The sequence below is a fragment of the Andrographis paniculata genome, unplaced genomic scaffold, assembly GCF_009805555.1.
Source record: "Andrographis paniculata isolate CXL003 unplaced genomic scaffold, ASM980555v1 Contig9END, whole genome shotgun sequence".
NCBI classification, from domain to species: Eukaryota; Viridiplantae; Streptophyta; class Magnoliopsida; order Lamiales; family Acanthaceae; genus Andrographis; species Andrographis paniculata.
Window position 1 is genome coordinate 4,643,377 of NW_026137639.1, and position 72,089 is coordinate 4,715,465.

At 34.3% G+C, this 72,089-nt stretch overlaps 4 protein-coding genes and 1 non-coding gene across 5 annotated transcripts; 1 reads left to right on the top strand and 4 right to left on the bottom strand.

The window, feature by feature from the left end:
* The first annotated feature begins 15,396 nt into the window (after positions 1 to 15,396).
* On the top strand, positions 15,397 to 16,318 carry LOC127244113 (uncharacterized). The gene is made up of 2 exons (XM_051264450.1): positions 15,397 to 15,811; positions 16,026 to 16,318. The coding sequence occupies exons 1-2, from the start codon at positions 15,397 to 15,399 to the stop codon at positions 16,316 to 16,318; spliced, it is 708 nt and encodes a 235-aa protein (XP_051120407.1).
* On the bottom strand, positions 15,772 to 15,878 carry LOC127244479 (small nucleolar RNA R71). The gene has a single exon (XR_007837203.1). It is a non-coding gene; the product is annotated as a small nucleolar RNA R71 (small nucleolar RNA).
* A 17,448-nt stretch (positions 16,319 to 33,766) lies between the features above and the next one.
* On the bottom strand, positions 33,767 to 34,240 carry LOC127244114 (putative EG45-like domain containing protein 1). Its single transcript, XM_051264451.1, has 2 exons — positions 34,135 to 34,240; positions 33,767 to 34,041 (listed from the first exon to the last, which is right to left on the bottom strand). The coding sequence occupies exons 1-2, from the start codon at positions 34,238 to 34,240 to the stop codon at positions 33,767 to 33,769; spliced, it is 381 nt and encodes a 126-aa protein (XP_051120408.1).
* A 20,498-nt stretch (positions 34,241 to 54,738) lies between these two features.
* Positions 54,739 to 59,332, bottom strand: LOC127244115 (uncharacterized). Its single transcript, XM_051264453.1, has 5 exons — positions 57,637 to 59,332; positions 57,284 to 57,501; positions 56,721 to 56,786; positions 55,549 to 56,600; positions 54,739 to 55,351 (listed from the first exon to the last, which is right to left on the bottom strand). The coding sequence occupies exons 1-5, from the start codon at positions 59,330 to 59,332 to the stop codon at positions 54,739 to 54,741; spliced, it is 3,645 nt and encodes a 1,214-aa protein (XP_051120410.1).
* Positions 59,333 to 69,899: 10,567 nt separating this feature from the next.
* Positions 69,900 to 71,736, bottom strand: LOC127244399 (RING-H2 finger protein ATL13-like). Its single transcript, XM_051264925.1, has one exon. It carries the CDS (start codon positions 71,488 to 71,490, stop codon positions 70,114 to 70,116), a length of 1,377 nt encoding a protein of 458 aa, XP_051120882.1. The 5' UTR covers positions 71,491 to 71,736; the 3' UTR covers positions 69,900 to 70,113.
* Positions 71,737 to 72,089: the final 353 nt, after the last annotated feature.

Here is a 72,089-nt window from a genome sequence, read left to right on the forward strand (position 1 = left end):
TGCATTAAATATTAATAGTCATATATGTTCGACGAATGGGCAACTTGATTTCGACTAAACAACAATGGATTTAATAAAATATCTCAATAAACAATCTCCCACTTTGGTAAAATGTATATTGTATGACCTTATGACCTCATGAAAATTTTGCTATCAAATCATTTAATGTATATTATCAATCTTATCTATAAATCACATCAATGCGGATAAAAGCGGTCATCATTGCATTTATCGTAATGGGACCGATCAGTGGTCACAATATTAATATAACCTAAGATTCGATCAAGTGCGGATGTACAACATGGAAATTTCATGTAATGTGATCTACACATGCCTATTTCCAACTGATTCACCTTAACTTTAATTCAAAACAACTGAATACCGAATTAAAACTGAATACTTAACAGTACATGCTGAATATTGTAGTATAAAATAAACTAACTTTAATTGTATTTGAACATTATTAATCAGCTCTCACTAAACCAAAATATCAAAATGGCTCTACTCTCATACGAGCAACATGCACACTATAAAACTTATATGGAAATCCTTAAGTAATTAATGTTAGCAAAATGGGTATTGCGAGAAGAAAGTATCCCGTGAAACCGAGTCGACAATGAATCCTCTTTTTGAAAATTAGATACGCCCCGGTAGTACCTTCGGTGGCTAGCGTTCTAACCTAAAGATAAAACAGTTTCCGTCTTTGATGAGAGAGGACCTCCGGCGAACAAAGCAAAAATAAAACTGAGCTGGGGAGGTTGACGGAAAGCTAGAAGAGATGAGAGAAGAAGGAAATAATGTTGTTGGTGTGTTTGGAATCAAGGGGGAGGCCCTTTATATAAGCGTCTCCACTCAGCCGAAATGGCAGGAGATCAATTATGATGATAATTACAACGTTAATTACCGATGTAATTTATTCTAAATTCAAACATTCCATTTGAAAGCTCGTAATTGATTATAATAAAAAACTTTGTGTTTGTGACGATCATACTTTTATTCTAAATTCAAACATTATGTTTGACACGATTGTAATTTATTCTAATTTCAAACATTCTATTTGAAACGATTGTAATTTATTCTAATTCCAAACCTTCTATTTGAAACGATTGTAATTTATTCTAATTCCAAACCTTATCTTTGAGATTATAATATCCATCCAACGGATAATATTTTATCCAAATAATACTATGACTTAGGCCATATACTGAGGTTTAACTTAGGACTGCACAATTTGATTTGTGTTGAGACATACAAAATAACCAAAATATTAACTAAGTCCCATTTTTACTCACCAGTTAATTGGTTGCATTAATAACCGATTATCCAACAATGTCCCACATGAGTGGAAATGCCCATAAAAGGACATAATCCCAAACCTTGTGAGACATTGATACATAAGGACATGTAACTTGTGACTTTGAACCTTCCATAGTCAACAGTACAAAGTGTACTAGTGACCCAGTTGACGTGATGCATTGAACTGTTCTACCTCTGCGTGCACTTAGTCAATAATATTGATGTGTCGTTATCTCAGTCTCAACTTTATTCTAAAGTTTTAATCCTTTTCAACCATGGATCTCGTCTTTGGATTCATAAGTGTTTCATTTGAAGCGGTCCAGACTTCACACTTATATATGTACTCTTATCTCAAGGTATCTAACTCACACATTTCGGATCATTAAGAGTCATTGACTCAACCTCACCATTTTTTTTCACATTATAACACTAATTGCTTTTCAGGGAATTGAGGGAATTGTAATTGAGTGTTCATGTCGGACTCTTATAACTTAGCTATCCCATTGAACCAAGGCTTGGGATTTCCAAGTGATTTGGTTGGGTAACCACTGTAATCGTCTCTATCTTGTGGATTTCAAACTCATTCTCTTTAGCAGTTTGTACATTTGATCTCTCTGCAACCCTTTGGTTAGCGAATCCGCTAGGTTTTCTATTGTCTTTACATATTCAATAGTCAAAATCTCACTGGTGATAAAATGCCTTACAGAGTTATGTCTACGTCGGAAATGTCAGGATTTACCGTTGTAGATTCCATTGTTAGCCCTTGCTATTGTAGCTTGGCTATCGCAATGAATCATCACGGGAGGTACTAGTTTTTTCCAGTATGGAATATCATCCATAAAGTTCCTCAGCCATCGGTTTCCTCTTCAGCTTTGTCTAAGGCGATGAACTCCGATTCCATTGTGGACTGTGCAATGCATGTCTGTTTTGTGGATTTACACGAAACAACTCCTCCTCTAATTGTAAATACCTATCGAATTGTAGACAGTGAATCTTTTGCATCGGATTTCCAATTGGATCGCAGTACCCTTCGAGTACCGGTGGATATTTCGCGTAGTGTATACCAAAATTAAGAGTAAATTTAATATTAATACTCTTACTAGCGCTTTCTAGTGTTCATGACTGGGGTTGCTAGTGTATTGACTCAGCTTGTTTACAGGGCATCCCAGGTCAGGCCTTGTACAATTTGTTAAGTACATTAGGCTTCCAATAATTTTGACATAGTCTTCTAGAGCTACGGGGTCTCCCCTATTCTTGCTCAAATGCACGGTGAGGTCCATTGGGGTTTTCACTGGAGTGTTGTCGTAGGTTTTGAATTTTCTCAATATCTTTTCCACATAGTGAGACTGATTCAAAACAATACTTTCATCTTGTCTTATAATCTTCATTCCAAGGATGACGTCGGCTAACCCCAAATCTTTCATGTCGAAGTTACGACCCAACATGCACTCGACCTTATTGATCAAACTAATATCCTTAGCCATGATCAGTAAGTCATCTACATATAGACAAATTATGATAAAATCGGAAGGTGTTTCTTTGAAGTAGACACACTTGTCTTGCATACGGTCAAAATACACCTGCTGCCATAATAATATATTTAATTAGACCATCAAGCTGATCATAATGAATATTCAATTATTTACTAATAAGCCATAATAAATAAATAAATAAATAGATAGATAGGGCATGACATACCAATCCGTCTCAATGTTTGATCTCATTTATGCGATCAATATATATTTATATGTATATTCACATATATGTAGTTCTAATCGAATTATTAATTGTTCCAATAAAATAATCAAATTGAGTCCGAAGAAAATTAATATAATAACTGCGGTAAATGACTAGTAGATTAAATAATTTCATAGTAAATGACCAGTAGATAAAATAATTTCAAATTCCAAAAATTATTCTAAAAAATTAATAAATAATGGTCAATTAATTTTAGATGTAAACAAATATTCAAATACAGTCTGATTCATTTACAAGCACATATACGCATATGGATATTTACACATATATTATTCTAATCGAAGAATTAATATTTCCCATGAAATAATAAATTAATTCTACAATTAAATTATCAATAAAGTGCCGCATAAAGACCAAGTAATAAAGATATCGTGTTCCACTTGCAAATAAAATATATATACGAAGATATGATTGCATGCAAGACATGGATGTGAGATATCATGCAAGATTAATCAATTGAATTTATATTTAATCATCTCACGCATATGTCTGAATAAGAGGCACACAATTTCGATTGACATATTCTAATATCTTATGATATCAAATTGATCTCCATTGTATAATCATATACAACGATTGTAAAGACAAAAATACAAACGCAGCGGCAGTCGTATATAATGTATCGACAAACTGATAATGAAAATTCACATGAATCTAATTTGGATCTATTGATAAATAAAATATCTCAATAATTCAACACGTAACCGCACTGATACCCATTGTTGGAACTTATAAGAATTACACTCGTAAATCCAAGATCTTTCATTGTAAAATAATTGAGATAAGAAAATAAAGCAAATAAATCCAACTTGATTCCATTGGCGCAAATCATTGGATGGTTTTTGGTCCTTCAAGCCAAAGACGCAATCTCTCTTGAGAAAACCGCTAGGTTTTTGTTGTTATTCTTGTGATGAGATATGAAAAGTAATGAAAGATGCACGTAGATCTTGGATCACAACCTAATACATATATCTTATTATTAAATGACATCATCACTTAATTAATAGGTTACCGAGTTTCTGCACATACGAGGCCCGCACTTACTAAATATATTTAAGTCAAATAAATTTAATAGATCACTTAATATAGGTTTAATCTGACTAATATCCCAAAAGTTACATTGAACCCACAATTGAATTTTTAATTCAACAACCACATGATCCTACCCGAGGCTTCTTGCCTATGCTGGGTTGTTCCCAAATCAAATTGGGCCATTTTGGACAATAGGTAAGGCGGGTCGACAAGCCCATTTGCTAGTCTTTGGGCTGGCTTGGGCCAACCAGACATTGGGCCGCGAGTATCCCTAGGCTAGAAATCATCCACCTTGGGCTGCTCTTGTTACTGGGCCGACACTAATTTATTATTTAGGTATATACAATTTCTATGTAATATAGCTTTAGAATTTACAAAACTCATAATACCGACTCAGAATAGTTTTGGAATTTGTGAGACTCATTCAAATATTAAAAATATTATATTTAAGAGTTAGAATTTCCGGGACTCATAGCATTGACTGGGAATGAACTCAAAATTTGTGTTCTTTTTAAATATTAAAAGTATTATATTTAGGAGGGTTTTGAAATTTTCGAGGCTCATAATATGGCTTCAGAATGGACTCAAAATTTATGTACTTTCTTTAAATATCAAAATTATATTTAGTAAAGATTCAGAAGTTTTGAGATCTATTTAAAGAGTTTCGGAATCTCCGAGTCTCATTGCACCGGCTTCGAAGTGTACTCGTATTTTATTTACTTTTTAAATATGAAAAATATTGCATATAATAAAGTTTTAAAATTTTTGAAGTCCTAAACACTTGCCACTGGACTCGGAACTTTCAAATTTATTTCAGTTAATATTTTTTAAAATATATTATCATAGTATTGGAATAGTTTCCGAAGCTATCTACGAGTGTAATTGCCACTTTTATTGTAGTGTGATGTGTCTTTCATTTATTATCATGTTAAATTCATTGTTAATACCAAGCCAATTGTATCTACTACAAGATTTCCTATAGATATATATTTTTTTAATTTTTAATTGAGAAAAACTTATATGCAAAACACCATTTTAATATATATATATATATATATGTGTGAGAGGTATAGGAAATTGTGTCGGTGATATAAAAAAAATATTTTATATTATATTGATTTTGTGAGACGATAAAATATATATTTCGTTGGAAAAAATGTGTGGACAAACAAACCTCTATATATTCTTTTTTATGCATCTTTATTTTAAGTTAGTGATATTTAAGTTAAAATAATTTTTTTGTGTGATTTTCTTTCTACGAAAAATATTACTTGAATGTAATATTTATGGACGAAAATGGTTATATTACAAAGTAAAGTACATATATACAAAGAAAAATTGAAATTGAAGAAAGGCGACAGTATATGCTAATCCTTTCTAATAAATTTGTAATAAAAATATATGTTAGATGTGATGTTTATGAAGGAAAACAAAGCGATTTAAAAAATAAAAATAAAAAATCCACAAAACAGCAATAAAACTTTTCAAAGAAATAAATGAAAAATACAACTCAAGAATTCATGCAAATGGTTTTTAAATGGTTTGTATAGAAATAATGTGTTGGATGATATGTTAATGGTGTAAAATTATGAAAGTACAAAACAAAAAAATATATATATAAGTAAAATATAGAACAAATTAAAGTTAAAGAACTGGAAAAAAATAATGAAAAGAAAAGAAAAAAAAAAAGATTAAAGCCAACATTTTATATGAATCATTTCTCACTATAGTACAAATAATATAATTGGATATTTCAAACACATAATTCGAACAATCACATCATCAAACTTATAAGCTATTAGGACAACAAAAACTATCACACTTAATTCACAGTTTGAGAAATAAGTCAAGGTCAGAGTTATTAATATATGGGTGTTTCTCGGCTTCATTCCGGGGTGCTGCAGCAGAAACCCACTCATGTGATGAACCCTGCTACCACTGGATTCACTATCAAAATCTTGAGGATTCACAAAATCCTAATTTCCAGCAACCAAATAAGGTTCCGATTCCATAAAAGGGACAGCGTTCCTCTTTACAGGGTTGTCCCGCGAAAGGGATTATTGAATCCGGGTTGTAGACATGGCCGAGGTGGTAGCACAACTGTAGGGGGTCGGTTGCATTGTTTGGTGATGATTAAACTTGAAATGGATTCCAGGGTGTTGCAAAGGTATCTGTAGCGCTTGAAAGGGTTTGTGGTAAGCCCAGGCAAGCCCTATTGCAGGAGTGTATGGTAGGCCAGCCCCAAAAAAATAGAAAAAATAACTTCCTCAAGGTTGTTGGTATTCTTTTTTATAGTTGTCTCCATCTTGTTGGCATTTTGGTGTCCTACCAAAGCCTACTTGCTTCTGAATTTTTTGTCACAATAACGGAAACCATATTCGTGTTCGGAACTCTCCGCATCACCATCAACCCTGTCTTTGCTCAAGAAGATTTTGGTTTTGATTAGGGTTAGGGGTTGGTGGTGGTGCGTGTTCCATGGTTAGGATTGTGGTTGGCACAGTTTTCAAGATAATTTTCCTAAGGAAATTTTAGAAAAAACGTTAAACTTTTGAATTTGTTCTATGATTAGGATTGTGGTTGGCACAGTTTTCAATATAATTTTTTTACGAAAATTTTAGAAAAAACCTTAAACTTTTGTATTTGTAGGAGAAAATAATTGGGAACACTTATATTTATAATAAGTTGTATTGCCATAAATGGTTAATTTCTCAATTGTCAACTTCTATCTGTCAAATTAATGAAAAAAAAAAATATTACATTTTCAGAACTATATTACCTAACTAAACTAAATTAATTTTGTTGTCATTGTTGTTATTATTATTACAAGTAAGTTAACTTACACTTTGAAATTGTATTTTTTGGTAGTTGATATGCTATTTTATTGCAATCTAAATTATGCAATAATCATAGCTGTAATACTCGACTAAATTAACAAAAAGAATTAAATTCAATAAAAAGAGGAATAACATGAATATAAAAGATAACAATATTATATTACTCATGTTGTTTTACAAATAAGTAGCCAAAACTCATACCTTAGTATATTCCCAAAATCTTTTTTAGTTAGCTGTTGCTGCTTTATTAATAGTTTTATTGTTCTTGGAAGCCACATCATTGGTGCATACGAAAGCCACAACAATGGCAGTACGTCATAACTTCCTTTTTGTTGATTCTTTTTGAGTCTTGTATCAACATGTTCATTGTCACCTTTCAGGAATTGGCCTGCAAGGAAGAATGGTTATCAAACATTGATGTATTTGCAGGCATATAGCATAGTGGCGAATGAGAAACGTAGATAATAAGGATTTACCAAGTAAATCATTATCAAGAAGATAAAATTCCACCTTCTCCTTCAAGCTCATGTTGCTGCTTCCGGGATACATATTATCATTAATAATTTCATCTATACCCGGAGAAGAAAGAAACCAATATTACAATAAATTATTAATTTTGTAACGAGATTTTTTCGTTCATAAATTCACTTTTTCTGTTACTAGTGATATTAGAGACGGAATTAGAGATGGAATTACGTTAGCTACGTGAACTTTAAAAACGGAATTCCCTTACAAATATACTAATTTTTTTTTTTTTTTTTAAGTGCAACGTCCTGAAATATAGGTCCCTCGATGTAAAAAGTGAACTACCTGAGCAGCCAACCTATGGATGTACGGATTATCAAATACATTGCAGATAATTAATGTATTAGAGCTATAACATATTATGGCCCACACATAATAAAATTAATGCCTACAATAACGCAAATCATTCATTAAGAGCAATAGCAATAGAAATTGGGCTAGAATTTTGAATAATAAAAATAAAAATAAAACTTTCATATAATATAAATAATTATTCATGTAATATTTATAATTTAAAATTAATATTTAATATAATATAAAAACAAATTGATGTTTCATTTGGAATTTTATTGTTGGAAAATTAGTTAAAAATGAGATTTAATTTTGAATTTTTTTTCTGTATTCAAAAAAATAAAAAAAAAAACTTTTTTTTTCGATGTAAATTATTATATTCTAATACTGTATATGCAATTCGATTAGAGATTATTCAGGATAGAATAACGAAAATATCAAACTATATTGTATACTGTACCAAGTTTTTTGGTTTGTTAAAAAAAAATATTGATATCGTATCAAATATTCGGTATATACGAAAATATGGAATTTTTTTAATGATCTATATATACTAAAAATATCTAACGATATATCGTTATCATACCAAAAAAGTCATATCGTACCAAAAATTGAATATTTTTTTATATTTTTTTGGTACAAGTATGCATATAATTTTGTGATTCAGTATTTTTTTTATCCATTGGAGAAGAAGAAGGAAGAACAGAAATTGGAAATAAAGAAAACAGAAAAAACCTGGTGGGCTTGAAGAAGAATTGGAGGAGAAGGAAGAAGAATAATTGGGGAAATTGGGGAAATCAGGGAAAAAGAAGAAAAGAAATAACCTGGTTACCTGAAGAAGAATTGGGGAAGAAAAAGAAGGAAGAAAAAAATTAAAGAAAAAGAAGAAGAAAAGCACTTGGTTCGCCTCAAGAAGAATTGGAGAAAAAGAAAAAAAAAAAAAAAAAAAAAATTGGACCTGGTTTGAAGAAAAATAGGGGAAGGAGTAAAAAAAATTAGGAAAAAAGAAAGAAAAAAAAAAGAAAGAACCTGGATCGCCTGAAGAAGAATAGGGGAATGAGTAAAAAATAATTGGGAAAAAAAAAATGAAAGAACCTGGATCGCCTGAAAAAAAATCGACGAAGAAGAAGAAGGGAAAAACAATTGGGGAAAGAGAAGAAAAGAAAGAACCTGGTGCGGCAGCAATGGCTGAAGAAAAATTAGGAAAAAAGAAGTAACACAAACAAACAGACCAAAAAATAAATTGAAATTGAATTAAGTTCCTTCATGTTCGATTTCTGAAATTGGACGCGAATGAATCTATTTCCCACAAATCGATTGACCGGCGAACAATTCAACCCCATTTCAACGACCAGCAGCAGTGGCGGTTCTCATGGTTGCTCCTCTGGCGCCGCCGCGGCTTTGACTCCGAAGAGCGACTACGTCCAACTCTTCAACGGCTTCGTTCCTTAGACGAACATATAATGGGTGAATACTTCCACCAACGATTTTTTCACCGATCTTCTTAAAGAAAATTGGAGAAACAGAAGAAGAGAAAATAAGAAGAAGATGGGAGTGGATGACTGGGAGAAGAAGGAAGAAGAAGATGAGAGTGGATGCTTGTGGGAGGAAGGGAAGAAGAGCATGAGACTTTGGATTTCTTTTTTTGCATGTTTGTAATAATTCTTGGTTCATTTGAATTGGTCTAGCTTTGGTTGGAATATGTTTTCTATAAAATCTTTTTCATATGGGAGATTAATAATATGTTTTTTTCATGTCCCAAAATGCATTTGGAATATCTGCACAAATTTCTATTTTTAATAGATTTTCTATTTCTAATATTTTCTTTCGAACTGATGGATCTTTTATGTTTTCTTCTATTGATACATATGATTGTTCTTGTTTTAGAAATATAATTTTTTTTTTCTTTTTGTTGTATTAAACAAAAAAGAAATCATGTTTCAAAAAGAAGAACAATAATATGTATCAATAGAAGAAAAAAATAAAAGATCCATTAGTACAAAATAAAATATTAGAAATAGAAAATCTATTTAAAAAAAAATTGTGCAGATATTCCATATGCATTTTGGGATAGGAAAAACATATTATTAATATCCCCTATGAAAAAAAGTTTATAGAAAAAAATATTCCAATCAAAGCTAAACCAATTCAAATGAACCAAAAATTATTACAAACATGCAAAAAAGAAATCAAAAGTCTTTTAGATAAAAAAAAACTTATTAGGCCTTGGGATAGGAAAAATCATATTATTAATCTCCCATATGAAAAAGATTTTATAGAAAATCATATTCCAACCAAAGCTAGACCAATTCAAAGAAATCCAAAGTCTTTTAGATAGAAAAAAAAAAAAAAAAAAAAAAAAAAAAAAAACACCTTACTAAGCCTACAAAATCACCATGGTCGTGCGTTGCTTTCTATGTTATGAATCATGCAGAAAAAAACGTAGTGTTTAGTTATTAATTACAAACCCCTAAACAAAGTTCTTCAATGGATAAGATATCATATTTCAAATAAAAAGATTTATTAAACAGGTTATATGATGCAAAAGTATTTTCAAAATTTGATTTAAAATCTGGATATTAGCAAATTCAAATAGCCGAAGAAGATAGATATTAAACTGCTTTTACAGTCTCGTTTGGTCAATATGAATGGAATGTAATGCATTTCCGATTAAAAAATGCTACTTCTGAATTTCAATACATAATGAATGATATTTTCAACTTCTACTTCACTCTTACAATAGTATATATAGACGATGTTCTAGTTTTTTCAAAAAATATTGATAAACATTATAAGCATTTACAAACAATTTTCAACATAATCAGAAAAAATGATTTAGCGGTTTCATCATCTAAAATGAAATTATTCCAAACTCAAATTCGCTTCTTAGGGCATGAAATTCATATAGGAACTATTAAACAAATAACTAGAGCCATAGAATTTTCAGATAAATTCCCTAATGAAATAAAAGACAAAAACCAATTACAAAGATTTTTAGGATGTTTAAACTATATAGTTGATTTCTTTCCAAATACGAGACAAATTTCTCAACCTTTACTTTCAAAGATTACAAACTAATTCTCGTCCATGGACTATTTAACACGCTGAAATTGTTGAAGTATTAAAAGAAAAAGTTAAAGCCCTACCATGTTTAGGTATTTCAAATCCTTAGGCATTCATGATAGTGAAAACAGATGCATCCGACATAGGCTTTGGAAGAATACTAAAACAAAAAATAGAATCAAAAGAACAGTTAGTTAGATTCCATTTAGGGGTGTGGCTTGGACCACAAAAGAAATATTCAACAATTAAAAAATCGGTTCTATCCATTGTCTTATGTATTTTCAAATTTCAAGATGATTTCTATTTCAAAAAAAATTTATTAAAAATTGACTGTAAATCTGAAAAAGAAATTTTGCAAAAAGATGTTCAAAATCTTGTTTCAAAACAAATTTTTGCTAGATAGCAAGCTATTCTATCTGCCTTTGATTTTGAAATTGAATTCATTAATGGTTCATTAAATTCATTTTTAGATTTCCTTACTCGAAAACTTTTGCAGAATCCATTATAACTCCTAAATATATTCCTTTTAAATATACCCAAAATTTATAGAAACTTAGAAGAACAAATTTTTAATCCCAACTCAAGGAAGAAATAGTCCACCAAATTCATTTTTTAGAACTTTTTGAATATAATTTAGAATTAATAAATAAACACCCTTATTTATTTACAACAGATGATAGAGAATACTAGAACACCCTATATTCAAAAGCCCGTCCAATTTTAAAAAATTAAAAAATATATCATAATATTTTATAGCGTAACTTTAACTCTCCTTTTTGTAGGTATGAACACCTCTAACTCAACCTACAACTCGAATAGCAAAAGATTGTGAACTCATCCCAAGAACAGTAATTACTGCAAGCAACAGGTTTCAACCATTTTGCGATTTTTCTCTACTAACCTATACTCAAGCCGCCCAATCTTCTCAAAATCAAATAGTTTCAAAACCACAAAATCAACCTATAGACAAAACTCAAGCTCCCTAAACTCCACCTAGACAACCAACTAAATATTACTGAACATGTCACATTAACACGATTTGAAGAAATCACTGACATAGATACCCTTAAACAATTCACCCAAAGACTTTTCCCAAATGGAGTAAATGGAGCACATATGATCCTATCAAAACTCAAAAGTTTTATAAACTCATTTTAGTAGATTCTTAGTCAATTGAAACTCACCGACACCAAAGATTCTCAAAATCTTGACTGCGTAGCCTATTCAAAATGCATAATAAAAAAAGTGTGTTCCCAACGAAAATGAGCTTCCTCATTTTCCACAAAAATATTTTCAGTAAATTTTTCTTTAAAATGGTATACATATCATGACTATCGGATGGCATTGGATAATCTTTCTATACCGACCATTTGATCATTCATGATTTTTTACTTTTCATTCAAATTGTATTAAAAAATTCCTATATGGTTTTTACCACTGGTGGGTATTCTATGGCCCAGAAAAAGGAATAATTCCTCCCAAGGTTCAACTTGGCTTTTAACTCTTCAACAAAAAGTCTAAAGACGAAGACTTCCAGAAGCTATTACTATTCCACGTCGAATTCAAAGTTCCATGGATATTTTGTTGGTCCTTCAAATTTTTTCAGGCTTTCGACAAACCTAATCCATTATCACTGGTTCAAGGATTCCAAATTAAATGATGGAAACAATCCAACACCCAGTTTTGTGATAAACAAACAGTAGTCCATTATCTCCAGACGGGCAAGAAGCTAACAAAGGCACTCAAAAAAATTCTAAAACGTCCACCATCCACTACCCAAGCAACAAGTCATTATTCATTCCACATGGTGAAAAGAACATACCAGAAGAATCGAAGGAACCACCTGCTCCAAAAACCCCGAATACTCAACAACATCAACAAATACTCAAATTCATAGAGATGATAGGTAACAATCCTCAATTAATGGAATTCATTACAAATCAACAAAATAAAGCCCACGTCGATTCCGACGCAATAGAGGGATCAAGTTGTGATCCTTTCGGAGGACCATTAGCTCAAGATCCATTTGATATGTAATTTATTATAGCTATATATAAATTATTAATAATAATAAAAACAAATAAATAAATATGATAAATAAATATATAAGATATATAAATATAGGATATATATATATAAATCTTATCCATAAACTTAAAATAATATATTCTAGATTTAGAAAATAAAAAATCATATCCTAGATCTAGGTTTGCTATTATTAGCTATTCATCACCTATAAATAGAGAGAATGACTTCATTCTAAACACACTTGCTACACTAAAGAGCATAGATCTTGAAAGAATTCTCTCTTTGTGTACTTGTCCACCTTGTAATCTCAAGAATCAATAAAGAAGTTTTAATTCAAATAAGTTTGTTCTTGTTCTTACTATCGTTTTTATTCTTAAATTTGTTGTTCTATTATATATATATATATATATTTCTATAAATATATAATTATGGTTAGTATATACAACATGTTCGGCTCCGCCGCCAATTTTTAACTTTTGGGTCGGGTCCGCTGCCTATTTTTAACTTTTGGTCTGCTCCGCCGCCTATTTCTAACTTTTGGGACGGCTCTGCTGCCTACTTCTAATTAATTTGGTCGGAAACTTGGCGGAGGAGCCATCCCAAAAGTTAGAAATAGGCGACGGAGCCGACCAAAAGTTAAAAATAGGCGGCGGAGCCGACCCTAAAGTTAGAAATAGGTGGCGGAGCCGACTATGTTGTATATACTAACCATAATTATATATTTATAGATATATATATATATATATTAGAGAAACATAATTAAGAATAAAAACAATAGTAGGAACAAGAACAAAGTAAAGAACAAACTTACTTGAATAAAAACTTCTTTATTGATTCTTGATATTACAAGGTGGACAAGTGCACAACTCTTAAGCCTAGCAAGTGTGTTTACAATGAAGTCATTCTCTCTATTTATAGGTAAGGAATAGCTAATAATAGCAAACCTAGATCTAGGATATGATTTTTTATTTTCGAGATTTAGAATATATTATTTTAAGTTTATGGATAAGATTTATAAATATATATCTTATATATTTATTTATCATATTTATTTATTTGTTTTTATTATTATTATTACTTTATATATATATATTTATAATAAATTACATATCAAATGGATCTTGAGCTAATGGTCCTCCGAAAGGATCACAACTTGATCCCTCTATCGTGTCGGAATCTGATAATTAGAAATCGCATGCGTTTTATATTTATATCATATGCGATATTTGGGTGATTTTGATTGGATTCTACCTAATTTATATGCAAATTGTTGATTTGCTGTGTGCAGAGGGCAAATATTAAATTTGGCATAATTGGCAGAAAAAATGAAATAAAATTAATTAAAGACCCAAAAGCCCATCTACAAAATAATTAGGGCAAAAATCAAATAAGAAGAAAAAAGGCACGCCTATTGAGAAGAGAGGACGGCTAGGGCAGATACGCACATGAGTAGGAGACTACAGATTCATAGATCGCGCAGGAGCAAATCGACAAAGAAGATTTCCCCCTCCCACTATGACTTCATCTTTCTCTTTTATTCTTTGTTGTTTGATTATGGAGTAGATACTTTTCTGGTTTGAGGGATGATAATGTTTTGGTTCTTTTGTTTTGGAGATTCTTGACTTTCTTTATAAAAGTTCTTTTTGATTATCAATATTTGTCTAATTCTGAGAATAACGTTTGTGATTGTTCAATTGATTGAATATTTTGTTACTGATATTTAAATTAGTCTGATAATCTAAAGTCAATTCAGGTAGGATATTCGTAATTGTATTCGCACTTGAATAGGTGATAACCGGGTTGAATAGTTCCTTCCCGGGGGTTAGACAATCAAATCTAATTGCTCCTCTTAGGTAGTAATTGTTTTGAATTGGGTTTTCCTAGATTGGAATGCGGTTAGGCAATATCCTTATGGTCGCACCTAGGTTTATTTGCTTAATTAGGGGTAGTTAACGGTCGTACCTTAATTACCTACACTGTAAGGAAAAATTGGTTGTCAGAGCTTGTTGATAACTATAACCAATTTATTGATACTTTAATAAGAATTAATTTTATTGAATTAATGATAAAACACAAGTTCCTTAACTGCATCATCCCTTGAGCCAGGCATCCCCTTTATGTCAGTTCCCCCTTAATTTAATTGCTTTTTTATTTTATTTTCATTAGATAATAGAAGAAAATTCCCCCTTTATTTACTGTATTAGAACACGAAAGAGTGAATCACACAATCCCTGTGGAGACAATCCCTTCCCCTGTATTACATTAAATTGCGATCACGGATTAGGTAAAATATTTGATTGACCGCGCGACAGGTCAATTTTTGGCGCCGTTGCCGGGGATTGGCATTTTTTTTTACTCTTTTGTGTTATTTTAATTTATCCTCCTGTTTATGCCCCGTTCTTCTCGTACAGGTGAACTGATATTTAATCTTGAGATCGAGAAGGTTGAGCGAAAGCTACGAAAGGAAACCAAGCAACAAAAAACTGCTCAGGTTGCGTAGCTGGCAGAATCTTTAAACCACCTCAGAATCTCTAGCTCTAGCGACTCTGAAAGTGATCAAGAGACTGTCATGGCTGAGGATACCCGCACTCTAAGAGAGTTGGCTGCTCCCGACTTGGCGCAGCAGCCCTTATGCATTAACTTTCCCACTCTGAATAACACTATTGCTTTTGAACTGAAATCTGGATTAATTCATTTATTGCCTTCTTTTCATGGACTTGCAGGTGAAGAACCTCACAAACACTTGCAAGAGTTCGACGTGGTGTGCTCCAGCATGAAACCACCAGGTGTTACTGTTGAACAGATCAAACTCAAAGCCTTTCTATTCTCACTTAAAGATGCTGCAAAGGATTGGCTCTACTATATCCCACCTGAAAGCATTGACACGTGGAACGACATGAAGAAGAAATTTTTGAAGAAGTACTTTTCAGCTTCCAGAGCTGCGATTCTGAGGAAGGAGATATGTGGCATCAAACAACAATCAGGTGAAACGCTCCATGAATATTGGGAGCGATTTAATAAGCTTATCATTAAATGTCCACAACATCAAATTCCCCCTCAGTTATTGATTCAATACTTTTATGATGGTTTGTCGTTGATGGACAGGAACATTATCGATGCTGCAAGTGGTGGAGCTTTAGTAAATAAGACGCGGCACAAGCTTGGGATCTTATTGCGAGGATGGCTGAAAACACGCAGCAATTTGGTTCAAGAGTGTTGGACATATGAGCGGAAACAACAGCGACCATGCCATCCAATCGATGCAACAACAACTTTATGAGTTGACGAGCTTTGTTCGCAAGATGGTCGTGGAAAAATCCAACCCGAGTGTCCAGGTCAAGGTGTGTGGAATATGCACGAGTGCAGGACACTCTACAGATGCATGTCCGACACTCCAAGAAGAATGTGCAATGGATGTGAACACTGCAAACTACGGTATGAATAGACCTCCAGCGTACCATCCATACTCCAACACCTACAATCCAGGCTAAAGAGATCATCCGAACTTGCGTTATGGAAACGCACAGCAGGGTAATGCTCATCAACCATTCGGAGCTATGCAGCAGATGCAACAACCTCGTTTCTATGAGAAACAGCCGCCCCAAGCACCCACAAGCAACTCCAGTCCATCTTTGAAAGACTTGGTGAAATCTATGGCTACCAGTACCCTGCAATTCCAGCAAGAGATGAAGTCAACTGTCGACAAATTACAAGGTCAGATCAATCAAGTGTCAGAGGAGGTGAAACAGCTACATGAAAGAGGAAAGTGGTCTGCTCAGCCTGAGCCAAATCCAGCAAATGTCAGTGCCATCACTATCTGCAGTGATACGATGATTGAATGTTCCTCCCGGCCTAATCCAAAGAATACGAGTGCTATAACCCTTCGTAGCGGAAAGGAATTGGAAGGTCCACCTCCTATATCAAAGGAACAGAATGAGGATCAGATTGAGATGGAGATTGAAAAAGAAGCTGAGATCCACGAAAAGGTACATCCTAACTCTGTTCCTCCTACTGAAACTAAATCAGCTCCTTTTCCTGACAAGTTGAAAAAACCACAAAAGACAAACAAACGAAAATAGATGATGGAAATATTTAAGAAGGTGGAACTTAATATCCCGCTCCTGGAAGCTATCAACCAAATCCCCAAGTACGTAAAGTTTTTGAAAGAACTGTGCACTAACAAAAGGAAATTGCGAGGGGACGAGCAGATTATAGCGGGTGAGAACGTTTCTGCTGTTCTCAAAAGAAAGGTACCACCTAAAACAGGTGATCCAGGTATGTTTTCTATCCCTTGTAAGATTGGAAAAACTGAGATAACTAAGGCTATGCTAGATCTAGGAGCTTCTATTAATTTCATGCCTCGATCAATATACGACTCTTTAAATCTAGGGCCTCTAAAAGAAACAGGAATTATTATTCAACTTGCTGATCGAACCCATGCTTATCCCGATGGTATGATAGATGTATTAGTTCAAGTGAATGAATTAATTTTTCCTGTTGATTTTTATATTCTTGATATGCACGATGCACATTGTTTTAATCCACCGCCTCTTTTGTTAGGAAGACCTTTTATGTGCACTGCAGGAACAAAGATAGATGTTAAAAAGGGCACACTCAGCTTCGAGTTTGATGGAGAAGAATTTCATTTCAATATTTTTAATCCCGTCAAATGTCCTGTTGAATCTGAATCGTTATATGCAATTAATGTTATTAATTCTGTGGTGCAGGAAACTTGTGAAGTTTATAATGAGAATAAACGAAGAACTGTGTTGACAGTTAGAGAAAAGAGCAACTGGAAAGAGTAAGAAAAGAAAAAAGATTGTCGAAAAATGGAGATGGATTCCCAAGGGATCACCATTGTTGGCAGCAAAAAAATGTCATAAGGAGAATCAAAATTCTAAGCCGAAGAAAAAGTTTGTGGCCATTAGACATCGCTTCAAATTATACCACGAGGGACCCTCACTTGATCCTATAAAGTCGGCACCCGTTGCCAATTTCGATGTTCAGAATTGATGCGAGGCAAAGTCTAGCTCAAAAACTATAAAGAAAAGCGCTTTTTGCGAGACAACCCAAAATCATTTATTTGCTTTCTTTAATTTTATTTATTTTTATTTTTTAATTGCTAATAACACTTTTGATAGTTTTGTTTGGTTTAATCGCCGCCTCCAACCTCCGGCGCCGTCGACTTCTTCCTCCCCTGCTCAGTCATCGCCGATCACCACATCCGCTCCTCTAAATGGCTTGCGTTGGTTAGTTGTTTTCGCAGGACTCAGGAGAACTTCAAGCCTCCCTAAAAATCACGATCAAATGAAGAGGTGTTAACAAAGCTCCCAACTACTACACCCCCTATGGACTCCAGGGAAGTTCCTTTATTCTTTTATTGCTTTCTTTACATTGAGGACAATGCATACTTTAGGTGTGGGGAGAGTTATGCAAATTTTTGGGCAAAATTTTTATTTTTGTGCTATTTTTATGCCTGATTTGCCTTTTCGCATGTTTTTTAGATTAGTCTGAAGTGAGTCAAAGGTGATTTGTGTGATAGGTTAGTTTGGCATGACTAATGACATTTGATTGGTGATATGTTGAGTCAAGTCGACGTTTGAACCCTGTGAGAATTTGAGCCTATCTTCCGAAAGTCACATTAGAAAATAAATTGCATATATTCAAGCTTTTTGAAATTTCTTTCATGTGTGATTTGTAGTGCTCAATTAGATGACCTAGAACTTGAGTAATTATGCATGTTGAACTTGCAACTATCGAGTCTTGCGTTTTGAAAATGATAAGGGCATTAGGTAACCCATTAAGCCTTTCTTTATTACCCAGCACAATATATTCCCCTAGTTAGCCCATTTGAGCCTTCTTAGTCTATATTTCTTTTATAATAACCTGTCTTTTAGCCTCATACCCTTCTTTTGATTAAGCCTTCTCCGATTAGAACCCTATGTTAGAATGAATTACTTTAAGTCCATGTTGTGATGCACTTCATTTCTTCGGCACTAGTTAGAAACAAACTTTGGGTACGAATAAGTCACAGTATGAAGGAATAATTATGGGTAGTAAAAGTATATATATATATATAAAGACAAAAGCAAAAAAAATCAAAAATCAAAAAATCAAAAAAAAAACAAGAAATAAAAATATATATATAAAAAAAATAAATAAAAAAGAAACAAAAAATAATACAAAAATAAATAAATAAATAATTATCTTAATAAAGTATTTTCATTTAATTTCATTATTAAAGTTTGGGTAGTGAATAGAGTAAGGATTTCATTGTTTATGCCGATTTGTTATTCATATGCTAGCATCGTGTTCTTATTGTATTCTTTTCTGACATATTTTAGCCCTTGTATATCCTTTTTCCTACCCTGACCATAAGCCCCGTTACAACCCTTATTGAAAGTCCCTTTAATTCTTCATGCTAGGTTCGAATATTTTAAGCAAGGGAGATTTGATTTTTACTCAAGCCTATAGAATAATCTTTTGTTGCACTACCTGAGTGTTGAGCCAATTATACACTTAATTCCTTCAGAGAGCATGTGCGAATACACTTTATCTTTGTGAGGTTGACTTGGCTTGATGTGTTAAAATTCGGATTGAATTGGTTGTGTTGGATCCTCTTGTTATATCGACTTGCCTGCTATTTCTTTGGCTTATTTCGAATTTAAGCTTGAGGGCAAGCATGATCTATGTGTGGGGAGAATTGATAGTTAGAAATCGCATGCGTTTTATATTTATATCATATGCGATATTTGGATAATTTTGATTGGATTCTACCTAATTTATATGCAAATTATTTATTTGCTGTGTGCAGAGGGCAAATATTAAATTTGGCATAATTGGCAGAAAAAAAAAATGAAATTAATTAAAGGCCCAAAAGCCCATCTACAAAATAATTAGGGCAAAAATCAAATAAGAAGAAAAAAGACACGCCTATTGAGAAGAGAGCACGGCTAGGGCAGATACGCACAGAAGTAGGAGACTACAGATTCATAGATCGCGCATGAGCAAATCGACAGAGAAGATTTCCCCCTCCCACTATGACTTCATCTTTCTCTTTTATTCTTTGTTATTTGATTATAGAGTAGATACTTTTCTGGTTTGAAGGATGATAATGTTTTGGTTCTTTTGTTTTGGAGATTCTTGATTTTCTTTATAAAAGTTCTTTTTTATTATCAATATTTGTCTAATTCTGAGAATAGCGTTTGTTAGATTGATTGAATATTTTGGTACCGATATTTAAATTAGTCTGATAATCTAAAGTCCATTCAGGTAGGATATCCGTAATTGTATTCGCACTTGAATGGGTGATAACCGGGTTGAATAGTTCCTTCCCGGGGGTTAGACAATCAAATCTAATTGCACCTCTTAGGTAGTAATTGTTTTGAATTGGGTTTTTCTAGATTGGAATGCGGTTAGGCAATATCCTTATGGTCGCACCTAGGTTTATTTGCTTAATTAGGGGTAGTTAACGGTCGTACCTTAATTACCTACACTGTAAGGAAAAATTGGTTGTCAGAGCTTGTTGATAACTATAAACAATTTATTGATACTTTAATAAGAATTAATTTTATTGAATTAATGATAAAACACAAGTTCTTTAACTGCATCATCCCTTGAGTCAGGCATCCCCTTGATAGTCAGTTCCCCCTTAATTTAATTGCTTTGTTATTTTATTTTCATTAGATAATAAAAGAAAATTCCCCCTTTATTTACTACATTAGAACACGAAAGAGTGAATCAGACAATCCCTGTGAAGACGATCCCTTCCCATGTATTACATTAAATTGCGATCACGGATTAGGTGAAATATTTGATTGACCGCGCGACAGGTTAGAATCGACGTGGGCTTTATTTGTAATGAATTCCATGAATTGAGGATTGTTACCTATCATCTCTATGAATTTGAGTATTTGTTTATGTTGTTGAGTATTCGGGGTTTTCTGAGCAGGTGGTTCCTTTGATACTTCTGGAATGTTCTTTTTACCATGTGGAATGAATAATGACTTGTTGCTTTGCCTAGTGGATGGTGGACTTTTTGAAATTTTTTTGAGTTCCTTTGTCAAGCTTTTTGCCTGTCTGGAAATAATGGACTACTGTTTGTTGATCACAAAACTGGGTGTTGAATTAGTTCCACTATTTGTTTTTGAATTCTTGAACCAGTGATAATGGATTGGATTTGTCGAAAGGCTGCAAAATTTTGAAGGACCAACAAAATATCCATGGGACTTTGAATTCGGAGTGGAATAGTATTAGCTTCTAGAATTCTTCGTCTTTGGACTTTTTGGTTAAGAATTAAAAGCCAAGTTGAACCATGTGAGGAATTATTCCTCTTTTCTGGACCGTAGAAACCCACCAGTGGTAAAACCATATTGGGAATTTTTTAATACATTTTTAATGACAAGTAAAAAATCATGAATGATCAAATGGTCGGGATAGAAAGATTCTATACCATGTCATCCGATAGTCATGATATGTATACCCTTTTGGAGAAAAATTTACTGAAAATATTTATGTGGAAAATGAGGAAGTTCATTCTCGTTGGGAACACACCTTTTTTATTATGCATTTTGAATAGACTATGCAGTTTGGATTTTGAGAATCTTTGGTATGGGTGAGTTCAATTGAATCATAATCTACTAAAATTAGTTCATAGAACTTTTGAGTTTTGATGGGATATCTGAGCTACATCCATTTGGGAAAAGTCTTTGGGTGAATTGCTTAAGAGTTTCTATGTCAGGGATTTCTTTGAATCGGGTTAATGTGACATGTTCAGTAATATATTTTCTTAAATATGAGGAATTAGTTGGTTGTCTAGGTGGAGTTTGGGGAGCTTGAGTTTTGTCTATAGGTTGATTTTGTGGTTTTGAAACTATTTGATTTTGCGAAGATTGGCCGGCTTGAGTATAGGTTAATGGTGGAAAATCACAAAATAGTTTAAACCTGTTGCTTGCAGTAATTACTGTTTTTGGGATGAGTTTATAATCTTTTGCTATTTGAGCTATAGGTTGAGTTAGAGTGTTCATACCTACAATAAGGAAAATTATAGTTAGGCTATAAAATATTTTGACATTTTTTAGTTTTTTTTTTTTAATTTTGTACGGGCTTTTGAATATAGGGTGTTCCAGTATTCTCTATCATCTGTTGTAAATAAATGAGGGTGTTTATTTATGAATACTAATTATATTCAAAAAGTTCTAAAAAATGAATTGGGTGTGCTTTTTGTTCCCTAAGTTGGGATAAAAAATTTGTTCTTCTAAATTTATATAGATTGAAGGTATGATTAAAAGAAATATATTTATGAGGTATAATGGATTTTGGTTTATGGTTTACCATTACCTGTCAAAATTCCCAAGTAAGAAAATCAGACAATGAATTTAATGAATCATTAATTAATTCAATTTCAAAATCAAAAGCAGATATGATAGCTTTCCATCTAGGAAATATTTGTTTTGAAACAAGATTTTGAACATCTTTTTGTAAATATTCTTTTGAAAATTTATAGTCAATTTTTAATAATATTTTTTTGAAATATAAATTATCTTGAAATTTGGAAATACATAAGACAATGGATAAAACCTCTCTTTTTTAGTTGTTGAATAATTCTTTTGTGGTCCAAGTCATACCCCTGAATGGAATCTAACTAACTGTTCTTTTAATTTTATTTTTTGTTTTAGTATTTCTCCATAGCCTATGGCGGATGCATCTGTTTTCACTATTATGAATGTCTGAGGATTTGAAATACCTAAACATGGTAGGGCTTTAACTTTTTCTTTTAATACTTGAACAATTTCAATGTGTTGATTAGTCCATAGAGGAGGATTATTTTGTAATCTTTAAAATAAATGTTGACAAATTTGTCTCATATTTGGAAAGAAAACGGTTATATAGTTTAAACATTCTAAAAATCTTTGTAATTGGTTTTTGTCTTTTATTTTTTTAGGGAATTTATCAGCAAATTCTATGGCTCTAGTTATTGGTTTAATGGTTCCTATATGAATTTCATGCCTTAAAAAGCGAATTTGAGTTTGTTATAATTTTATTTTAGAGGATGAAACCGCTAAACCATTTTTTCTGATTATGTTGAAAAATGGTTGTAAATGCTTATAATGTTGATCTATATTTTTTGAAAAAACTAGAACATCGTCTATATATACTATTGTAAAAGTGGAGTAGGAGTTTAAAATATCATTCATTATGTGTTGAAATTCAGAAGGAGCATTTTTTAATCCGAAAGCATGATATTCCATTCATAATGACCAAAAGGGACTATAAAAGCAGTTTTATATCTATCTTCTTCGGCTATTTGAATTTGCCAATACCTAGATTTTAAATCAAATTTTGAAAATATTTTTTCATCATATAACATGTTTAATAAATTTCTTTTATTTGGAATAGGACATCTTATCCATTGAAGAACTTTGTTTAGGGGTTTGTAATTAATAACTAACCTTGGGACACCACGTTCTTTTTTTTTGCATGATTCATAACATAGAAAGCAGCGCACGACCATGGTGATTTTGAAGGCCTAATAAGTTTTTTTTTATCTAAAAGACTTTTGATTTCTTTTTTGCATGTTTGTAATAATTCTTGGTTCATTTGAATTGGTCTAACTTTGGTTGGAATGTTTTTTTCTATAAAATCTTTTTCATATGGGAGATTAATAATATGTTTTTTCCTATCCCAAAATACATTTGGAATATCTGCACAAATTTCTTTCTTAAATAGATTTTCTATTTCTAATATTTTGTTTTGAACTAATGGATATTTTATTTTTTCTTCTATTGATACATATGATTGTTCTTCTTTTAGAAACATGATTTCTTTTTCTTTTTGTTGTATCTGCTTAAATATAGAAGATGTTTGAAGTAAGGATAATTCCTTTTGTTTTACGGAATGTAAAAATCTAAAAGTTATATTTTTTCCCATAATATTAGTTTGAATATCTTGACTGGCGGTAGTAAATGAATATATTTGAATTAAAAATGGAGTTCCTAGAATTATATCTTGACTTATATAATTAATTATAAAAAATATATTTTTGAAATAATATTCATTATTACATATGTATCCTTTAGATAGTTTATATTTTACTTTTAAAGGGGCTCTATTTTATGTTAGTAATTGTTCATTAGTTTTATCACAATATTATGTTGGAATAAGACCAGCTTTTATGCAATTTTGATATGTCTCGTTATCTATTAATGCAACAAAAGTTTCTTTAAAATCATCTATTGCTAGAGTAATCTTAGCAAACCATTTTTGAAAATTAATTTTTTCTATTACTTGTAAAAATTGAGATTCAGGGGGATTCGTGTTCCTATTTTTATTTATGTGGAATGTGGATTTACTGAAAACGTATCTTCATTAATTAGTATAGATGCAATTCTAGCTTCAATTTCTAGATCTTTTACTTGGAGTGAATTTATTTATTTTTTTAATTTTATTAATTTGATTGTTCAAAATATTTATTTCACTTTGAATATCTTTTGAAGAATCTTTATTGTTAAAGGATTTGATGAATATTTGTCTAAGACTTTTGATAAACTAAAAGGTTCAACTAATTTAACATGTTCTTCATCTTTGAGAACTAAATCTTTTAATCTCTTTAAATAATCTCCTTTGATGTTAAGATCTTCAATTTGATCTATCATATCAAAAGAAATTCTTTATCTTTTTTTGAGTAATCACGTTTATACATATTCTAGACATAGTATTACATGAATTTTCACTACTTGAATCAGATTTTTCTCTTTCCTCGTCAGAACTTTGTACTAATAATGAAGTCATTTTTTCTTTTAAGTCAGTTTCTTGGAAATTATAATTATATTTCTTCTTTAATTTGCATTTATTTGCTTTGTGTCCTACCCTTCCACATTTCCAACATATTATTATATTTTTACTATTCTTTTTGTAATTTTTAAAATAAGGTTTAGGTTTTTTGTATTCATGATGAGATTTTTGATGACGTTTGAATTTTAAATGTTTAGGTTTTTAACATGAATGAGCTTTTATTCCACTTATTCCAAATACTTGACAAAATGATCATACTTCTCGACGTTCAGGCCTATATCTAGCTTGTATTTTAAGCTCAGAACATAATGCTAAACCTTTTTTTTTTTAATAAAAACAAATAAATGACCAAAAGTTATTGTTTCAAAGTTTATGAATTAGTTTCCTAGTTCTTTTTTAATATTACTCATAATTCGTTGTGAAAATAAAGTAGGTAGACTAGTTATGAATTTTTCTTTCCAAAAAGATGCTTTGCAATCAGGTCTTCTTAATACATATGTTTAAAACATGTCCTTATACCACCTAAAGTCCGATAAGGTTGGACATCTTAAATTGGTTAGAAATATTTTGGATGAATTTAATTCCTCAGATGGATTTCCTACAAAGTACATGGCTATAGTAACTATTAAATAATCGGTTGAATCTGATTTAGTTGTTGTACGTCCTAATTCATCTTCAGTTTTTATTGTATGTTCTAAAATTGTAATTTTATCTTGGAAAAAAACTGCATTATCCCACCAATATTTTAGTTGTCCTGTAAATCCTTGAATAATAAGATATGTAACATTTTTTTCTTCTATGTTTTGAATTTTATGTGCAAACCTAGCCATGCCTATTTTTGAAGAATATTTAGTATTTCATATTCAGATTTACCATCTATATTGTATTCGTAGACTGATTTTCCATCATACCTACTAGCATGAAACGTTGATCTCTCTTCATATTGAATGTCTGGCGGTGTAGGCCTATTATAGTAATTTCTTGTTTTTGCATTTTTCCATTTTGTAGTTCTTTTGAATTTATTTCTACTCCTATATATTTTATTTATTTCATTATCATTTGAAAGTTGTCTTCTATTGTATTAATATTTTTTGATAATACTGATTCTATTTCAGATTCTTCCGATGATATTACAAATTCAGTTTCTTTTTGGTTAATATTACATTGATCTAGACAACCGATTTTATGTATTGAATTTTTAGACGAACTAGCTAAACTAGCTTCTAATTTAGTAAGACTTTGAGTAATTTTATTTAAAACCATATTATTGGATGAAAATTTTATTAAATCGTCAGTCTTTAGGTAGGCTTCGTGGTTGAAAATGAGGGTTTGATACATCGTTAAAGAGTTTTGGATTTTTTTTAGGAATCGAATATCTTTTTGTTGTAATAACTTCTAAATGATTAGCCATAGTGTGGAGGATTTGGTTTGAATGATTATTTTGTTGATATATTTTTCTAATATCTTCTATATTTTAGGTTCGTCATTTTCTTTACATTTTTTAAAAGGGGAAGCTTTTATTTCACCTTCTCGACTATCAATTCGAATTGATTGAAGGGATAGTAGTTTCATTAGTTAAATTCTATTTTTTGTATTGTTTGTACATTTATTTGAGGGGTAATATAAGGATCTATAATTCCTATTTTACTTATCCAATATCAAAACCATGTAAAAAATTCAATATTTATTTATTTTTTTATGCATTTCTTGAATCCATTCTTTTTTTTTTCTTTGCAAAAAAATTCAAGTTTTGAAAACCAATTTATTTTTTCTTCATTATCTTTACTATTAAATTCTTCTTCTAAATCATCTAATTGAATTTGAAAATAAGAATTTATGATTACATTTATTTCACTTTTCATTTGGGACATGGTTGGTGACGACTTATAGGTTCTGGAATAGGATGGATTTTCTAAATGAATTGATCTAGTTTCTTCAGAAAATAATTGCCTACGAGGTGCATTTATTTTTAAAGAAGATATAGTAGATGAATAACTTGTTGAAGAAAAAGGAAAAACGAAAATTGGGAAAAAAGAAGAACAAAAAGAACCTGGTGGGCCTGAAGAATAATTGGAGAAGAAAGAAAAGAAAAATTGCGGGGCAAAAAAAAGGAATAACCTGGTTACCTGAAGAAGAATTGAGGAAGAAGAAGGAGGAAAAAAATCGGGGAAAAAGAAGAAAAAAAAGAACTTGATTCGCCTGAAGAAGAATTGGAAAAGAAGAAGAATAAAGAAGAAAAGAAATTCGGCCTAGTTTGAGAAAGAAATAGGGAAGAAGGAGGGAAAAAAATTGGAAAAAAAAAAGAAGAAAAGAAAGAACTTGGTTCGCCTGAAGAAGAATTAAGGAAGAAGAAGAAGGAAGAAAAAAATTGGAAAAAAAAGAAGAAAAGAAAGAACTTGATTCGCCTGAAGAAGAATTGGAAAAGAAGAAGAATAAAGAATAAAAGAAATTCAACCTAGTTTGAAAAAGAATTGGGGAAGAATAAGGAGGAAAAAAATTAGGAAAAAAGAAAAAAAAAGAAGGAACTTGGTTTGCCTGAATTGAGGAAGAAGAAGAATGAAGAAAAAAATTGGGGAAAAATGAAGGAACACAAACAAACAAGACCAAAAAATAAATTGAAATTGAATTAAGTTCCTTCATGTTCGTTTTCTGAAAATGGACGTAAATGAATCTGTTTCCCACAAATAGATTGACAGGTGAACAATTCAAGTCATTTCGACGACCAGCAGCGGTGGCGGTTCTCATGGTTGCTCCTCCGGCGCCGCCGCGGCTTCAACTCCGAAAAGCGACTACGTCCAGCGCTTCAACGGCTTTGTTCCTCAGACGAACAGACAACGGGTAAATATTTCCGCCGACAATTCTTTCACCGATCTTCTAAAAGAAAATTGGAAAAACAAAAGAAGAGAAAATAAGAAGAAGATGGGAGTGGATGCGTGGGAGAATAAGGAGATGAAAGTGGATGCATGTGGGAGAAAGAAAAGAAAGAAGAGCATAGAGACAAATATAAATATCACTTTAATACATTCCTTTCTTACGAAGACCGACTTATGATTTGCAATGATTGTGGTAAATGAAATATAAATAAATATCTATTTACTGATACAACATTAGGCCATCTCCAACCTTCACTCCATTTTTGCAATAGCTAAAATAAAAATGCAATTATCTACAGTGATTTTAGTCCACCATAAATTTGAATTTTCACTCTAAAAAATATATTCTTTATATATTTTTTTTTATATAACTTTTCATATTTATAAATTACACCCAAACTTTAATTTATTTTATATATTATAATCCATACATATATAATTTATATTTTCCTTTAAAAATTACATATATAAAAATTAACATTTATACCTATCACAAATAAAATAATTTAAAGAAAAATAAAATTATACATCACTTTTAAAAAAATAAAATTTTATATTATTATTTTAAAAAAAATAAAATTATACTCCCTCCGTCCACTGATAAAGTATACATTTACTTTTGGCACAGAGTTTAAGAATAGTAGGTAGGTAAAAGTAGTGTAATGACATTTTTGCCCTTGCTTTTTGGTATAAATGTAATGATGTGATGTAAAGTAAGGGTATTTGTGGAAAAAAGTGGGGTATTTAATGAAATGGTTACTTTGTAATTGGACGTCCCAAAATAGAAATATGTATACTTTGTAGCTGGACAGAGAGAGTATATCATTTTTCAAAATATTATTTTTTTAAGAAAAAGTAAAATTATGTAACTTTTTAAAATATAAAATTATATATCATCATTTTAAAAAAATAAAAATTACACAATACACCCAAACAAATAAAAAAATACACAGAACACTATAAAATATTACAAAAACTCCATTCCAAAACTAGAGTGAAGGTAACTGTTAAGAACTGCGAAAATAGAAAGATTTGAGGATGGATTGGAGCTCCTTTCAATTTTTGCACGACAGTGGGTTGGAAAAAGTCTTAGTATCCCTAATACACATACTTCACTTGGTTACAAAGTTTGCTCCCTTGCAACTGAATCATCACAAAAGGAAAATAAAATTGTTAAAAATAATACTTCATCATTATTATATCATACAAATAAAAAAAATAAAAGAAAAATATATTTATTAATATATTATAATACAAATAGAATATGACTAGAGCAATAATTTAACCAAAGTTCTTTAATTTAAAAAACAATAAGAAAGAAAAAAAAAAAAAAAGGCAAAAACAACCATTTGAACAATCCACTTCGCCGTCATCTCCGCCGCCGGCGTCGTAAATGAGATCTAAGAAACTCGTAACCCTAATTACATCCCACAAATATCTCCCTATTCAACAATTCAAGCCAAGCATTCTTCACATACCAGATTTTGTTCCTTTTTTTTAAAAAAAGCAGCAACAGCAACTTCAACAATTTGAATAATAAATTAAACTTTTCAATACCAAATTGGAGTAAAACAGCGCAGGAAAGAGCTTTGTCGAACAACAAACCCTAGAAATCAACAAATTGAGCTGCTGGGACTGAAATTGGGGATGCCTAATTCGCAGCCATATGCAAACTTTGCAATCACACGACGAACAGAGGATTAATTGGTAAGGACCCCGACGTTGGAAGAGTGGAATCGGAAGCAGGGAAAATCACAGCTATATAAATAATAAATTTATATATATTCTTCTTTATCTGGCAAGAAAATATATGAAAACAATGGCATCGAAGCGGGTGACTTCAATTTTTATTTTTTTCCTACCCAAGAGTAATGGCGCCGAATTCGGTGCCGTAATTTACTCTTTATTTTTTTAAGATAAATAAAATGGCTTCGTATTCTGTGCCTCCTTTTCTATTTTTTCGTTTCTGAAATTAAGCACAAATAGGATTCTGTGTGAATAATTTTTATATTTAGAAATATAGTCTATGGTAATGGCGCTACCAACTGCGCTCCCTTTTCTATTTTTATGCATAATTTTATAATCATGATGCGAACGACTACTTTAAAAAAAAGGTAAATTAGAGTAATTTTTAAAAATAGTTTGAAAAAATAAATAAATAAATAAAATAATTGTTAACAAAAAATATAAAAATAAGACAACTATATTAAAAAGAAAGGAGTATAATTTTATACTAAAACTACCTCCAGCTGTGCCGCCTCCACCTGGGGGCAGACAACATACCAAGAAGTCTCCCCCGCTGGACCAACCGTACAAGAAGGGTACGGACCTCCACAACATAGCTCCTTGATACAATTCGATAACTTTATTCCGCCATCGGGGGCTCCTCCGCGAGTACCAGCCGAGGGGAATCGAGTACGTCCACCTTCAGCTCACCCTCCACAAGGACATCAACAATACTTTCCTCGTGCCCAGCTAGGTCCTGGACAACCCGGAGGACATATCGATATTGCTCCCCTACCACGACCAATTGTCAATCCGCAAGCTATCGAGGAATCCGTTCGCAGGCTGTATGGCAATCCGATCTAGTTGCCCGCTAGGCTGCATTATCAACAGCCATTCCAAGATCAAGTCGTCATCGACCATTCACTCCCTCGAAACACACAAATTTTGGAGTTCACATTGTTATTGGGAGAAGATTCACGCTCTACCATCGAGTATATCAACTGGCTCACGACACAATGCAGAGAGGAATTCAAGAACAACGAGTGGTTCAAGCTTCAACTATTTTTATTGTCCCTCACTGGGCCGGCATTCACACGGTACACATCTTTGCCACCAAATTCATTCCACACATGAACGGATCTCGAGAGGGAATTTCATTAACGTTTTTATAGTCCATTGTCAGAAATGACGGTATGAGATTCTATTAACTTACGACAAAAACAAAACGAACTAGTGGAACATTTTTTGGAACGAATTTGTAGAGCGGAGGGACGATGTCAGGTCCGTATTCTCGAAATCCAAGTTGTCCACATGGATATTGACAATATTATGCACCAGCTCCGAGAAAAGCTAGCCTTCCAAGAATACAATGATCTTCGGCAACTAACTGGAAAAGCAGTGAAGTCGGAACAGCTCCTCCGAGATGCCCAGGCTGCCAAAAATCAAAAGTTTAAAAATAGAGCACACCTTGTCCGGGTTCAGGAAGAGGAGTCGCACTATTAGGATGACCCGAATGAGACGTTTTCGGTCGAGATCTTAAAAGGGAAAGCATACACTTTCCCAACATTGAAAATACCTAAGAGGAAGGAAGTAAATCCTAAAGTACAATATACATTTGATATTTCTAAGACCGAACAAATTTTTGATTTTTTTAAGGACAATTAGGTTCGGTCCAAAGAGGACCATAAGATGCCATCCAAAGAGGAATTGAACAGAAAGAATTATTGTAAGTGGCACGGTCTTTACAGACATCAAGTCGGGAGCTGTATTGCTTTCAGAAATGCAGTGCAAAAGGCTATCAAGGAAGGCCACCTACGGCTGGCCAACAAGCTAGAGATAAAGATTGATACGGAACCATTTCCGGCTCCAATCAATGTTATCGGCGTCTAACCCATTAGACATAACCGATCAACCCCAGGTGGTGGATGTAACCAAGGAGATTCGCCCCAAAAAGAAACATATTTGAGCGGCTTGGAAGGACCATAAAACCCCTATGGAGAAACTCGGTGTGGGATCGACTCTCTCCACACAATACCGTTGCCGAAGTTAGATTTGAGAAAAATGGCGGGGTGTGGCGAGTAACTTCAGTTGACAAGTGGTGATAACCCCTCACGGCATGCAACGGCCGAAACATCCCTCAGAGGATGAGAGCAGGACCAAAAACCAAAAAGTGATGAATCGGCCCCTTACTAGGACTCAATGGCGGAGACGGCAGCATCAGCTCCGGGCAGCACGCCTTTTCTCGGAGGAACATGGGCAGCAATGCAGACTACCCCAAGAAGGTCGAGGGCAGATTGTTATTACTGAAGATGTGCCAAATATGGAAGAATTACCCCATCGGAGGAGAAGGTGACAAGAATGGAGACTGAAACAGACTATCCCGGAGGACCGAGGCAATTTGGAGCAGCAGGCTCCCCCGAAGGTACCAGTAGCACCTATTTCGGAGGACGAGCCGGTCTTTGAAGCATTAAAAGACGATAAGACATCACTTGCAAGTCTGGACATCATCGCGAATGACCAAGACTTAGAACGGGCGTTACACTACGAAAAGGATTTCATGTAAAACTATTTGCTTCTTGCCCAATGAGTTCGTAGAGACTTGGCTGGAATGCAATGAAAGGATTCAAAATCCACACGGAGGCCGATGCACGGCCTGCTTGCCAATTTGTTTGCAATGAATAAGAATCGGGAAGTGATACTGTACCTTGAGGGACGAATTCAAGAAACATACGGTGCCACCAGAGGACCCGAATATGTCCCAGTGCGTACTATTCCTTATGTCCGTCGCCTTCCCCGGAGATTAGAACGAAAGAGTTTTCCTCTTTCATCCCGAGGACTAACCCATCATTTGAGGCTCAGGATCCTGTCGAAGAAATCAACATTGGTGACGATTTAGCCCCTTGGATGACGTAGATCAGTTTGTTGCTACTCCCGGATGATGCGGATCAGCTCATAGTTACCTCCGAAATAGAAACAACGATTGAAGGCTTTCGTCCAAGAATACCAGGGCCACTTTGCATGGGATTACCATGAGATACCGGCCTTATCCAAGAGTTTGGTGGAATATCGGCTACGAAATCTCATACAAAAATATTGGGCTTCAAAGTTCAACAAAGTTTTTGCCAAAATATTTTTCTGGGGGGCATTTGTTACTCTTAAATATTTCGGGCCTTCGGAGGTGCTTAGCAGTCCAGCTCAGAGAAGTGGATGGGTCGGCCCAAGCAGTCCCGCTACAATCCAAATTTGTATATGGATAAGAGCAAGCGTAATTGGGATGACTGAGATAATGGAGGAGTGAGTCAAAGTTTCCTAAAGAAATGAGAAATTTGAAAAGAAGGATGATAGAATCATGAACTAGGCAAACAATGGATGAGTAATTGTCTTAATTCATGAGATATATATATCACCTAGATGAAGATGATGAAAACACTCATCCGTCCAACACTCAAATAATTTCTTTTTCTTTCTTTTTGCTTTCATTTTATTCATGTTTGTTAGATTAAATTTATGTTTTATTTTTTTGACCTAAGCAATTTTCATTCCTATTTTTCAATTCAGTTTTCTACTATTCATTTAATTTGCCTTTCATCTACTTTGTTTCTCATATTATAATATTTTTCAATTCGATTCGCACCGTATTCAGTCCATCATCGGACCATCGTTCTACGAATGTTTTTGTTCAGAGGTGTTGTGATTTAATATCCGACTGCGAGATTAACCGGGATCCTTTCATGAGCATGCTGAGGAATCTAATTCAGGTCGATCTCGACTGGTCTAATCCATAGGGCCTTTATTGATGAATTTTAGCGATAACAAATTCAAAGCCCTGCATGGAAGATTTGCGAATCCCTGCGAATCCTTATTGCTTATATTAAAACTTTCCAAAGTACACCTCATAGGATCCTTGAGAGAAATAAATTGAACAAATATGGTCACTTGTTTCACAAGAGTTCGAGGCAAGACTAGAAAAAAAGTTTTCCAGCAAACAAAATTAATCAAATATAATTTGGAAGTAAAGATTGCTTGGCATATCTCTTCTGACTTATGACGTTTTGTTAATACACCCACTCACTCATACACACATACATCTATATTTATTTGAGGATACAATTAGCCCAACACACACATAGCATATATATCTATATCTATATATATATATAATCAATCTATTCCATTCACCACTCAGCTGCGCTTCTAATCATTATTCACTATCTGGGAATAAAGTAAAACCCTAGCCCTGCAAAAGAAAAAGTGAAAAATATTAACACATAATATGAATTCGTGATTTATGAAAAATCCCAGTAATTCATGCCAATTTGATGTCATGAATCTCTATTATATATACGCAATGGATAGTAAAAAGTTGAATTTAAATAATTGTTTGATGTGATATAAATAGTTATTGATGTGATATTTTGAATGTAAAATAAATTTGTAGTATAATATAAAAAAAAAGTAATTGTTTGATTTGATTTTTCTTTTAGGAATAAAAGAATCTGAATAGTAAAAACCTATGGTAAAATTCACAAAATAACACAACCAAGGATCTTACGGTGTGTAGTCGATTTTGATTATCCCGGCGACAGGGTTGGCAATAGTGGCAAAAGCTTCGTTGGAAAGATCTAGGGTTCCACCACAGCCCGGACAGTGATCCACAATTCTCACAACTACACTTTTCCCAGTGCACGGATGAGGGACCGGATTTGTCGGCCCAGTACATGTTACCTTAAATGTCTTACCGCATATTGCTCCGTTTTCCCACAATGGATCACTTGCTGCAGCTATCATCACTCCTTCGCCTTCGCTGCCATAACATGCTGAAGCTGAAATAAAATGTGCAATTCCAATGATTCATTCTAATATGTATGTATATATACTCTAAATTATACATGTGGAGAATATATCTGTACACTTACGAACATAATTTGTATAGAAAGTGGCAGTTCCTGGTGTGGCCAAAGCTCCAGATAATGCACTTATCAAAATGGCCAAAATAAAATTGAGGCACATTTCCATGCTCATGGTTGCTGCTAAATATTAGTCGATTTAATTTAATTTGAATATTGATGTGGTACGATATCACCTAAAACTACATATTTATATGCAAATTTGGATAAGAATTTCGTCATATTAATTACTGAGGATTAATGTTTTTCCACTTATGGATAGTCCCATTTGGTTATTACTTATTAGCATTCCAAAAATGTCTTACAGAGTGATGAACTCTAAAATAATTAACCCACTATATATTAAAATTAACTAATCAGATATATAGATACCCTGTTGGTTGGTACGTTTAAGTAAAATTCTTTTACTTCTTTCGTATTTCCTTCTTAACCATACGTCAGTAATTACTCACTGAATTCATACATGATGCCCATTTAGGTTGCCTTTTCAAAAAACACAAAAAATAAAATAATAATAAAAAAATAAAATAACACAAATCAAAACAAGCGAAACACCCAAAAAAAAAAAAAATTAATTGTGTCGTTTTGTTCTTTTAAGAGTTCAAATTCAAATCAATACTATTATCCTGCACAATTTTTAATATATATATGTTTTTACAAATATCACATTAAAATACTATTTAAACAAAAATTAAAATCTAACACTAATTTCAAATAAATGTTGTATTTGGATCAATTTATGTAAAAGCATTAAAAAAAAAAAAAAAATCTGACAACAAACACAAATATTTGGGATTTGTTTGGTTTTTATTTGAAATTGAAAATTTTGATTTAGATAACATTTGAAGTAATATTTTGTGAGAAAAATAATACTCCCTCGGTCTTGGAACTAAATATCCATTTGCTTTTTGCACGTAGTTTTAGAAATATTAGTATTTTATTGGGATATAGTAAGAATAAAGTAGAAATGACTAAAATAACCTTATTTGTATGTGTAATATAAAGGTAATGTCATTTGTGTAATATATTGGAAGTTGTAAGGGTATTTGTAATGTTAGGTATATAGTACAATTACTAAAAAAGGAAATTGATACTTTGTTATGACACGGACTAAAATAGAAAAATTGATACTTTGTTATGGGACGGAGGGAGTACATATTTTATTGAGAAAAATACATATTAAATAATGGTGATTTAAATTTAAAATGGTAAAAAAAAAAACCCCTAAATCCATATTAAAGTTCTTTTAAACTTTCGTAATTATATATAAAAAAAACAGATGTATTGTTATATTGCTAAATTAAAGTTCTTTTAAATATATATTTAATATTCTTCTAATCCTTTATAATTTATTTTAAACTTATAATTATTATTTTCTAAATAATCTAGTATAATTAATGATATATGTACAATAAGTTCATTCCAATTTTTTTTTTTAATGTTAGTTGCATTTGATTATTGTGCTAAGAAAAGAACAAAGTAAAGAATTATGCAAAAAATTCATATTATTGCTTCTTTTTAGGGATGTTCATGCCTATATTACAAACCAAAAGAGGAGAGAGAAAGTTTGATTAAAGCTAAGGGATATATTTTAAAATTTTGCATCAAAGAAAAATTTGTGGAAAAAAAAACGAAAAATATTCAAAGCCCAATCCATGGCTGCATTTTTTTCATCAAGAAGACGCGCGGACGGCTAGAGAAGGAAAGATGACAACATTTTCTTTGTCATCTTCTCTAAAGTAAAATTTTATTACTTTCAATTCCCACTTATGTTTAGTAGCTAAGTTTTTTTTTTTTACTTTAAATGTGGATTGACATTTCGAATTATGGATTTATGAGATAGTTTTAATTTTAATTGAGTGTTGTAATAATTAATATTTATGTTATTTCCGCACATCGTGTCTACATTCATTAGATAATTTTATTTTATTTTATTTATTTTTTGTTTTTTTTATCGTGGTCATGTTTTAAGTCGATCTATCAATTGTGTGCTAATTGAATAAAAATATCGGTAATTGTTTATATATTTGATAAAGTAGTAAATAGGTTAAAGAACTTAGTCTAAAAATTGCATGATCGAATAGAAAATCTTTCATAATTTAAATATTTGAATTGAATTTTTTCCGGCACTATTTTTAATTGGAGAATTTTTACTACGATCGTACCTAATTAATTCTTTCGATTAGGGCGTGGTTAATCGGTCATATAGTTGGCATCCACAATGTTAGAAAAAATGAGGTGTTTGATTGTATTGAATGTCTATAATCAATTTATCAATTGAATGATTAAATTATTTACTTGGATGATCAAATCTATCTATTACTTGATTTTCATTAAATCCTTGGACTATGAATGAATTTTTAATTCTTCATAAATATAGATTATTTCCTTTTCTAATTGTTAAATTTTTGTTTGGTATATTTGAGTTTTTTGAAGATATTTATTTTAACTTTACTCATCTTGTTTCTAAACTTCTTAATTTTTACAACTAAATAATCAACTAAAGAAACATAATCTCAGTTCATGTGAATTCAATCTTATTTTTATTATTCTATAATTGAGTAAGAACATGTAAATAGTTTAAATGAGAGTTCACAACTATAATTTATAATTATATTTTCAAATTTAATATGTCAATTATATGTTAAAGTTATAGTTTTAGTATAATATATAAATCATAATTAAAATAAAATAGAATTTTATATTAATTTTACGAAATATATTTTGAAAAACCAGCATAATAAATGAATAAATCGTGCATTGATATATGAAAATAAAGTCTCGATGATAGCAAGATAGTATCAATGGTGGTGGGAGTAATAATAGACAAGTAGTGGGATTGCATTACATAAGTTTTTGGCAAAACTGCCTATATCCCCACGTGCATTGGAAATACGACGCCATTTTCCATGTACTTTAGAAACTGCAAAGTACTTCTTTGTGTTTTCAGAAACCTTGCACACTCTCCCAATTGATCAATTTGACCTCACGATATTAAATTTTTTATCTAATGTACCATTATACCCTTCACTTCAATAATTAACTTAACCTTCCTCCATCATCTCTCTCTTATCTCTCTCCACCGACATCTTTCCCTACCACCCCCCCCACTTGACGTTCTTCCCCTCTACAAGAAAATCGATTCCAGGTCCGACCACTAATCTGATAGTGGCATTCTCTTCTATCCAAACGCACAACCTCGATTTCAGGCAAGTCAACTGGCATCCAACCACCATTCGCCATTCCTTATTTTCTAATCGAAGAGGGTAGCGACGAACCCAAATACTTGTAAGTCATTTGTTTCGACTTGTGTGTTATCCTCTCTCCATTGTCGATGCGTTGCCGCTCTTTTATATTTTTTCACCAGTCATGGCTTTTTGGCGTTTCATACTTTTTTCATAGATTAGGGCAATTCCGCGTTGAGAAGTTTCTCGATTTATCATAGAAGTGGAATTTGGGGTTCAACTTGTGCATTTGTTGTGCCTTTTATACATGTTCAATAATGATGTCCAAAAACCCTTTAAATGACTTCATCCAATTACAAAATGAATTTGTAATGATAATTGAACTTTTATTTTTGTCTGATTGTTGTTGGGTAATGTACCATGGTGGGGTGGACCACCTTTGCTTCATTTTGTATTGTTTATTTATGTCAGTCAATAAGTTAGTCGATTATTGAAGTATAATTTGTGTTGCCCCACGTGCAGGTTTTTTTTGTTGCCAACCAATGGATGAAGACTGCTACATTCACATTTACATGTTAGTGGGTGGATATTTTGAAGTAGAAAGCCCAAGCCATCCATTTGTAGGTTGTCAAAAATATTGTTTAAAAATATCGACAAAGACAAGATTTATTATGGGACCCTGATGGATATGTATGGACATGCTGGTGGGAAACGTCTTGAGGTTCGCATGTATCACACATTGAAGGGGGTCCCTTGTGGATTCAACTCCACATTTATCTTCTGTATAAAGACCAATGATGATGTCTTGGAAATGTTTCGCGAGCATTATGGAGAGAAACATATACATGTATACGTAGAAGACATTGGCATGCCCATGATGGAATTTATGCATTATGGCTACACGGAATATGTTTACGCAACCTGCTATTGTCGGCAGGTTAAAATGATGGCTTCGACGAACTGCTTCTTCGAGTATACACTTGCTTAGCATAAATTTGATTTGGTCAAGTGATAATAGCAGGGAATGTTATTAGTATTTGAGGGGGATGTTTACTGATGTAAATAATTTGGGGGGAATGTTGTTCTTCGGGAGAAAACATCTACTACTTCAACAAGAAGCTTCCAAATTTAGTCTACAACTTGACAATAATTCGAAGAGAATGGTTACTAGTATAACATAAATACGCATCAACTACATCAACCCAAAAATTTGCCATTCAACCATGACGCAATGAACGCAAATCTTGCATAAAGGATACCAACCGAAACCTATCCAAGGCACACAATATCTAAAATACCGAAATACCAATGAGCGGCATTGCATGTAGACAACAAGCCAAACCCACACTACTACCTTATGGTTTATATACGCCCCCGCCTACACCCGACACACCTTGGGTAGATTCGAGTTTGGACTTTGTTTTGGGGCTACCATGTACAAAGGGAGGTAAAGCTCTATCATGGTTGTCGTTGATAGGTAAATATCCCACTTTATTCTATGCAATAAGATGAATGATGCAATGCATATTGCTAATTTTTTTTTCAAAAAAGTAGTTTGAATGCATGAAATTCTCGTAAGATTGCATTTAGTAGGAACACTAAATTCTTGAGGTTTTTTTTGAAAAAAATTTTAGAAAAAGTTGGAGACAAAACTTCTCTTTTCTATTTTATATAAGCCACAAACAGATGGTCAAACTGAAGTAACGAACCGCACCCTAGGCACCCTCCTTACGTGTGTTGTCAAAAAGAATTTGCGCAGATGGAAAAATTGTCTTCCTCATCTTAAGCTTGCATATAATCATGCTATTCATAATGCTACTAACATCCCTCTTTTTGAAGTAGTGTACAACTTCAATCCTCTTTCTTCGGCTGACCTATTGCCACAACCATGTAGTGAGCAAAAAAATGTTAATTTCAGGGATCGGGCATAAAAGATTCAAGAGCTTCATACGAAAATACAAAAAGAATTCAGCACAACCAATGCATAGAATGTCAAAGTTTTTTTACCGTCACGGGAAGAAGGTTGTCTCCCAACATGGTGATTAGTTGTGGCTCCATTTATGAAAAAAAAAAATTTCAGCACAACATAATTCTAAGTAATCTCCACGAGGCGATGGTCCTTTTCAAATCATTTCACGCATCAACGATAATGCCTACCAACTAGACCTCCCAAGTGAGTAATAATGTTCATGCAACATTTAATGTTTCTGATTTGTCTTCTTTTGAGGTAGGTGATGAGAGGTTGATAGAACAATCTGTCCAAGAAATGAAGGCTGATGTGACCATCATGATGGAATTGAACATAATCATAATTCCTTTTGGACCAATCACTAGGAGCCAAGCCCGTAAATTTCAATTGGCAATTACAAAATGTGCCAAACTTCAAATGGATGTCACTGTTGAACTCGACACTGAGGATGAAAATAAGTAATGCATTATCTAGAATTGGACTACGAGCCCCAAGGACCATAAGACCAAAACCACTTTATAAGGCATTCAACCTCCCATAAATCACTATCTCTAATTAAAGGGATCCCATGAATTAATATCTTCTAATTGAAGGAATCCTATAAATCATAGGATTACCCAGAATCGTGGGATTGTCATCAATTATGAGTAAAATATATTAATAAGGCTTTTTAGAATCTATATAATTTATTTTCTTTAGGAGTACACTTTCTTGTTTTTATCCCCTGTAGGTCATTTATAAAAGGTCCTATGATTATCATTGTAAGGATTTATTCAACTAAGATATTTAAGAAACTTATATTATTGCAAGAGCGGTTCTTGTGCATTGTTTAGAAGTGTAATATTGAGTGATTCGGTTACATATTCATATCTCCAAATCGAGTTATTTTGAGTGATTTGAAACAGGTCGTGGCCTCTCGAATAGTAATTGAACTATTCTTGTCGCACCTTATATTGTTGGTTTGTTTAGAGTTTTGTGAGACGTAAGCTTGATCTCTCGTGTTGTCTTCCTAAATACCTCTCAATTCAAGAGAGTCCAGGTTACCTTTATTAATATATATATATCTCAATTCCTTTCGCTAGCAAACTCTGCCCAATTTTATTGTTACTTATTCATGTGGAATTCAATATGAGCTGTCATCTTTGGCAAGTTCGCATCATGTTAGGGTCCAAGGAAAAGTTTTTTTCAGCACACATTTGTTTCAGAGGTTCCAAATGTAACAGACTGTGGCTGTGAACCCCAATCTACTTAATACATGAATGGTTGATTTCTTGTTCTGATCTATCCATATCCAAGTAATTATGTGGACAAGAGAGTCCAAATCTAACAAGGCATTTATCCAAGAGCAAATTAAGAACCAAACTTGTGATGAGAATGAGCAACTAAAAAAAAAGATGGTTGTTATCCTCCGGTTTTCTTCTTTAAAGATCGCACATTATATCGATATCAAGAAACCCCAACAAGTCTTCAATTTCCCTAAGGATGTCACCCAAAGGATAAAAGAATACTTTGGGAGAATCAAAGAAACCCAAATGTGGGAGCTCGAATGCCAGATTCTTTTCTTTATCCAGAAGACATGATATGCCAACATGATGTCACACTTTCCCGAACTGAGACATTTACCTATTTCTATCTTAGCACAATCTCTAGTTCCAAAAATCTTAATAATCTTATTCTGGATACCAATGAGATTTTCAAGAAGAGAAAAGTCTTGTTTTCAGGGTTCCTTGTTCCAAAAATCATGTGTGATAAATAATGAAAATAAGAGGAAAACGATAATCAATTTCTCCAACATAACGAGAACTACTATTCCCAAAACATAACAAACAAAGAGACTTATTGTCCGCTAGTTATTTTGCACTTATGTATACTAGGTTTATTAATTATAGTTGAAATAGAGACTCTATTATAATGGGCCACTACTAGGTCTAAGTCATTTAAACTCATCTTAGATCTATGGGTGTCAACCTATAATGGTGGCAGTTTAGGCATTTTGATATCAATTCCCTTCCGCTCAAAAAATGGCCTTGTCCTCAAGGCAGATTATGGGGAATTGTGCACAAAATTTCTTAATGTCGACCCATGTTGCATAATCCAATGGGAGGCTATGCCATTGCACCAAAACCTGGTTTGTTCCAGTAGCCGTTGACACCCGTTAACTCAGAATTTCAATTAGTTCATATAAAATGGAATCCATGATCTCAAAATATGGGAGATCTATTGTCACCGACTTTATTTGTCTTGGTGGCGGATTTATATCGAGGGGACTTCAGCATTTGTTTTTTAGGAAAAACTTAATTTTTAAGAAAATAATTAATTTTTTAGGGGCCTATGAAAATGAGATTTTGTAGCAAAAGAATTTTAGGGACAAAATTAATTTTGTAGTACATAATTATTTTTACTGATGAAATTATTTTTGTTGCAGGATAACATATTTTAACTACAAAAATATTTTGTAGTTAAAGATATTGTAGCTAATTAGACATTTTTTTGTAGTGGATTTCAGATGGCGATATTTCAACGAAAACATTTCGAACTTATTATGGGCACTATGAGTTTACGATAATATTGTTTGGGTTGACAAATGCTCTGGATGCCTTCATGAACTTGATGAATAGGGTATTCAGACCATATTTGGATAAGGTTATTGTGGTCTTCATCGAAAATATATTGGTGCATTCCTTTAGCAAGGAGGATCATGTGAATCACCTTCGAGTAGTGCTTCAAGTATTGAGGGACCATCAATTGTATGCCAAATGTCAAAGTGTGAATTCTGGTTGAGTAAAGTAGCATTCTTACGGTATGTTATTTTGAAGGATGAGGATTCGGTCAACCCATCAAAGGTGATTGCTATTGAAAATTGGCCCCGACCAAAAATACGCAAACAGAGATTACGAGCTTCTTGGGATTGGCCGGGTATTATCGGAGATTTGTGCAAGACTTTGCACGATTTGCAAGACCATTGGCATCATTGTTAAAGAAAAATTTCAAGTGGTTTGGAATGGCTTATGTGAGAAAACTTATCAAGACTTGAAGCGGAGGTTGATGGTTGCACCGGTGTTGGCGTTTCCAATAGATGGACAGAAGTTTGATGTATATTGTGATGCATTAAAATGAGAATTGGGGTGTGTTTTTTATGCAAGATGGAAGGATGATAGCGTATGCTTTGAGGTAACTCAAACTGTATTAAGGGAATTATCTGACTCACGACTTGGAAATAGCATTGTAGTGTTTGCTCTCAACATATAGAGACACTACCTTTACGAAGTTCATTACAACATTTACACTGATCATAAGAGTTTGAAATATACATTCACTAAAAGGGAGTTCAATCTAAGGAAACGAAGGAGGTTGAAGTTGGTGAAGGATAATGATTTGGAGATTTGATACCAAGAAAGTAAGATGAACGTGTTTGCTGATGCTTTAAGTTAAAAGTCAAGTCATGACGTATGTTCAATGACATTACACATGAAGTTCTATCATGAGTTCGAGGAACTACAAATTGAGATAGTGGGTCCTGAGGTGATTGAAGGGTACATGGGTACCTTGTTAGTTAAGCATGAGATTTTGAGGGAGATTTGGGAAGCTCAAGTAGACAGTGATGACTTACTTGACTTGACGGTGAGGGTGCAACAAGGCACGGTAAGGGATTTTCATATTGGTCGATGTCGATTGGATAGGTGATGTGTGGCAAAATGTCGATTGGATATTTAGGAGAAGAAACTTAGATAAGCTCATAGTTCTTCATATTCAGTGTATCTAGGTTGTGATAAGAAGTATAAAGATTTGAAGGGACATTTTTGGTATCATATTATGAAAAGAGATATTGCGAAGTATGTCGCCAAATATTTAAACTTTAAAAAGGTCAAGGCAAAGAATAAAAACTAATGGGTTTGTTTAGACCCTTAGATATTCCGAAATATAAATAGGATTTTATTGCCATGGATTTTGTGATAGGATTACCAAAGTTGGGATCGGGCGCGGATGCCATTTGGGTGGTTGTTGATCAATTGCCAAAGGCAGCAGTTTTTATCCCGATAAGAATGACTTGGAGGATGCAAAAGTTGCCAAAGTTGTATGTTCAGCACATAATGAAGATGTATGGAGTTCCAGAGGTAATTGTTTTAGATTATGACCCTTGCCATGTTGCATTTTTGGTAGAACTTTCAAAAGGAGTTTAGTACCCAGTCAAGGATGAGCACTTCCTTTTATCTTATGACCAATGAATAGACTAAACACACTATTAAGATGACATGGCCCGACCATATATAATTGTACCCAAAATATTTTTGTTATCTACAAAGTTCAATAGAACCAATGGATTCAGAATACGGATGAAAGAAAGAGAATTGAGAAGAAAAAATAGTGCAAATAATGTGAATTAACATGGATGATAACCAACCATGAGAATAATTCTCGGACCTAAAATAAAAACCATATGCTAAAATCCAAACAATAAACTAAATCCCACTGCAAATGATTGAAATTCACAAACCGATGGAATCACTCCAAGACCCGATTTAAGACTCTAAATGCGAGGAAATCACTCCCTAACACTAGAAAATTATAAAAGTAAATTATGATTCAAGATGTAAATTGTCTCATTACAATGATAGGCAATGACCTCATATAGAGGTCATTGAAGAAAATAAAAGGTAACAAATAATAAATGAAACAAACCAAAATATAAGTTTAACTATAAGGAAACAAATAATAAGAAAAGTTCGAGTTATGGAATTATACTATATGAAAACTTATAATAAAACGAAATCTATATTAAGGTAACTTCTAGAGTTTCCATAATTGATGATTCTCTTGATAATCTTCCATAATTAGTGGTTCTCTCAATAATATTTTATAATTAGCACTTTGCTTGATTATTTTCTATAATTAGCGATTCTCTTGATCTTTTAATTTTGACTCTTGTCGGTCCCGCTGGAGTAGTGTCAGATGAGGGCTAAGTGGTCTATAAACATCATCCTTAAACCGATTATTGACAAAAAAATCTCCGAGTCAATGCAGTGATGGATTCTTGAAACTGACAAGCTCAGCTTCGAGTGATGAGTCCGACGGCCATTTGAATCCTTAGAGATTGAATGTCCGTGTCATCACATCCTTCTTAAAAGGCTTTATTGTTCTCCTGAACAAGATGTTCATCAGCTGTATCAGAAAGACTTAAGTCAGAAACATTAAAAGTAACATGAACTTTGGTACTCACATAAAAGTTCAAGTTTGTAGGCATTATCATTAATGCATTCCAATATTCAAAATGGCCTATCGCCACAGATAGTAAGTTTTGACTTTCGCCATTGTGGAAATCTTTCCTTCCTTAAGTGTATGCAAACCCAATCTCCTATCTCGAATACAACCTTCTTGTGCCCATGGTTAGCCTGTTTTGCGTAATTGTCAGCTGCCTTTTGTAGGTTATCCCAAACTTGTGAATGAAGTTGTTAGACAAATTCAGTCCTTTTTTGCTGGCATTAAAACTAACATGCTCATAGTTTCGCAATAACATAAGATCAAGAGGAGTTAATGGGTTCAAACCATAAACAACCTTGAATGGAGAATAATTCATAGAGCTATGAATCGTACGCTTATATGCAAATTCAGCATGAGCTAAATATTCTTCTCAACTCTTCAAGTTCTCATTAACTAAGCACGTAACAAGATACCCATAGTTCGATTAACACCTTTAGTTTGACCATTAGTTTGTGGGTAGTGTGATGTGGAAAATATTAATTTTGTACCCAATTTAGCTCAAAGTGTTTTTAAAAAATAGCTTAAAAATCAAGAATCCCTATCAGAAACAATAGATGGCGGAACACCATGCAATCTAAGAATATCTTTGAAAAATAATTAAGCAATATGCGAAACATCATTTGTTTTGGTGCATGGAATAAAATGTCATTTTTTAAAATCAATCAAGCACAACAAATAATTTAGTCATTACCCGACCTACTCCTAGGCAAACTTAATATGAAATCCATGGACATATCAACCCAAGAGATTCAGGAATGGGTTGAAAAGGATACAACAAAGTTAGATTTCATAACAAGGGCTACAAGGTAATGATTTGTTCTTTGCGTTTGAAGGAGGTTAGAGAAAATTAAGAAAGTTTGCGAAGGAAGATGCAAGAAGCTAAAGCCTTAAAAAGGCTAAGGAAAAAAAAGCACCCGGAGAGCAGAAGAAAGAGTCTTCCGTTAAGGGTTCCAACATCCTTCTTTCACTTGCTAATTTTCAGCGAGAAGTCGGTGACCTTGATAAAAAAAAAAGGGTTGTTTCTTTTTGTTATGAAAAAGATTTATTTCATTATGATAAAGATAATCTACTCACTAACTTTCTTATTCCTTTTGCTAGAATGCTTGAATAGATGAAGAATGTTTACCCGGAGGAACTACCGGAAGAACTGCCATCAATTCATGGATAGAGCATCAAATTGACTTCATACCTTGTGCTTCGATTCCAAATCATCTTGTGTATCGGTGCAATCCAGATGAGAATAAGGAGATTAAAAAACAAGCATAAGAACTTCTTGAGAATGGATGAGTTCATGAGAGCTTATCACAGTGCGTTGTTCCTGTTATCATTGTTCCCAAAAAGGATGGAACTTGGAGGATGTTTGTGGATTGTAGAGCGGTGAATGTGATTACCACTAAGTATCAATACCCAATCCCATGCCTAGATGACTTTCTTGATGAGATCAATGAAGCGAGAATTTTCTCCAAGATTGACCATCGGAGTGGATACCACCAAATTCATATACAACCCAGCGATGAGTGGAAAAAGACATTCAAAACCAAGCTAAGTTTGTGCGAATTTTTGTCAATGCCATTTGGTCTAACTAATGCTCTTAGTACTTTCATACGTTTAATGAATCATGTTCTACGTGCTTTCATTGGTAAATTTGTTGTAGTCTACTTTGATGATATTCTTGTCTACCATAAAAGTGAAGAAGAACATGTGAAGCATGCACAACTGGTCTTTCAATGGTTAAGAGAAGAACAACTCTATGTTAATTTTAAAAAGTGCATAATCCACACTAATGAAGTTGTTTTCTTTGGGTTTGTAGTTAGCAAGGATGTCTTGATTAAATGAAAAAGGTAATTAAAGAATGGACACCTCCAATGAATGTTGGATAAATTAGGAGATTTTGGGGATATGTGGATTTTTTTGGAGCTTCATGCCCGGTTTTAGCTTGATTGGTGCTTTCCTCAATTTCTTATTCAAGAAGGGGATCCCGCTTAAATAGAAACAAGCATAGCAAGAAGCGTTTGAGACATTGAAGGCAAAGCTTATTCAAACAACAATACCTGTGCTACCAAATTTTGAGAAGATCTTTGAGCTTGAGTGTGGTACTTCGGAAAAAGGAATGGGTGCAATTTTGCTTCAAGAAGGTCAACTCATAGCCTATTATAGTAAAACATTTGGAGGGGCTACCTTAAATTACTCTATATATAACAAGGAGTTGTATGCGGTGGTACAACCTTAAAAAACATAGCAACATTATTTGATGCTACGAGAGTTTGTGACACACACCGATCATGAGACGTTGAAGCACTTGTTAGGGCAGCAACAAATTAACTGAAGGCACGCATGATAGGTATCGTTTGTTGAATTATTTCCATACACCATCAAGTACAAAAAGGGTAAGGATAATATTGTCACGGACGAACTCTCACGCAGGTATGCTTTAGTTTCATATGCGTCCACGCATTTATTGGGATTTAAATATGTTAAGGAATAATACTCACTACAAAAAAACTCTTGATCTACGAGGGAAAAATTCCTCGCAAATCAAATTATTTCCTTCGCAAAACATGTTAGCGAGGGATTTTGCGAAGAAATACATGTCATCGCTATACAACTGCTCTCTAATTTGGTTCCGAGGAAAAAAGTCCCTCGCAAATATTTGCGAGAGAATTTAGCGAGGGATCGATTCCTTCGCAAATGTTTGCAAAGGAATTTGCAAAGATATAGTTTTCCTTCGCAAATTGATTCAAAATTTGTAAGGAAGTTCATTTCTTCGCAAATATCCATCGCAAATTGATTCGAAATTTACAAGGGAATTCATTCCTTCCCAAATATCCATCGCAAATCTTTTTACAAATTTTTATCACTAGTTCATTTTGAATTCGCATACTTGTCCCAAATAAATTCAAACTAACAATATATTCATTTTAAATTCACACACTTGTCTCAAACAAGTACAAACTAACAATATAAGAAATCATTTCAACAATCCAAAACATTCATTCAATTCAAAAAATGCCAAAAGTAAACGAAATATGAAGCAAACATACATCACGCGACCGGGGAAGCACTTGTAGTGCCATTCGGGTAACGGCGGTCTAAGTGAGCTTGAATCTTCCGTAACTGTTCCATGATGGTCATATTTTGTTTCTTCATAATATGTTGCTCGTGTTCTATTCTCATTATGCGTTCCATATTTGTAGGTTCAACTGTAGTGGTGCGACCGTCACTGTTGAGCGATGATTGTTCAGTAGGCACCATTGATGCCAACGACCCCAACCCAAAAAAAAAAACGTTTTCTCTTATCACTGGGACTCAACTAGAAAATGCCTCGTCCTTGCTATATCATTGTCACCAAGTTGGGACATCCCCTCTTCAAAATGTTTCATTCCATCATAAAAATACAAATATATTCATAAATTGTATGCAATACTTTAAATAGTGCTTTAAAATATATGATTTTCATACCGCTAATCGGGTAATCTTCGTGTTGCACCATGATTTTTTATCACACTTCCTCATGTGAGCCCACTCATACGTTCCCCATTTCTCAAGATTCTGCATTGCATATCGAATATCAAACCAAAAGAATACACAATTATATATTAGTAAAAAATAATACTAACCAACTTCTTTGTCGTCTCCATGAATGAGTGTGATCCCCCGATATGTGTCGACTCTGGCTTATTCGTTAAATAGCTCTGTCATCTGTTACTCTTGGCTGTCTTCGACCTTTTTTTTTACATCATTGGAGCTCCAAGCCCTTTTCCATGCACCGAGCACCGTAGCGGGAATGACCTTGTGTGCGGTTTTATTTATACTTGCACAACTTTTAAGATATTGAAATTGTTATGTCTTTCTTACCTGACCCTTATTCGATTTCGATCTCAGAAAAGCTCAGCTCATGTTGCTTCTCTTGCATTTCCGTCTGACATAACAACATTTCCGTCTTGGATGTTCTGGCTTCATTGCGCTTCATTAGATCCTTGCGATATCTGTAATTGAAGGTACATTACGAGAAACCTTAAATATAGTTCGGTATTATGAGAAAATATAAATAAGATTAAATCTTATAATGTTATTACCTAGTGGTATTTCACATCGTCGAAAGGAAGAAATCTTATATTCTTCCAACACTTACATGGGCATCTTATGTTACCGTCAATCCTATACACCTCTGGACTGGTCATACAGTACTTAAGAAAATTGTCTACCCCAACAATAAAATCCCTATTCAGAATACCATTTTGCATTCTATTGTACATCCAAGACCACATAGCAGTACTCATGCCACACTTATATTATGCATAAAGTACAAATTTCTAAAAATGACTTAAATAACATTGAAAACAAGAATGGCTTTATAAAGGAAAAATGAAGCTCGCAAGAAGAAATAATTACTTATATTAAAAACATACACAATTTCTCTCTCTTATAGATCAATCATAATTTATTCATTGTCATCAGAGAAAAAAAAACTACTAGAGAATATAAGAAGATCCAAGCAAAATACCTTATGGGACTGCGGGTACAAGATAGTCTTTGTGGTGCTTACAACAAACTCAATGAACCAGTTGCAATCGTGGCTTTGGCTTCACCTATATCCAATATTCATCAATGGGTCTGCAAACAAGTAATCTATGACATACCGTATACAAACAAATTAAAAGGCATAATAAGCCAAATTAATATATATATATATATATCAGCTAAGGTAAACTTATGAGTCATCCCTGGTTGCTATGCTTCATGCAATGTACTAGTTAATTAACAAGCCCAAATAAATACATAAATAAATAAATAAAAAGAATATTAAGGATATATCAACCAAAAAAGTTATTAATGATGGCTAACCAAAAGTTCAATATTCATATTTTCACGCACAAACATGATAACCTTAAACCACCAAGTTCAAAATTGTACTCAAACAATAAATAATTTTAACATTATACTACAACCATCTCTTTTCAAAGTAATCTACCTCCGGTGTAATCAGAAAACCAATTGAAGAAACTTAAAAATAAATAAATAAACACAAAAATAATTGTACATTAAGATTCACCTTTGGTATGTGCAATCCAAGACTTCTGTGATTCTCAGAGCACTGCATGGCATAGAAATATACCTAAATTCACACTAGCTCACCGAGGACCTCTGTGATTGATAAGAAAAAGGACATAAAAAGGTTAGAGATAAAAAAAAAAAAAAATGTAGTATTTTACATAAGAGATCAATATCTCTCATTACAAGATGCAATATCATAGGAAATTTAGCATCCGTAATTTTGTTTTGATGTTTTTCAAGTACAACTAGTGGACATGATGTTTTATATGAAAAACGAAGTTTGATGTGATGTTTTTGGACGGGGTTTTACAGGTAGAATTGTTGAAGAACACAACATTATGAACAACACTTTTTCTTTGTTTCATATCAAATGCAGACAAAGTAAAGTCAGAAAATCAATACTTGCATTTGCAATCAACACATTCTTTATTTTCAGACAATTTAAGAAGTTCTTGTACCCCCTCTACCATATCTGTACAAATAGAACTCCAGAATTTGATAATACAAATAACATAGTAAGCTCCCAGGAGAGGACAAACATATTAAATTAAAGAGGACGAACTATAATAGCACACACAGTATTATAGTTCTGGGAGGATAGCAATTGTACTAAGCAAATATGAATGATAAGAACATAGTGGAAGACTTCAACCAACAAACTCCTTGCACATCTAAGGTGTAGCGGTGCACATAAATAAAAGCTTGGAACCAATGAAAGCTCTCGAAAGCTTAAGCTAAGGATGATAATCATCTAACTACTAAAATTGGTCTAATACTTGACTCAGTAATATTTAAATTAGACTCGCATAACTTAATTGCTATCTTGACGGCTTCTTATCATATTTTATAGATAGAATCTTCCAAACTTAATTATCACACACACACAAAAAAAAATTGTTCGAAATTCCAATCAATTGATATTAATTTAGCATACTATACCAGAAACTTAATGTTATACAACATATTTTTGTTAATGCTATGTACAAGATCAGTAGACTAGTAATTAAATTGATTAGATCATATCAACATTTTGAAGGGGCACATTAACTTTATGCCTTCTGCCTCGCTTTCCTCTGTCTACATTGCATCACCACTTATTTCTACATCTCTCAATACACTCTAATTTCATTAATGCTAATAGTTAGTAATCACCCTAGCTACGTATATGATAACACACATTAAAAAAATAAACTGCCTTTAATTTTGAACAAAAAAAAATTAAGATAAAACAGTTAACAGAAACTATTGATTCTTCAAAATATATAGATAGATATAGTTTATAGAGCCAATGGATGGCTGCTGACTTGTCATAATCTCAAATTAATTCTCACAAATATACTAGATCATGAAAAGCAAGGAGGATGAAAAACAACACAAGTTAATTTATCACTTCTACATACAAACACACAGACAAACACAACATATATATATATATATATCAGAGTAAAAACTCCAAAAACAAACCATATATAACTTACCTTACGATTTACAGCTATCTTCAGGTACTCTGTCCTCTATCATGTCATATGTAGGGTTAATTTGAAGCTCTGGACATCTTAGGAACACAAAGCAAACCAATAATTGCAAATCAGAAGGCCTAACTCTTCGTCACATCAACCGAAGCAAAACAAAACAAATGTAATGGAGAAAATGAAAAAGAACAAAAAGAGAGAGGAAAAAAAAAAGACTAAGAAAAGGAAAAGAAAGAGGAAAGTGCGACGGCTAGGTTAGAAGAAGTTTTTGAATCAATAATTTTAATAATATTTTTATAATTAAAATTATTTTATATTATTATTTGTTTTTTATATAAATAGAAATGATGATACTAATAAAATAAAATAAGATTTCATTTGTTATATAGAAAATATGTTTTTTTTTTAAAAAAAAAAAATTATATTTGTATTTTTTAATAAAAAATTATAGGATAAATTATATAACACTCCCTTGTATTTTAGTAAAAATGCACAAAACTCTCTGTGTTTTATTTATTGCGTGAAACTCCCTTGTGTTAATGCAAAATTTGCACGAAACACCTTCATTGTTAAAAACTGATGTTTTGTTCAAAATAAAGACCTAAATTACGCAAGTTTTATTCAAATAAAAAAACATAAAATATTTTAAATAATTTTTTTGAATAAAATAAAAAAATAAAAAATTTATTAATCCTTCATTTTATAGATTTTTGGAGACAAATTTTTATCTGATTTTAAAAAAAGTATAAAAATAAATAATTGATCAAGTATATATTTATTTATTTTATTCAAAAAAAAATTAATCAAAATATTTTACGATATTTTAGTTTATAAAATACTTGCATAATTTGAGTCTTTATTTAGAATCAAACATTATTTTTTGATAAGGAGAGTGTTTCGTGCAAGTTTTATATTAACACAAGGGAGTTCCATACAATAAATAAAACAAATGGTGTTTTGTGTATTTTTACTAAAAACATGAGGGGTGTTATATAATTTACCTAAAATTATATTACATTTTACAAATTTTTATTACAAGGAAATTATTTTTATTAATTTAATGAAATTTAAAATTTTATTAAGAACTTTTTTTTTTTTTACTTTCCATCCTTTTTAAAATTAATTTAAAAAATATTTTTTATTATTAAAATAAAATAATAATTTGTATTTTTGTCAGGGAACATAAATCTTTTGCAAAATTCTTCGCCAATAATGAGGATGTTTTAAATTCCTCGCAAATTATGTTCGTTAATTACGAATTAATCAATTTCCTTACAAAAGTCTATCGTTAAAAAAAAAAGTCATTTAGGTACCGGGGGTTGTTTGTCGACATTGTGGAACAAGTCATTCAGGTACCGGTATTGATAAAGTTCCATTAACATGTTTTAAGTGTGGTGGTAGTGGTCATATTGCCAGGCTATGCCTAAGTGTGGTAACTGCAAGGAAGTTTCCAGAACCGAGATTTAAGCCATGGCAGCAGCCGTCTTGGTAGTCACAGGGGAAAGGATTAGGACTATCATGGCGAGGTGGTCGAAGTCAGTCACGTCCGTCATCTAGGCAGCCAGGCAAAGGACCTGACCAGCGTGGCAGAATAAATGTTGTTACTCAAACAGAGGCTGATCATCACCCAGGTGAGGTTCTAACGGGTAGATTTCTTGTTTTCGGTTTGTCTGCTCTTGTGTTATTTGATTCGGGTGCAACGTTCTCGTTCATATCTAAACGTTTGGTTAAAAGATTGGGTCTGAATTCATTGGTAGAAATGGTAGTGGAAGTTTTACTTCCATCAGGAGAAGTACTGGAGTGCCGAGAACTCTATATGCAAATTCCGGTTAGTATTGGGGGAGTTGATTTTGCTACTAACTTGTTGAGTATGAAGTTATCCGAGTTCGATGTGATACTAGGGATGGATTGGTTAATGGCATATCAACCTCAATTTGATTGTCGAAAAAGGTCAATTTCGTTGGTTGGAGCGACGGGTGAACAAGTGAATTATGCAGGATCTGCAAGACAACCTTCTATGAAGGTAATTTCATCCCTATCATTTCAAGCACTTATTCGTAAGGGGCATCCGGTGTATCTGTGTGAGGTAAGAGATTTGAAGCAAGGGGAGCAATGATTGCAAAATATTCTTGTGGTTCGTGATTTTCCTGATGTATTTCTTGATGATATTCCTGGTATGCCACCAGCTCGTGAGGTGGATTTTACTATTGATATTGTGTCAGGCGCTGAGCCAATATCAAGAGCCCCATATCGCATGGCACCGTTAGAACTCGCTGAACTTAAATTGCAACTACAGGAATTACTGGATAAAGGTTACATTCGTCCTAGTACGTCGCCTTGGGGTGCTGCAATTTTATTTGTGAAAAAGAAAGATGGAAGCTTGAGGTTGTGTATTGACTACCGTGGGCTGAATAAAGTAACGGTAAAGAACAAATATCCTCTTCCGAGAATTGATGATCTATTTGATCAATTGAGAGGTGCAAGTATATTCTCCAAGATTGACTTGAGGTCTGGATATTATCAACTAAGGGTTGCAGAGCATGATATTCCTAAGACAGCTTTTCGTTCTAGATACGGCCATTATGAATTTACGGTTATGTCCTTTGGCTTGACCAACGCCCCGGTTGCGTTTATGGAATTGATGAATCGAATTTTTCAACTATACTTTGATCAGTTTGTGGTGATATTTATCGATGATATCTTGGTATATTTTCTAGATAAAAGGACACATGCAAAACATTTGCGTGTGACCCTAAATACACTGCGTGCGAGGAAGTTATATGCCAAGTTATCCAAATGTGAGTTTTGGTTGAAAAATGTTGCTTTCTTGGGGCATGTAGTTTCTGGTAAGGGTATCTCAGTAGATCCTTCTAAAGTTGCGGCAATCTCATATTAGCCAAGACCTACCAATCAATCAGAAGTAAGAAGCTTTTTGGGTTTGGCAGGATATTACCGAAGTTTCGTTCTTGATTTTTCGAAGGTTGCGAAGCCATTAACTAATTTGCTGAAGAAGAACACAATGATTAATTGGGATCGTGAGTGTGAGTCCTCTTTCTTAGAATTGAAACATCGATTAACTTCAGCACCAATCTTGGCTTTACCAGTAGAGGGTGAGGGTTTTGAAGTTTATTGAAGTTTATAGTGATGCTTCGAAAAGGGGATTGGGATGCGTCTTAATGCAGAATCAAATAGGTATTGCTTATGCGTCACGACAACTAAAACCTCACGAAGAGAATTATCCTACACATTGACATGGATTAGGATCATCTCCATGAATCAAACTCGAAGACAAGTATCTAATATGTATTCGGGAACTTACAAATGCTTAATCGAAAATTGAAATAGAAATAGGATAAGTTGAATTCCAAAAGCAATCACTCCTCTCGAGCAAGCACTTTCGAGAATCCACGGACTGTCCGAGCCTGCCGATGCATCTTCCGTCTCTCACGCAATTGCATCCGAAGCTCAACAATTGAATTGCGCTCTCGGCGGATGGAATCACTCCAACTCTAAGGAATCTCTCCAAAGCTAGGTTAACCCTCTCTAAAAAATGTTCTCATCTAAGTTGTGTCCATCAAGAAAATAAACAAGGCTATATATACTAAATGACAAATTAATCTAAGCCGCACATCTTAAGTGGCAAGCTAATCTAAACCACACATTTTGATTAAGATCAAAGGATCACAACCTCCAAGCAAACAAGTAGCTTCGACCGGGTTCGGGTTGCAATCGGACTGTCTAAGTTCGGGTTCGGGTGATCCGCAGCCGTGTCATCCTCTCCCCCTTCGGCTGCCTTGTCCCCAAGGCTAGTAGTAGCATTTTTGGTTGCCTTGTACTCAAGGCTAGTAGCATCTTCAGCGTGATAAAAAAGGCTCAAATCGGCAACGTTGAAAGTCGCATTCACGCCCAAGTCTTCCGGAAGTGCAATCCGGTATGCGTTATCGTTTATGCGCTCCAACACACGAAATGGACCAGCTCCATGAGGATAAAGTTTTCCACGCCGCAGCTCCGGAAAGCGTTCTCTACGCAAATGTACCCATACCCAATCTCCGGGTCGAAATATCACGCGTTTTCTTCCGCGATTGGCATAGCGTGCGTATGTCGCGGCCGCCTTATGAATGTGCTCCCGTACTTTGGCGTGTAATTCCTTGATTGATGTAGCTCGATCCCTGTCACTAAAATTCAAATGCTCGCTACTAGGTAGTGGCAACATATCAGTAGGAGTTAAAGGATTAAGACCATAAACAACCTCAAACGGGAACAATTTAGTATTAGAACTAACATGCCTATTATAAGAAAATTCAACATGTGGTAGGCATTCATCCCATATTCGACCACTATCATGTACCATGGCACGTAGAAGATTACCTAAGGTACGATTGACCGCCTCCGTTTGGCCATCAGTCTGGGGTGACACGTGGTAGAGAAAAGTAAGCACGTCCCAATTTCATGCCAAAGACTTTTCCAAAAATAAGATACGAACTTTACATCCCTGTCAGATACAATAGTTTTTGGGACCCCATGCAATTTCACAACCTCTCGAAAGAAAAGCTTTGCCACATGACTAGCATATGTCGTTTTCGCACAAGGTATAAAGTGAGCCATCTTGGAAAATCTATCAACCACAACAAAAATTGAGTCTTTAGCACGCGGTGTCCGAGGTAAACCAATAACAAAATCCATAGAAATATCTAACCAAGGGCCTTCCGGAGTGAGAAGAGGAGTATACATACCATGGGGCTTCAAAGTACTCTTCGCCACTCTACATGCAAGACACTTATCAACAAAAGAATCAACATGTTTACGCATATGAGGCCAGTAAAAGTGAACGCTAAGAACATCAAATGTAGCATGTCTACCAAAATGTCCAAGCATATGACTACCATGACTCTCCTCAATCAAAACATCTCTAATGCTACATCTAGGGATGCACAATTTATCACCATGAAACAAATAGCCATCATGCTTATAATAATCATCAAAACCATGCTTCTCACACTTCCTAAATATATCACCAAAATCTACATCATGCTCATACAACTCACGAATATGTGCAAATCCAACCAAATGTGTACGAGTATGATTAAGTAAAACATACCTCCGAGAGATTGCATCAGCAACTACGTTCTCTTTCCCTTGTTTATACTTAATCACATATGGAAATTGCTCAATAAAGCTTACCCACCGAGCATGACGCTGATTGAGTTGCTGCTGCCCACGCAAATGCTTGAAGGTCTCATGATCCGTGTGAATCACAAACTCCTTTGGCAGCAAGTAAAGTTGCCAAACTCTTAGGGCTTGCACAACCGCATATAATTCCTTGTGGTATGTCGAGTAATTAAGGGCTGCTCCATTGAATTTCTGACTATAATAAGCAATCGGTCGTCCTTCTTGTAATAGTACTGCACCTATACCAACTCCACTAGCATCACATTGGACTTCAAAAGCACGTTCAAAATCGGGTAGTGCCAAAAGCGGAGCATGTGTCAAACTATCCCGAAGCTTCTCAAAGGATGCTTCGTGACTTGCCTCCCACTTAAATGGAACATTCTTCTTTAAAAAGGGAGGTCAATGGGGCTGCTATCACACTAAAGTGTGGTACGAATCGCCTAAAGAATCCACACATTCCAAGGAACCTCCGAACATCGGCCACACTTGTACATTTTTTTCATTCCCGGATTGCAGCAACCTTAGATTCATCAACCTTAAGACCATCTGCACCTACAACAAAGCCAAGGAAAATAATTTCATTAGTGCAGAAAATGCATTTCTTTAACGTACCATACAATTTAGCATTTCTTAATGCATGAAAAACTTGCCTAACATGTCCTAGATGGTCCTCCAAACAAGTACTATAGACAAGTATGTCATCAAAGTATACCACCACAAAATTTCCAATAAATTCTCTCAACACATGGTTCATCAACCGCATGAAAGTGCTGGGCGCGTTTGTCAACCCGAATGGCATGACTAGCCACTCGTACAACCCAAACTTAGTTTTAAAAGTTGTTTTCCACTCATCTCCGGGTTGCATACGAATTTGATGGTACCCGCTCTTCAAGTCAATTTTTGTAAACCATCATGCTCCATGCAACTCGTCAAGCATATCATCCAATCGAGGGATTGGATGTCGGTATTTCACAGTAATTGCATTGACGGCCCTGCAATCAACACATATGCCATGAGTTATCCTTTTTAGGGACAAGTAAAATAGGTACAGCACAAGGAGATAAAGATTCTCGAACCCATCCCTTATCAAGAAGCTCTTGGACTTGTCTTCGAATTTCCTCACTTTCTTTTGGATTACACCTATAAGCTGGCCAATTGGGGATTGATGAACCCGGTGCAAAATCAACACGATGTTCGATGCCTCGCAATGGTGGTAATCCAGGTGGTATATCATCCAGAAAAACATCCTCAAACTCTTTAAGCAAGTCTACAAAAGGAGAAGACGAGTGAGAAAAAGAATTATCGTCAATAACAAGTACTTCTTTGAGTAAGAGAATATAAAAGTAACTTCCCTCATCTTGGTTACTGTTTTGGCGAACTTATTTGTTGAACTCTTTGAGACTAAGCATCAGCTTGCTATCGTCTCCCTCGGAAGGTTTCGCCAAAATGGTAACAACAGCCCCTTTTGATTTTGCCACATCTCGTATAGTCCTATGTAAATTTTCAGCATCACGACGGATGGTCTCGAGTGGAAGGGCGGAAATGCTCAGCTTCTTACGACCTTTAGTGAACGATATTTGATTCTTATATCCATTGTACAAAACATGTCTATCAAATTGCCATGGTCGTCCCAAAAGGAGGTGGCATGCAGTCATGGGACACACATCACAAAGGACATCATCGCTGAAACCACAAATTGACAAGATAACAATCGCTCGTCTATCGACACGGACAACTCCTTCATCGCTCATCCAATGTAGGTTATATGGTTTCGGGTGTGGGGTGGTATTCAAACTCAGCTTCTCGACCACATAGGAACTAATAACATTGGTGCAACTACCCGAATCCAGTATCATGGATATAGTATGTCCCGCTACCTTGCAATGACAATGGAATAGATTTTCTCGCTGTCCCGCATCCTTATCTTCGCGCGGTAAAGATGTCAAGGCACGCATGACTACTAAACTTAATAGATCCTCATCACACACTTCTTCAACGTCTTCATCACTTCCAGCCTCTGCTTCAGCCTCTACTACCTCATCGCCCTCACCATCATCGACATATCCCCATTCGCCATTCTCCAAAATCATAATGGTTCGTTTATTGGGGCATTGACCTGCATAGTGCCCTTGTCCATGACACTTATAGCACGTTACAATCTTTTCTTTTTGCTGTCCAAAATCCTTTCCTTTGAACTTCGCAGCCTCATCCTTCTTATCAATTATTTTATATTTGCCTTTATCCATATTTTTATTGAAGGGCTTAGTGAAAACAATTCCTTTAGATCCGGTAGAAAATACAACCGGAGCTACATAACTTGTTGGAAACTTCCTTTGAGATGAGAATTCAGTTGAGGTTGGTCTTTTGAGCTGCTCCTCGCGTTTGATAGCCAAATCCACAGCTTCCCGAAGAGAAAGAAAATGGTGCAGCTTAACCATATCAGCTATCTCACGCCTCAAACCCTTAATGAACCGAGCTTCTGTCAATGACTCGCTCTTATCAATATCCAATCGCATCATCAAAATCTCCAATTCCTTAAAATATTCCTCCACCGATTTCGAACCTTGCACCAAGGACTGCAACTTGATATTCATATCTCGTTCATAATTTTGTGGCACAAAATGCCTCCTCATGATTTCCTTCAACCGGGGCAAAGTGTCAATCGGATTTCGTTGATGCCGTTCTCTATAACGTCTCTCCTTCTCCCACCAAGTCAATGCATAATCCCTGAATTCAAATATCGCCATTCGGAATTTCTTGCCATCCGAGTAATTATGACAGTCAAATGCCATATCGCACTTCGTTGTCCAATTCAAAAATTCCTCTGCCCCTCTTAATCCTCCAAAGGTGGGAAGGGTAATCCTAATGGTAGAAAGATCGTCATCCACTTCACCAAGTCGATGATAAGTTCGGTCTCGTTCATAGAATGAGTACTCTGAGTTACGACTATTGTGTGCATCTAAACTCATTGAAGGACTCACATCACGATGACTAGAAGCTTCAACTGCATCATATCTACCCGGAATATCAGCTACTCCAGAAGGAACCTCAGTCCGTGCCGTCTCCAAAGATGTCAACCTGTGATTGAGGTCCTCCATTTTCTTATTCACGGTGTACTCTACATAATCCCAAGTTCCCTTTGTTGCATGGATAAAGTTTTTTCCATTTTGGCCTCCAATTGTTGCATACTCGATTCAAAGAGCTTCTTCAATTGTTCGAAAGAGGTCATCCTGCATACAAAGACAAACTATATATATGTATATCAAAAGGTAAGTGCTCTCACTCTATCTCACAACTCTCAGAAAGGAAAATCAGAAGCAACCACAATCAAAACAGAAGAAGCATTTTGCAAATACCTCAAACAGTACGTCGGAATTCCTTCAAATGCAATACTCAAGGAGAAGTAATGTCGAACAAAAACAAGACGCATCAACTAGGAACCAAACTAGAGGATTCGACGCCAAACTATATTCGCAGAATGTAAAGAAAGTTTGGCACAAGTTCTTATTCCACAATTAAGCAACAAGCTAGAATCGAAATCCCTAGCACATCATTTGATCATGACAATCTCTCCTAACTCAAAAGAACCCCCACAGAAGGATAGAACTACTTCCTCAAAACTGGTTTAGTGACTCTCAACTATGATTATTCAAATGATCGACAAAGCACTATAAAAAGAAGAAAAAGTGTGCTGCTCAATTTGTTTTTTTTTTTTTAATGCTCTAGGCTTTTACTTAATGTTTAGAGTGCGCCTTTTTCTAATTTATATTACCAGCTTGGCTCTTTTATTGCACTTTTGCCACACTCCTCAAAAATAGGACACAGTGCACTATAACCAAATTCAAATGCTATTTCAGAGAGCTATTCAAAACCAAATTTCACGATTCCAAAAATTGAAATCAACTTCAAGGATTTAACTAACAGGAAAGAAAATAATCACTCAATAATTCCCAGCCAATTGAGAGCAGTAAATCGAACAATTCGACTGCTCAAAACAGAAAACAGAATGCCGGACCCAAGATTTTCAGACTGACCAAAAACTGTCTTCCAAGTTTTTTTAAACAATATTGAGATCACGGCATGGCAAAGTAGTGCTCACTGTATAGAGAACTCGATGCCGATTCTGAAACATCCTCACAATAGTAAATCGGAGTTCGTATGCAAAAGTTACGGCCAAAATACGATTTACCGACAAAACTCACAAAAACACAATTCTAAGCCCTCAATTCACTCAATTCCATGATCATTTGATGTGTTTAGGCTCAAAACAACCATATTACTCAATCAAGGTCTAAGAACACTTAGAAAACTATGAACAAAGCTTGTTAGCGCCAGCCAATAATCACTACTACTTGTGTTTCTTGAGAGACAAATTCAACAACACAACTCATGTTTGGAAACTAACAATGGATTGGAACTAGTGATCATTTCCACTAGAGAGGGAATTTTTGCAACAACGAAATGGCTATTTCCAGAAACTATGAACTATCTCCAAATAACATGAACTAAACCAATGTTCTAACACAAATTTGATCAAACAGGACATAGAGACATATTATCGAACATGTTGTGAACAGGATTGCTACGAAATCTTATGATCAAGTCAACAACCGCTCTGATACAAATTTATGACATGGATTAGGATCATCTCCATGAATCAAACTCGAAGACAAGTATCTAATATGTATTCGGGAACTTACAAATGCTGAATCGAAAATCGAAATAGAAATAGGATAAGTTGAATTCCAAAAGCAATCACTCCTCTCGAGCAAGCACTTTCGAGAATCCACGGACTGTCCGAGGCTGCCGATGCATCTTCCGTCTCTCACGCAATTGCATCCGAAGCTCAACAATCGAATTGCCCTCTCGGAGGATGGAATCACTCCAACTCTAAGGAATCTCTCCAAAGATAGGTTAACCATCTCTAAAAAATGTTCTCATCTAAGTTGTGTCCATCAAGAAAATAAACAAGGCTATATATAATAAATGACAAATTAATCTAAGCCACACATCTTAAGTGGCAAGCTAATCTAAACCACACATTTTGATTAAGATCAAAGGATCACATCCTCCAAGCAAACAAGTAGCTTCGACCGGGTTCGGGTTGCAATCGGACTGTCTAAGTTTGGGTTCGGGTGATTCGGAGCTGTGTCACACATGACTTGGAGATGGCAGTAGTTGTGTTTGCTTTGAAGATTTGGAGGCACTATCTTTATGGTGCCCATTGTAGAATATTTACTAACCATCAGAGTTTGAAATATATCTTCACCCGAAGAGAATTAAATTTAAGACAAAGAATATGGTTAGAATTGGTGAAGGATTATGATCTCGAAATTGTATATCATGAAGGCAAAGCAAATGTTGTAGCTGATGCCTTGAGTCGAAAACCAAGGCATAAGTTGGTTTCTATATCAGTTGCCGATGAACTGTGTCAAGATTTAGCACGGATGGAAATTGAAGTACTTGGACGGGGCATGACGCGGGGATATTTGCAAATGATGCAATTTGAGCCTAAAATTTATGATCATATTAGAGCGGCTCAAATGGAAGATAATAAGATGGTCGAGTTGGCTATAAAAGTTCAGTGCGGTCAGACTCAAAACTTTAATATTGTTTCAGATGGGAGTCTTCGATTCCATGGGAGGTGGTGTATCCTAAAGGACCGAAGCGATTTGAAGGAGAAAATTATGAGTGAGGCTCATAATATACCATATTCAGTACATCCATGAGGGATTAAAATGTATCAAGACTTACGCCAACATTTTTGGTGGAAGGGCATGAAGAAGGATGTGGCCAAATTTGTTGCACAATGCTTAAAATGCCAAAAGGTGAAAGCAAAACATCATAGACCGATGGGGTTGCTACGACCTTTAGAAGTTCCGCTCTGGAAATGGGATTCTATTGCAATGGATTTTGTGACAGACTTCCAAGGGTGAAGTCGGGAACAGATGCAATTTGGGTGATTATAGATAGATTGACCAAGTCAGCAGTGTTCATCCCAGTACGTATGACTTGGAGTATGCAGAAGTTGGCCAAATTATATGTTCATCATGTGGTTAAACGACACGGTATTCCTGAGGTAATCATATCGGATCGTGATCCACGTTTTCAATCTCGATTTTGGCAAAAATTGCAAGAAGCCTTTGGTACTCAGTTGCATATGAGTACTGCATTCCATCCAATGACTGATCGTCAATCAGAGCGAACTATCCGTATTCTGGAAGATATGCTAAGAGCTTGTGCAATAGAATTTCAAGGAAGTTGGGAGGACCACTTGGATCTAGTGGAATTCTTATATAATAATAGTTATCAAACTGGAATGGCTCCTTTTGAAGCTCTTTATGGACGAAAATGCAGAACTCCTTTAAGTTGGGATGACATGAGTGATTGACTTATATTAGGTCCAGAAATGATCGAAGAATCAAAAAATAAGATTCGAGTTATCAGGGAGAAGATGAAAATAGCTCAAGATCGTCGAAAAAGTTATGCCGATAAAGCCCGACGTGAAAGTCAATTTCAAAGTGGAGATTTCGTCCTGGTAAAAGCATCTCCAATGAAAGGTATTAGAAGATTTGGAATTAAAGGAAAATTGAGTCCGCGTTATGTTGGGCCCTATGAAATCCTCAATCGAATTGGAGAGTGGGCTTATCGGTTAGCACTTCCTAATTGCATGGAACGAATTCATAATGTGTTCCATGTATCACAACTTCGTAGGTATGTCGCAGATCCTTCTCATATTTTATCTCCGGATGAATTAGAGTTAAATGAGGATCTTTCGTATGAGGAAATGCCTCTCTGGATCATGGACACAAAGGTTCGAACTACGAGGAACCGAGATATTCATATGGTGAAGGTAATATGGTCCCGGCATAGAGCAGAAGAGACCACAGGGGAAGTAGAACAAGAGATGTTCAAAGCATACTCACATTTGTTTAATTAAGTAGTGTTGTTATGCGTTTGAGTTTAGATTTCGGGGACGAAATCTTTTAAGGTGGAGTGAATTGTAATGCCCCGATTTTGGAATGTATAAAATAATATTATTATAGCAAATAAATATTTTATAATATTTTGGGATCAAGAAATTAATATTTTAGAATAAATCTTATTCCTATTTTATATATTGATTATAATTGAAAAGACTATTAAACGAATAAATATCAATGAGGATAAATATAAAATATAATATATATAATTTAATAATATATATATTGAAGGTGATGATGATAAACCTATAATAATAATAATAGTAACGTTAATAATAATAATATAATATAATATAGTATATAATATATAATAATAATATAACTATATATATATAAAACAAACCAAACCCACCTGTGAAGGAAGGAAGAAGTAGACGTCCGCAGGAGGAAGAAGAAGGAAGAGAAGAAAGGAAGAAAGAAAAAGATTTAGCCGTTCGATTTCGATTCTGACTTCGGTATTGTATTCCTTGTTATACGTAGAATTTAATTATGGATTTTAATATGAATTTAGATATTGAAGATATTAAATTAGAAATTTTTCAAAAATTCATAACCGCTATTTGGCTATTTAATCGACTAAGTTCTTTAGTTAATAGTCTATTCGTAGTCCTAGCATTATATTCTATGAATTTTGTATCGATCCGAGCCGAATTGAAAACGGAAGGGTATTGCACCTGTCTGTTTATTCATATCTTTAAGTATTTTTATTTAATAATCGGGCGATATAAATAGTAGGAGGTGTAAGAGTTTTATAGCTAGAATATTGTATTCTACTAAATATAAAAGTTTGAAACCCAACGAGTTAATTATATAAATTAGCTTTTGAATAAGCAGGTAGCTCCTATGAATAAGCATATAGCTCAGCTGATTTGAGTAAATAATGGGGTAGGTGTACGTTGGAAGAGATTCGGGTGAGATTGCAAAAGCTAAGGAGTGTTGATAAGAGGTAAGCAGTAAGGAATTAAATCTAATTTTAAGAAATTATATATGCATGTTGCATGCGATTTTGATTAATATGTTAATGTGATATTATGTGAATCATTTTGTTGCATGTATATATTTATATGTATGTGTGCGTATGCATGTGGGAGACTTCACGGTTTATGATATTTGATATACGTATTTGATCGCGTTGGTGAATTTATGAAAAGGATGATAGGTGAGCTATCTCACCAGCCCTTTTCGGTAAATTCACTTATTTGGCATGTTGCACACATATTGCACGGTTTATCAGATATGTTTTATGGATCTATCGTTTAGTCTCCGTGCGCGGTAGTGCTAGGCGAGGGCATCATCTGGGGTTAGGATATTCGACCCCGATGTACCGTAACACTTTGGCAATAGTGGACGATAGTAATCGGACAACTGGGTGACTTAGTCGCACGATCATTCAGGGATTAGACCCATTGTAGTTGAGACGTATTTGGTCTAATCATTCGTGTTTGGTGTTGTTCCACTCATTGGACTGATCACTAGTGAGGTCTACCGGTAGTTTAGGATCATATGCCAAACTCCAAACGTGATCCCGTTAGGGCGCGCGAGGAGGAGTAGAGTTTCCGGGTTTCCCTTGGGTGATTCCAGGTTGCACGGATTCTACTACATTACACGGGATAGGGCTAGTCTGAGGGTCCTATCTTCGCTATCACAGACTATGGAGCGTCTTGTGGTTAATGGCGACAATGTTCGGCTATCCATGTATTGATTGTGGGAGTCGTATGGTAGGTATATGGGAGTGACCGGATGACCGTTATATTATTATGGGTTTATCAGGTCCTTCCTTGAGCTGAGAATTTTCTGGCTATTTATTGATGATGATCTAGTGAGCTTGTTATTTCGGGGCCGAGGGTATTCCGGCTGCTCACTTAGACAGGTGCAGTGAGCCTATTATTATGGAGCCGAGGTTATTCCGGCTGCTCACTTCGGCGGATGTATATATATATGTGCATGTGCATTGTTGTCGAGTTTGATATCTTTGTTGCATCATTTCACTATTGGCATGGTATGACACGTATTTTAGGATTGACGGGAATTAGACTTTATTTTAAAAATGTATGATATGGCATATTTCATGTTAGTTCTTAAAATGGATTTAATTCTAGACTGTTTTTAAGAAAATATTTGTTTCAGGTATGCATGACACATCCGAGACAGGGGACCTCTCGGGATATAGAAAGACGGGTTGAGTGAGTGAACTTACGTTTATTGTATTATATGTAAATTTTTAACCGGAAAAACCTCTTGTTAAGGGGTGTGTTTTGTAAATATTTATAAATCAGATTTTGATATATAATAATGCACTTTTATGGTTAATTTTAGACTTAACACTATATTGAGGGGCCCGAAGTAGGAGATGATGACCTCATGATGCAGTGTGGTGGTAGCATTTCCAGTATGAGCCAACTGGGGGTGTTACATATATATATATCAGAGTAAAAACTCCAAAAACAAACCATATATAACTTACCATAGGATTTACAGCTCATCTTCAGATACTCTGTCCTCCATCATATCATATGTAGGGTTAATTTGAAGCTCTGGACATTTTAGGAACACAAACCAAACCAATAATTGCAAATCAGAAGGCCTAACTCTTCGTCACATCAGCCAAAGCAAAACAAAACAGATGTATTGGAGAAAATGAAAGAGAACAAAAAGAGAGAGGAAAAAAAAAAAGAGAAAGTAAGAAAGAGGAAAGTGACGTGGGGACGGCGGCTAGGTTTGAAGGAGTTTTTGAATCAATAATTTTAATAATATTTTTATAATTAACATTATTTTATATTATTATTTATTTTTTATATTAATAGAAATGATAATACTAATAAAATAAAATAAGATTTCATTTTTTATATGGAAAATATGTTTTTTTTTTAAAAAAAATATTTGTATTTTTTAATAAAATATTATAGGATAAATTATATAACACCCTCTTGTGTTTTAGTAAAAACGCACAAAACGTCCTGTGTTTTATTTATTGCGTTAAACCCCCTTGTGTTAATGTAAAATTTGCACGGAACACCTTCATTGTTCAAAACTGATGTTTAGTTCTAAATAAAGACCTAAATTACGCAATTTTTATTCAAATAAAAAAAACATAAAGTATTTTAAATAATTTTTTTGAATAAAATAAAAAAATAAAAAATTTATTAATACTTCATTTTATAGATTTTTGAAGACAATTTTTATCTGATTTTACGAAAAGTATAAAGATAAATAATTTATCAAGTATATATTTATTTATTTTATTCAAAAAAAATTAATCAAAATATTTTACGATTTTTTAGTGTATAAAATACTTATAATTTGAGTCTTTATTTAGAATCAAACATTATTTTTTGACAAAGAGAGTGTTTTGTGCAAATTTTATATTAACACAAGGGAGTTCCATGTAATAAATAAAACAAATTGTGTTTTTGTGCATTTTTACTAAAACACGAGGGGTGTTATATAATTTACCTAAAATTATATTACATTTTACAAATTTTTATTACAAGAAAATTATTTTTATTAATTTAATGAAATTTAAAATTTTATTAATTTTTTTTTTATTTTTTTACTTTCGATCCTTTTTAAAATTAATTTAAAAAATATTTTTTATTAATAAAATAAAATAATAATTTGTAGTTTTGTGAGGGAACATAAATCTTTTGCAAAATTCTTCGCCAATAATGAGGATGTTTTAAATTCCTCGCAAATTATGTTCGTTAATTACAAATTAATCAATTTTCTTACAAAAGTCTTTCGTTAAACAAGAAAAAAAAACACTGGTATTTGCGAGGGATATAAAATCCCTTACAAAAATCATTCGCTAATTCGTATTTTTTTGTAGTGACCACACTGATAAAGATTTCAAATATGTGTATGCTTTGTGTGAGTTGCGTGGGCAAGTTAAGCATTGCAAACATGAGGGATTTTTGCATTACGATAATCGACTATGTATCCCAAGATGCTCCATTCGGGAGTTACTTATACAAAAAGTTCATGGTTGTGACATAATGGGCCACTTTGGGAAGCATGCAACAATGGAAATTCTTTGAGAGAAATTTTATTGGCCTAGAATACGTAAGAATATTGCGGATTACATTTGGCAATGCATGACATGCCTCAAGGCGAAGGCATCACTTAAGCCACATGAACTCTACATGCCTCTTCCACCCCCTAAAAGACTATAGATTGATATTTGTATGGATTTTGTATTCAGATTACCTAGAATTGTACATGCTAAAAGTTCTATTATTATTGTGGTTGAAAAGTTTTCAAATATAGTGCATTTCATTCATTTTGCAAAGAAAAATAATGCTCATCACATTGCCAAGTTGTTTTTCAAGGAGATTGTACACCCCCATAGAGTGCCAGGATCTATTGTCTCAGATTGTGATGTAAAATTTGTGAGTTTCTTTTGAAAATCATTGTGTTATGAGATTGGTATTAAATTTGTCTTCTCTACATCCTATCACCCCCAAATTGATGGACAAACGGAGATGGTAAACCGGGTGCGTGATGGGTAATCTTCTTAGAGTTATTATGATTTCACATACTAAAAGTTGAGATGAATGTCATCCTTACATTAAGTATGCAAACAATAGACACATCAACACAGCTACACACATGTCACCATTTGAAGTAGTTTATGGAATGAACCCATGTAAGGTCCCGGCCCGCAAGCCACGGAAAGCTGGGCGTGTCGCGATTGTAGACTGGTTCCACAAGTCAATACGAGTCCTTCTAGCGCACTTTGTAGACTGGTTCCACAAGTCAACACGAGTCCTTCTAGCGCACTTTGTAGACTGGTTCCACAAGTCAACACGAGTCCTTCTAGCGCACTTCTGTGCTCACTCGCACGCACCCTGAGAAGGGAGACTTTTCAGGGGGTCACTCATCTTCAAATTACTCTAGAGCAAGCACGCTTCACATTGTTGACATAAATAGTCTATTCAATCCATTTAGTGTGATCAACGACTGCGGGCTGTTGCAAGTCGGCTCTGATACCAACTGTGACACCCTAGCCTGCAAGCCATGTAAAGTTGGACGTGTCGAGATTGTAGACTGGCCACATAGGTCAACACGAGTCCTTCCAGCGCACTTCTGTCCTCACTCATGCGCACCCTGTGAGACTTTCCAGAGAGTCACACGTTCTCAAATTATCTAGAGCAAACACGCTTAACTCTAGAGTTTTTTCAGTAGAGTTTCCGAAAAGGAATGTCTATCTTGTTGACATGAGTAGTCTATTCAATCCATTTAATTACTATTCAATCTCGGATAGTCTGGCACCAGCTCTTCCACGGGAGTTAACCTAGCACTGGCCCAACTCCGGTGGTATCACAACCCACTAACATCTATTGATCTTTTGTCATTGCCTAGCAATGAATCCTTAAAGGTTAATGGTACGAAACGAGCAAGACGCATAAAAGGAACTACATAAATGATAAATCTACAATATTATAAGTTTAGAAAAATCTGTAGAGGTATATGCTAAGTACGCTAAGTGCGAACGTAAAGCTGTAATATTGCATTTTAGAGATTTGATTTGGGTTCACATGAGAAAGAAAGTATTTTCCACAATGTGACATACTAAGCTATCACCTCGAATAGATGGACCATTTCAAGTGCTTGAAATGATTTTTGTTCGATATTTTATTCATACGATGTGCTGTTTATATTATAAAGAATATTGTTTGTTTAAAGTCATGCAAGTGTAATAATATAATTCTGTTATTTATTGTCATAAAATAATCATCATTTTAAAAACCTCACAAAATTGTTGCACATTCTATTGTTGTATAAAGTCTTAGGGTTTGTTTAGATAGGTGTTTTTGGAGTTATTTGGAAGTTTGGAAAAAAATAAAAAGTTAGTATTTGATTTGATGTACTGTGAGAGAAAAAATATATTTGATTTGATACTTTTTTAAAAATGAATAATAACAAATAAGTGAAAATGTGTTGTATAAACAGAGCGATAATGTATCATACTATTATACAGTAACTTATTATTGTCACCAAAAATCACAAATCTTAAAAAAATAAATAAATAAAAATTGTCACTCTAAAATTTCAAAAAAATATATATAATTCTGTGTATTTTTCTTGAATTTTTGAATAAGAAATACCAACCTACGTTGAAACCCTTGTTTTTTAGCGCGATTTTCCGAATGGGGAAAATGATATAGGTATATTCAATTGAGTTATTATTATTATTATTATTATTATTATTATAAATTCATTTTCATCTAGACTTAACCGCTAGGAGCATTATCAGCAATTAATTTGGGTGATTTAATTTCCCACCTACCAAGTTTTGACACAATTATGGATCCCATGTTAGAATTTAACAAAGGCAACCAAATCATAGCAGCGACCACATTTAATTTCTCCACTGATAAAAGCTAGAAGGGCGAAAAGGATTGACACTGTTTATACTACTTTGCTTGTCAAAGAATAATGTTCCCAAGATTCGACTAAATGGAAGAATAAAAATAAGCAAATAAAAAGAGACCCAAATAATTTCAAATATAAAAATTAACAAGACTATAGAAATTCATAAATGCCCGAAACTAACTCGATGGGATGTTCTAATGCAGCCTCACATGAATGAGGTAACCACTTTAGAGACAAATTTAGCCATTCATGACGTAGTAGGAAGGAAGTACACAAAAAATATGTCCACATCATAATATATACGAGGCAATGACGAAAATGTGTTCTTCTTGGAAAGATGGTTTTTTGTTTTTTTTGTTTTTTTTTTTGTTGGCTCTCCGCATGCTTGTTGAACTTGAAAATTTCCATCTCCATTGAGGAGATATTCTTCCTTTTTCTTTAAGGGATTGAAAAATGAAAGACTAATGAAAGAAGATGGTGTAATCTAATTAAGGTAAATGAAAGTTAATGAAGTAGTAAAGTAATTAAACAATAAGATTGGCGGAAAACGATGAATGGACAACCTTGTTGGGCTTTCCCATTAGCCATTGAAGTGTCCTCCTTGCAAATGAAGGTGCATTTGGCTGCGAATCCAGGCTGTTGTTTTCCCAGTTGATTTCAGTTGTGCTGGTTTTGGTGTCGCCGGGATTCCGGAACGAGAATGCCCTCCTTGACGAATCAGTCTCCTCCTTCTTTCCCCTCAGCCAGATTTTGGAGATGGAGAAGCTCTCCTTCTTCGTCGCCGATCTGGCTATGGAGTTGTCGTCGACCTGGATCCTGAACGCTTCGAATTCCCGCCTTGAGCAGCCGCATTCGGACATGGCGGGGCCGTGGCCGGGCAGTGTCGGCTTCTTGGCAGTGCTGGGCTTCTTCTTCTTCAATGGAGTCCGGATCGGCACTTGCAGAGAGGAAGTCTCGTCCATTACGTATGCGAAAGATCCCATGGAGAAGCATCTTCTCACGTCGTCATTGCTGGCCCCAGAAGCCTCGCCTCCTCCTCCGCCGCCGCCGTCGCCGTCGCCGTCGTCAATGTTCTTGAACTTCCCGAGCTTCACCGACACCACGCGCCCCCCTTCCCCTTTTTGCTCCTCTTCCTTGAAATTTGTCTGAACAATCTCGCAGCTCAAATGGGAGTTCACTCTCGCCGACGAATTCGTCCTCCCCAACAATCCTCCTCCTCCTCCTCCAGGCTCCGGCGCGGCGGCGGCGATCTCTCGGGAGCTGTCGCCGGCGGATTGAAGGACGAGGAGGAGCGGGGGGCAGTTGGAGTTGGAGTTGGTGTTGGGGGGGAAATCGGAGGAGAGGAGGGTGGCGCGGCAGAGGGGACAGGTGGAGTGGGAGAGGAGCCAGGTGTCGATGCAGTCCATGTGGAAGGCGTGGCTGCATTTGGGGAGCAGTCGGAGCTTATCCTGGGCGTCGAATTCGCAGAGGCAGACGGCGCAGTCGAAGGGGTCCTTGACGCCGATGATAGCCTTGTAGTCGAAGACCGGGAGGGCGTCGATGAAGGACTGATCGACGCCGGCGTCGTGGAGGTTGAAGAGCTGCTGGAGCTGGCCTTGCAGGGCGGTGACGTTGTCCATCTCGTCCGGGTCCCGCCTCGGCGCCCGCAGCAGGAACCGAACCAGGAGGTGGAGCACGCCGGAGATGAAGAAGATTATCGCCAGGATAATGATTATCAGCAGAATGCTGGGGCTCACCTTGTTGTTCAGATTGAACCCAGAGGAAGAAGACGACGACGACGGGACCACTACCAGCGGCGGCGATGGAAGCTCCGAGTATGCTTGCTGCTGTTGCTGCTGTTGCTGCTGTGTCGGGGAAACGAATCTTCTCTCCCTCATTGAATCCATTATATATAGATACATCTTTGTGCCAAGATTCGAGATTTACAACACAGACGTAGTCAGATTATCCATAGCAACAAACTAATTGAAGAATTGATGAAGAAGAAGAAGAAGAAATGAAAATGGAGAGGTAGAATGGTAGAAAGAAGATGAAGGGGGAGTTGTGCGAGAGAGAGAGAGAGAGAGAGAGAGAGAGAGAGAGAGAGAGAGAGAGAGAGAGAGAGAGAGAGAGAGAGAGAGAGAGAGAGAGAGAGAGAGAGGAGGGATTGATTGATTGATTAATTGATTTGGTGGAGAAATAAATGTGATTTATGAACGGGGAAGGGTAGAGGGATTTTGAAATTTATGTGTAATAAATACGACCAGCAAAGCAGAGCACCATTATTGTTGGATCTACAACATGGCCAAATTAAAAATAGATCACATTTAAACTAGGGATTTTGTTGGGAAGAAGAAAGAAGAAGAAAGCTTGGGTAATTGGGCTGGGTTTGGTTTATTTGATATTTTGGGGGTTGACTTGGAACATAACATATATATTGAACTGAACTGAACTGAACCCCACCCTCACTCAATTAACCTCACCCCGATGAGCATTTAAGTCTCCAAAGATTAAACAAACA

Coding starts and splice junctions, on each gene's coding strand:
- LOC127244115 (XM_051264453.1), bottom strand. CDS start 59,332: ATGGAGGACCTCAATCACAGGTTGACATCTTTGGAGACGGCACGGACT. Junction 56,601..56,720: donor GGAATGAAAAAAATGTACAA/GTGTGGCCGATG, acceptor GTTCCATTTAAG/TGGGAGGCAAGTCACGAAGC. Junction 55,352..55,548: donor GTATCTGACAGGGATGTAAA/GTTCGTATCTTA, acceptor TTCTTATAATAG/GCATGTTAGTTCTAATACTA.
- LOC127244399 (XM_051264925.1), bottom strand. CDS start 71,490: ATGTATCTATATATAATGGATTCAATGAGGGAGAGAAGATTCGTTTCC.
- LOC127244114 (XM_051264451.1), bottom strand. CDS start 34,240: ATGAGCATGGAAATGTGCCTCAATTTTATTTTGGCCATTTTGATAAGT. Junction 34,042..34,134: donor TTTCTATACAAATTATGTTC/GTAAGTGTACAG, acceptor ATTTTATTTCAG/CTTCAGCATGTTATGGCAGC.
- LOC127244113 (XM_051264450.1), top strand. CDS start 15,397: ATGGCTGAGGATACCCGCACTCTAAGAGAGTTGGCTGCTCCCGACTTG. Junction 15,812..16,025: donor TGGCATCAAACAACAATCAG/GTGAAACGCTCC, acceptor GAAAACACGCAG/CAATTTGGTTCAAGAGTGTT.